This window comes from Labrus bergylta, chromosome 10 (assembly GCF_963930695.1).
Source record: "Labrus bergylta chromosome 10, fLabBer1.1, whole genome shotgun sequence".
Taxonomy (NCBI): Eukaryota; Metazoa; Chordata; class Actinopteri; order Labriformes; family Labridae; genus Labrus; species Labrus bergylta.
This window is the reverse complement of record NC_089204.1, coordinates 16,848,292-16,920,380: the sequence shown is the minus strand read 5'-3', so window position 1 is coordinate 16,920,380 and position 72,089 is coordinate 16,848,292. Positions and strand designations below refer to the sequence as shown.

At 39.6% G+C, this 72,089-nt stretch overlaps 4 protein-coding genes and 1 long non-coding RNA gene across 8 annotated transcripts in view; all 5 read right to left on the bottom strand.

The window, feature by feature from the left end:
* Positions 1-7,189, bottom strand: part of bcl2l11 (BCL2 like 11) — a 22,569-nt gene extending 15,380 nt beyond the window's left edge. The window contains exons 1-3 of the mRNA XM_020639051.3: positions 6,837-7,189; positions 4,334-4,746; positions 324-442 (exon numbers count right to left, since the gene is read on the bottom strand). Coding sequence (XP_020494707.1) covers positions 324-442; positions 4,334-4,746; positions 6,837-6,853 — 549 coding nt within the window. The 5' untranslated portion in view covers positions 6,854-7,189. The remainder of the gene's footprint in view (positions 1-323; positions 443-4,333; positions 4,747-6,836) is intronic.
* Positions 7,190-33,294: 26,105 nt separating this feature from the next.
* On the bottom strand, positions 33,295-41,709 carry LOC109987798 (monocarboxylate transporter 12-B-like). 3 transcript variants are annotated; one of them, XM_020639019.3, is made up of 9 exons: positions 41,495-41,709; positions 40,307-40,525; positions 38,756-38,859; positions 38,247-38,390; positions 36,985-37,080; positions 36,537-36,693; positions 35,459-35,974; positions 35,119-35,378; positions 33,295-34,245 (listed from the first exon to the last, which is right to left on the bottom strand). In XM_020639019.3, the coding sequence occupies exons 2-9, from the start codon at positions 40,438-40,440 to the stop codon at positions 34,100-34,102; spliced, it is 1,557 nt and encodes a 518-aa protein (XP_020494675.2). In that variant the 5' UTR covers positions 40,441-40,525; positions 41,495-41,709; the 3' UTR covers positions 33,295-34,099. The 3 variants fall into 3 exon arrangements, with proteins under 3 accessions (XP_020494675.2, XP_065815231.1, XP_065815232.1); XM_065959159.1 differs by lacking the exon at positions 41,495-41,709 and adding an exon at positions 41,045-41,261; XM_065959160.1 differs by lacking the exons at positions 40,307-40,525; positions 41,495-41,709 and adding an exon at positions 39,240-39,290.
* Positions 41,710-42,598: 889 nt separating this feature from the next.
* On the bottom strand, positions 42,599-68,365 carry pank1a (pantothenate kinase 1a). Of its 2 annotated transcripts, none has more exons than XM_020639073.3 (8): positions 67,490-68,365; positions 55,779-55,925; positions 55,290-55,495; positions 54,305-54,558; positions 52,099-52,275; positions 50,880-51,003; positions 47,683-47,808; positions 42,599-47,585 (listed from the first exon to the last, which is right to left on the bottom strand). In XM_020639073.3, exons 1-8 carry the CDS (start codon positions 67,776-67,778, stop codon positions 47,526-47,528), a joined length of 1,383 nt encoding a protein of 460 aa, XP_020494729.1. In that variant the 5' UTR covers positions 67,779-68,365; the 3' UTR covers positions 42,599-47,525. The 2 variants fall into 2 exon arrangements, with proteins under 2 accessions (XP_020494729.1, XP_020494730.1); XM_020639074.3 differs by lacking the exon at positions 67,490-68,365 and adding an exon at positions 66,664-66,916.
* On the bottom strand, positions 58,707-66,657 carry LOC136180323 (uncharacterized). The gene is made up of 2 exons (XR_010666991.1): positions 62,188-66,657; positions 58,707-61,517 (listed from the first exon to the last, which is right to left on the bottom strand). It is a non-coding gene; the product is annotated as an uncharacterized lncRNA (long non-coding RNA).
* Positions 68,366-69,971: 1,606 nt separating the features above from the next.
* The window catches only part of zgc:65997 (uncharacterized protein LOC794398 homolog), a 2,465-nt gene continuing 347 nt past the window's right edge, over positions 69,972-72,089 (bottom strand). Inside the window, exons 1-4 of the mRNA XM_020639064.3 lie at positions 72,066-72,089; positions 71,259-71,436; positions 70,992-71,086; positions 69,972-70,853 (exon numbers count right to left, since the gene is read on the bottom strand). The exon at positions 72,066-72,089 is cut by the window's right edge and continues 347 nt beyond it. Coding sequence (XP_020494720.2) covers positions 70,662-70,853; positions 70,992-71,086; positions 71,259-71,436; positions 72,066-72,089 — 489 coding nt within the window. The 3' untranslated portion in view covers positions 69,972-70,661. The remainder of the gene's footprint in view (positions 70,854-70,991; positions 71,087-71,258; positions 71,437-72,065) is intronic.

The window sequence follows — 72,089 nt, the reverse complement described above, 5'->3', positions numbered from 1 at the left end:
TTTGATTTCTGTGCTTCAGATGATTAAGGTTACTTGATAAAAAAATGACTAACTAATTGCAGCACACAAAGAAATCATTTAAACCTGCTGGATTGGAACATGAATCAATTAATGAGTGATTTAACGCAATCACAGAGTCAAATCTAGATGGCAACCAACTCTGGGATGGATGTGTGCCAGCTGACCACCCATGTGTTTTTGGTTTTTGTTTTTCACAACTGACGTCAGAGGTGGTGACCCTCTATTCGCAGATCAAACTCTGTCTCTCTCTGTCACACACACACACACACACACACACACTAGCAGTGTCTGTAATCACTGACCCATAGCAGTAGTCTATTATAGTCGTCGCCAATGCGTTGGAGATCTCGTCCAATAGCCTCCGCCTGCATGTCCCCTGCTGCAGTCCGTTGTCGCCGGCTAGTGAGGCTGGGAGAGTGCCCTGAAACAGAGATAAATCAAATATATTTGACTAGTTTAGTACAGTTTTGTAATGATTAAATGCTTGAAGCCCCTCTACTGAGACATGTGAAGAACAAAATGAAGTAGACCGGAGTCTGCAGCTTTATGTGTGAATGATTTTGTAGATGATTTGTAGCTATTTAAACAAGAGAAATCACAATCTATTGCCAAATAAGTTAACTCAATGTTGACTGAGCCTGTGGCCCGGAGCCCTCACAATTCAAACACCTAGCAGTGGATAAGTGATGTGTGATTTGTAGAATTTAAGAGTAAAGGGTAACTCAATGCATGCGTGTATTTTCGTGGTTATCTGTTGTATTTTCAATCTGAAATGTTGTATGACTATGAAAGGCTTTGACCCTTTCACCCATCTTCACTTATGACTCATGCATGTTATGAAACCCAGACATAATATTTCTCACATCCTCCAATATTCAAGCATTGACGCAAAGAGGCTGCTTTCCAGCCACGCCAAAAAAACAATTCACCCACAACATCCACAAGAGCTCATGGTTTGTATCTGAATGCTGGCCCAATGCTTACGTTCTGTGTAACACAACACGCCGACGATGTAATTCACCCTTCATGCCTCTTTGCTTTCAGTTGTTTTATAAGGACAAAATTAAAGGATGTATTAAACGATTACACAATTTGCTCATAGTGGGTTGATGATGCTGCAGGGCAAGCAATTAAAAGTTGACAAAATTAGAGTCATACCTTCAGTCATGTCTTGGATGACACGTAAACATAATCCAGATTACACAAACTGTCACATGAAGTATGTCTTGATTTCCCCTGAATAAGGAATGAATGACTCCTCCCTTAAACAGTCATTTATACCTTTGTAAACTATGAACAAAGATTTCTCTCTTTCATGTATTCCTGATATAAAGGCATCAATCACTGTCCACTGGAGTTGTGTTCAAATTAAACCTTTACAGATATATACAAGGCAAAGACAAAACTGCATCAAAGTCTGCAGTTCGTCTCTGGCTGCAACTGAAGCCACCTGACTGAAGGTGTGATCTTCCTGCTGCAGGAGTGTGTTTTGATAGTGAAGCTGTAATCACGCTGTCAGAGAGAGACAACAACAGGATGATAAACGGATTCCTGCTTAAGCTCCAGCACCTTATCTTGCTCCTTTACACACCATCATGCCAGGAGTCTCGATAACTCAGATGTTTCTTTTACACAGAGGACAATGTATGATGTTTTGTATGCCTGTGTGTGTGTGTGTGTGTGTGTGTGTGTGTGTGTGTGTGTGTGTGTGTGTGTGTGTGTATGTGTGTGTGTGTGTGTGTGCATGTGTGTTTATTTCTTATCTGTTCTTTCTGATGGATGTAGCGGACTGAAAGAGAGGCAAAGGATTTCTGTCTGCTTATTACAAAAGACCTGCAGGCCTATTTTGACTGCCACACACACACACACACACACACACACACACACACACACACACACACATCCACACAGACCCATTTTGATTGGCGTACTTAATGAATGTCAGACACACACACACACACACACACACACACACACACACACACACACACACACACACGCACACACACAAACACATACACTGATGTGTTTTGACTGGTGTCTTGTCTGTCTGGTTACAATGAGAAACAATAAAAGAGACACAAAGCAATCAGTGAAGCTAATCAAGGCTATTATAAAAAGCAGAGTCATACATAAAGAGGTTACAATACACTGAGGAAGTTTTGCTTTAGCCTCCATACATTACTTTTTTTTTTAACTACAAATACAACCATCCTCAAAGAGGAACCCTTTTTAGAATGCACTTAGATATAAAGGAGGCTAAAGCAAAGGTTGGATTAAAGGTTAAATTTCTACATTTCACACAATTCTAACGCGCAAAACGACATGTCTCTGCATTTGAAGCGGGAGAAAACAAGTTTCCTAAATCGTATCAGGATGAGAGAACTTGTCATTACAACTTTGATTTATTTATCATATACAGCAACAACACTATGAAGGGATTTACTTTGTAAGTTGTTTTTTTTTTTTGTGCCTCATGCCTCCGTTTTGTTTGTTACCAGACAACTTCAGCTGAAAGCATTCGGCAGCACCACTGCAGGCGGGAATAAATCAGGACAGGATTTATTTTTAGAGTAAAATATTGCTTTCATCTGAAAACAGTTCCTTATTTTTATCAGCTGTAGAAGAGTAGGTGCATTCATAAGTTTCAATAATAAAGTAGCAGCACAAAGCTTCTGCCCTTGTCATGATCATCTGCCTCTGAACATCTGTCGTATTCTGTTTTTATATAAACGGCAGAAATAAAGACAGGATCTGAGCTCAGAGAAGTGACCTGATATAAGCATTTACATTTTTGTTGCATTTAAAGTTGTATTGATTCAAACTAATCGGCTCAGCTTATTTTGTGATACTCTGTCTCTCTCTCTCTCTCTCACACACACAGACACACACACACACGCACACGCACACGCACACGCACACACACACACACACACACACACACACACACACACACACACACACACACACACACACACACACACCCTGGGGCGTGGTTGGTTTAATGAGAAATGAAGACCCTTCTTCCTTCCTGTAAATCTGACTCAGCAGGATTCCATTAAAACTGTGAATTCAAGGCTGCAAACCAACATCAGCAGCTCTTCCAAAGCCTCCCGAGACGCTTAATCAAACTCGTTAAAAAAAGATAGATAAGAAAGAAAGAAAGAAAAAATAAATGTTGCTGTCAAAACCCAATGCCAAACATGTTTTTGTCTGAGTCCATGGAATAAAACATCTTTGAAACAGACAATAATGACAGAGATTAAAATAATATTTGATCATTGACCTTGAAATAGGTTTAAGATTAAATGGTTTAATTTGTTTTATGTCAAGAAATGTGAGAGAATTAAGTCCACACTGTCCAGGTTTTGTGTATTCTTGAGAAAAATATGTATTTAAGTCATGGATTCCAATCAGATTAGCTTTGAGTGTGGTTTCAATCTTTCCTCTAGTATTTGTAGGGTTTTACACACTAAAAAGCAGCTGATATGACTCAGCTGGAAGATGACTTGTTGTATAATGGAGTTAAAATTGGTTTGACAGCTGTGTGGAGTCACGTTAGTGTGTTTTGATCTGCATGTAGCAGCCTGGATTTGTTAGATTTCCCTCTTTGTGCCAAAAGAGTGATGTTTGGTGGTTACAAAGTGGTGTAAAAGAAAAAAAAAGTTGTGAGTAAGATCTAGTGGGAGGGGGTGAACAAAAACATCCTGATATGTGTTTCTTCATCTTTTTATTATCACTGTTAACATTCAACACCACCTCCCGCCCAAACCTAATCTGTGATAAAAGAAGCTTCAGGGAGCTGTGCTGGGCTCCTATCAGGTTTCATATTTTGCTGAACACCCACACAGCAGCAACAGCAGCTACACTTCATTGTGAAACAGCCCGAGCAGCTTATTATAGGGCAGACTCAGATTGAGAACTTCCCACAGAACAAGTGCTGTATTTATATTGTATCAGGAAGTGCATTCATTTATTTTTCACCACTGTATCAGACACTTACTTTAAACACTTTTGGGATCACAGTTTACTACCTTCTTGTAGCCAAACTCTAACTGATTCTGCAGATAAAATTTTATGAGGGGGTTGTTTATTTCAGATTTTTGACTTATAACATTATTGTTTTAAGTATTGAGGAAATCAGTTTTGACTGACTGACATATTCAGTTGTTTTCTAACCAGTTTAGACACAGCTATTTGTGAGTCCCAATGTCAAAGGACTTTGAAATGACATTCCTGAACATATCCCCTTGCGCGTGGTTAGTTTGGGTGATTCACCGGTTAAGTATGCAAAGTGCCTGCATGTGCTCACCGTACTGCTGCTGCGTCCCCGGTCCTCCTCCGTGCGCCTCAGTCATGCGCTGCAGAGCGTGTTGCATCACCTGGCCACTGGGGCTGGGAGTCTGCGTGGCTTTGTCAGCCGTCAGCGGCCTCGGGGAGAGCGGAGAGCTCGGCAGCGAGTCTCCGTCGTAGGAGAAGTATCCACTCGAGGCGCGGCGAGGAAGGTGAAATATAGATCTCTTCTGGAACACGCCGAGGCTGTCCACAGGGGAGACTGGTTTGAATCTGCACCGGGACGGTGAGTCCGGCTCTCCTCCTCCCGTGGAATCGGTGCGGCCAAAGTTTCGCCCCCCGCTGTTGTCTGAACGGGAGGTTTGTGGTGGATCTCCTCTGGTCCCGTGTGATTCCGTTACTGTGGGCGAGCCATCCAACCGGTTCGGTGGTCTGTTGGATGAACAGAGCGGCACCGTCAGGGTGGGCTTTCATCCCTATCTCTCCCCAATACAGCCTACAGCCTCAAGTCTCTGCTGCGCGTGGAGCTGCAGCTGGATGTGCAGACGCGCAATGCACTGCCAGGACTCGTGCGTTCGAATTTTCCACGTAGATCCGCCCGGACCTCAGTGATCGAAGTCATTTTTTTTTAAACGCGGACGTGCAAACTGCAGTGCTGTTATCTTTTACAAATAGTTGGTAGTTTAATATAATATGGCAGCGAATTCCCTTTGAAGTCATGCAGTGTGTGCTGGGTCAGTTTTATGTGCAGTGAATATGTCGCTGTCCAAGTGGTAGTCCTGGTTTCCTGCCCAAACTGGCCCCGGTGCGTCTCCATTGTTTGTCAGAAGTTGCTGATTGCAGCAGATCTTTGTTTGACTTGTGGAGAGAAAATAATCACGCATGAAGGAAGCGGCTGGACTAACTTCAACTGCGTCACACAAAAACAGCCTCAAATAAATGCACAGAACGGACCACAGTCCGCCTGGATGTCTCGTTTTATTTTTTATTTTTTATTAAACCACTAAAGCAACATTTCAGTTATTGTGTTACGTGTATGCTCATGACTCTATAACGAACTAGTTTTCTCAAAGAAGCCTATTATGATCCTGATCAAACAGTAATTTAACTTAGACAGAGTTGCACTGACATGAACAACTGCATTCAACTTTGCACATCTTGGCGATTAAAACAAAAAATGGCAGACTAAACGTGACATTCTAAAAATGGACTTAACTATTTAACTGCAGCGCTTCCTGTTTGTCCAGACTAAACTACAGCTCCCCACGCGCACATATTCCCAGCTTCAATGACCTACTTCTGTGCCAAAATGGCCTCAAACATTACATTTGTCAGCGCGACGATCACATGCACTGCTATAAACACTTTTACGCACCTTTGATGTCAACAGTGCTTTTGCCTTTTTACGCACTGAGAAACAGCGCTATAAACCACACTTAAACTGGTGGTGACGTCTGTCCTTCACCCACATGAAAAAATGAACTTGTCTTTTTGGTTTTACTGCACATCCAAGCGCTGCGATGAGAGATGTAAAGCGTGCAGGCTGCATGTAGAGAGGAATGGCCACAAGACTTAGAGAAAAAAAAAAGGCGCAAGGGAGAGAGGAAAAACCACAACACCAGAATACTAAAGGAGCAATTGATAAGGTCTCACAGTGCTAAATCTTTAACTGTGTGTCTCTTGGAAAAGTCTTACTACTTCTTTTTTTTTTTTTTTTCAAACCTCGTGCGCCTCCCACCGGTCTGCGCGCAAACTTATTGAGGCATTCAGCGCTAACGTGAATCTTTACTTGTCCGGTAATTGACTATTATCACAAGTGTTAATCACAGAACAGTTAAACATGAACTGGCTTTAATGGTTCTTAAAACACTCACGTGGACTCATTGCCTGACGTGGTAAAGTAACAGGCGGCTGAACTCAGTGCCCTCGATCATAACAAAGCCCTCTCTAATCTGTCAACACAAATTAGCACACTCTTTAGACTGGAAACGAGAAATTCGCGTATATATATTCACATTATCTAAGACACATATACGGTTTTTCTGCATTAAACAGGTCTACACACTTTACACACACGCACTCCCAAGTAATGGGTTATTAAAAGGAACTTAAGCCAGCGCACTGCGTTGACAATCAGACCGGCACGTCAAAGGATCGCTGCAAAACGCACTGGCATATTCCAAAAGCCTTCTTCATATTATGCACGAAACAAACTGTTTCTGTAATACTGCAGCTTAAAACATATATGTACATTAAATAAAGAGCATCGAATGAAGTTCAATTTGTTTTTGTTTTTTTTGTCACTGTTAACGCATAATAAACATTCGTCACAAAGATTACGTCAACCTTTTTCGGCAAGAGCATAATATGTTAAAGTCATGTTGTTGTGGGTTTTTTTTGTATTTAGAAACTCTAAATGAGGTGTAAATACCGCTGACTGCGGCGTGACAACTGACATGCCGGTGGGCACGGAGGGAAAACTGCGTCTTTCTAAAGTCATAGTGTCAAAAAAAACAACTCACCTGGACGGACGGTGCATGTCAGTGGTGGGCCATCACCGACGCCTCAGAAAATAAAACGGTGACAAGTTGGTAATAAGAAATGTCTTGATTATAATACCGCAAGTCCAAAAATAGAATCCAAAGGTCCAAAGTGAGGAAAAAACACACACTTCAGGAAAAACAAAAGTTTCAAATAATGACAATGAAATAATTCCCAGAGTTTGCGCTGAAGTTTCCCCCGCTGAGTGGTTGAATAATCCGCCTCGTTCGAGTGGAAACGGCAGCAGATGAGGTAAACAAAGTCCAGCGAGAAACCCGCTTTTGTCTGCACTGTGAGGGTTTCCTTCCTCTCTCCGTCTGTCTCTCTCTTAGAATATACAATGTTCACTCTTTGACTCTGTGTGTGATACGAGTACCGCCCCTCCTCCTAAACGCGGTCCACCTCCTGTGTGGGTGGGGTTTCTGTCCTGGCTCTTTTCTCTTTCCTCTGTCTCCCCCTGCCTCTTACCAGCCATCACTAGCGTCAAGTGTCTGATGCCCAAAGAATAAAAGTCACAATAACAAAATCAAGGACAAAAATCTAAATGAATAATCAACAATAAAAAAGTTTTATACTCACTCACTCTGTCTCCCTCTGCCTCTTACCAGCCATTACAAGCATCAAGTGTCTGATGCCCTTAGAATAAACGTCAAAAAAGGACAAAAATCGAAATTATTTATCTGCAATAAAAATGTTTAATAATCACTTTGACTCCCACTGTGTCTTGTGTTGAATGGAGTTTTACTGTGAGTGTAATGAAGTAATGCTAAATCCTTATAAGCTGGATGCTGTAATGATCAGAGGTTTTTCTGATGTACCCTGAATGAAGGTGACTAACAGCTGTGACTTTTAGCATTATAATATCCTGCCCATTAAATGTGTATTAGGATTAATTCTGAATAATTAGAGAGTAACATATCACAGACAATTTATATTTCTTGTTTTGCTGATTTCTTGGTCATCACTGTATTTTGTCCACATGGGCTTATGTAGTCAATGTATCACTATTAGTTATGAATAATATTTAAAAGAAACATTCCAAGAATGAATTACAAATTGATTGGGAACACATTTTAATTTCTCGCAAGTTTTCCAAAGTTGCAGGAAGATGTGTTTGTGTTGGGGAAAAAATGGATAAATGCACCTAATTATGCACTAAAATTATACTTATGTATTTATTAACACCATAATATCTACTACATGTGATAATGTCTTCTTTTACTGTTTGAAACAGATCTGTGAGAATGTTGAGAACATGAAAAAAAACATTTAACCAACACTGACACGTCTCTTGACAATAAGATGTTGTAACTTGCTATATGAATGTTTTTTTTCTAGCTCCCAAAAGAAAGTACTGTTAATGAAACATTATTCTGTTCAAAGATGTCATCATCGTATTAAATCAAGTGTTGCATCTTGCCTGTAGCTCTGGCTCCTTGCTGCTGAGGCAGAAGTGGGTGTGCCTTTGATGGCTGGACACATGCACACACATACACACACACACACACACACACACACACACACACACACACACACACACACACACACACGCACACACGCACACACACACACACACACACGCACACATGGTGTAAAGTTTAACACAAAAGTGCAGACAAATCCATAATAGCAGACAAAAGGGTGCGACAATCAATACCATTTACATGTGCTCAATACTGATCAATTCCTCAGAGTGTGGGAAAATGTGTGTGGATGTAAGCATCTGGCTTGGTTCATCTTAAATTGTGTTTAAATCACAATTTTTGATTTTAACATCCTGTTTAGAGTGATGATGATGATGGTGGCAATAATGAAGACAATAATGAAGAAGATTTGAAAGGAATCACGCTGACCCAGTATTTCTAAGTGGTGCTTGTTAATAGTGTGGTTGCAATAACTAAGATAAAGTCTTATATGGCTACATAAGATGTCAATATAATACTTTATTCATTCTTATCTGCACAGAGCTCATTTTCTTCACAAAAACGCAAAGGAAACATTGAAACTTATGAGCTGGTAGCTGGTCACAATGTTTGTAGAGTAAACTAGAGAAGACATCTTATACAGTTACTAACTGAAGGTGAAAGTAAAATAACAAATGCCAATATTTATACTTGCTAAGTTTTGATTTCATTTTAAGTTCAGATATGCTTAACATTCCCTTGGTCCAAACTTAAATACTGTATCTCAGCTAACTAGCCTTCTTACTAAACTTGATGATTTACACAAATGGGGCCCATATAAGACAGCCCCAAGCCCCACCATACACAATGAGTTATTATAACTTTGGTGATTTCCTAATGTTAAAAAAAATAAACAAAATAATTTGGTTTATGACTAAATACATGCAAATGTACTAAACAGTCCGATCAGCCTCAAGATATCGAGAAACATGGATGTATTTCTGGCATGCAGAGCAACGTCAAAGCACTTTCTTGACCTGGTCAGTGTAAAATGTCCTACAAAGCCCAGTGAATGGCCTCTACTGGAGTGACGCCAGGTCAAAAAGCGACACCTGACACATTCCTCAGCGCATGGAAGTGCGTTCACTCACGTTGTCAACAAAGAAATTAAATACACATTTACGTTTAATGTCTTAAAACAAGTCCATTGGTAATAATAATCATGGTTGGTGCAAGATTGGCGATTCTGGAGTAAAATATGAGTGGTACATTCCCCTGGCACTTCCATGTGCTGTGGCATAACTTCGGCACGCTGCTGCTCCCGTGCCGCTTTTGAATCACGGCGCTACTGCTTTACTGGGGCAACGTGGACTCTCATAGCAAGCAACAGTGCTCACCAAGAGGGACATTGGAGCATGTACTGAGCTGCTGCCCAAAAGCACTCAAACAACTGAAGCTACAACCGGGTTCTGAAACCGGTTGCAGAAGCCATCAACAACAACAGCCAGAAAACACACGCAGTGCCACTAGAGCTACCTCTTCTGTAAAGGCAGGAGAGAAGCCTCGGGCAGGATAGAAGAACCATACAGGGATCTTTGCATCTGCTCGGGACAGGCAGCTTTCAGTGGCCCTTGGGAAACAATTGATATTCCTCCAACAAATCGTCATGGCTGTTCTGAAGCCGGACATCCTCGTTTTATTGCAGTACCAAGAACACTTTCATCATAGCAGACAGAGCCATAGAGGACTTCATAGAGTAGGCTCATGAAAGTAAGAGGACCAAGTACAAATCACTTGTCCCTGATAGTCGTACGCAGGGCTGGAAATATAAATGTCTGCCCATCGAGGTAGTTTGCTCAGGTTTCTTGGTCATGGTCCCGAGAGGAGGCCCCAAGCAGTAAACTGTGCTTAAGAGGTTTATCTGATTTGTGTGCAGACTGTTAAGTATGTACTATATGGATTTAAACACTGTTTTAAAGACAGTCTTAAAAATAGTGTCAGTGTGGTAGAATAAGAATACCATTTGGAAAAGCGTCTCTCTTTTTGTCCTGCTGGTCAGGCTACCACTCCGATTGTCTACCGCTTAACCAGAGTTGCCATGAGACGAGATAAGACGGAGAAGAGGTTTTCTGCATGGATGATTTGATTTTGCACTTCATAAAAGTGTTTCCTGAGCTCAGCTCGTCTAATTTGCTTTAATAGGAACGTTATTGGTGTCACCCAACACTGCTGTAACACAGAAACCTTACAGAGATTTATGGCATCATTCAGCAGCCCTTGGGGAACGTAAGGGTAATTACAGATTACTCAACACAGTTGATGCCATTACATGTACAAGAGCATAGATGGTTGTAAATTAGACTGCACTGTAGGGCAAACCATGATGAACAGACAAACTGTTGACTGTCATGATCGTTAAAGATATTCAGACAAGAGGTGATGAATACTTCCTGCTTTTTCAGTTAACAGAACATCCTTGTCAAGACACAAGATTGTTAAAAGCTACAAAAATAATAGTTTCTATTAATGTTGTTCAAAATCAAATTGAAGCTCATTTTAGTGATGTGGTTATGTAACGTATAGATGCAAATCTGCAAAGTCTGAGGAGAGGCTTCACAACAGAATATTGACTCAGCTGTGAAAGTCAACAAAGCGTTAAACATGGTTGAGTCAGGCTGTTGAACACAGAGGTAACTGAGTGACTGTGTGAAACAACTTGTTCTCAATGGTGGATTCATTCTACACATAATGAGATTTCAATGAGTTAATTTAAGTATTGTTTTTGCTCAAGAAAAAAAGTACTGTGAATGAATGTATTTGACTTATCAGCAGAAAGTGAAAGTTGAGCAAAATCCTGGCCTTAAGGATGATCAGTGACAAATGATAATAATAAAATTGAATTATGTATGGTTGGCTAAATAAATACACCATTTTCTCCAACGCTTTTCGCCCAATTCCTTCTGAAGCCGTATGGAATAAGTCGGACTGCAGGCATTGTAGACATTGTTTGCTGTATTGAGGCCATCATTATGGATTCTGAATGATTATGATGAATATTTTTCGATACATTTATTTTATAGAATGATTAATCACATAACAGCAAAAGTATTTGATTATTTGTGGCAGGCCAATTAAAAATGACTGGTCCAAACCCCAAAGGGAATTGGTAATTAGCAGAATGCGTATCTTTAATGAACAATATAATAATCATAAGTGTAACATTGACTCAAATCAATACCCTGAATCTGCGTGTTGGTGTGTGTGTGTGTGTGTGTGTGTGTGTGTGTGTGTGTGTGTGTGTGTGTGTGTGTGGTTTAACAGATATTGACTACTGGTCATTGAGTGCTATTGTAAGCCAATTGGTTCCCGTGCAGTAAACCAGTGACACCCTCCACCCTCCACCCACAAATAAGACAATAATGACCATCTGGACCAAAAGAGAGAAAGAGTGTGTGTGTGCCTCCATAATAATATTGACTGGTTGTAATGTGAGAGGTCAGGACACAATAGCACTGTGACTCTGAAGACCTAACACCACACTGGGAGAGGTCACAGCTATGTGTCACACTGAAACACAAACACACAGGCACACACACTTACTCCTGTATCACTTGTCCATCTTCATGTCAGTATGGCTCGGCTCACGCTGTAGCTGATTTAAGTCACTTTTTTTCTTCACATGTGACTCTAATTTATTTTTCATGCCATCTGGATCTCGAGCATGTACATTAGAGGCGACCAACCATTACTTGATTTTTCATGGTTTAATGGGAAGTGGGTGATTATGAACAAATACACAATTATTGGGTTTTTTGGGGTTTTTTTTACAGACTTTCATAAAGGCTGCAATTGATGGCTGTGACGACATCACATGCTAGCTTGAATGAAAAACCTCAGCCTGATAAGCAGACAAATCTGAACGTTCATGTTCTATTTTCTCTGGAAGATGCATCTTCCCATTTAGACAAATTTTGAGGCGACTTCAAGTCAGGCCAATCCCAACCATATCACCAATTTGGGATGGGATGATTACGAAGACTGTATGTCAAATTATGAATTGAATGAATAGTTTGTCAGAAATCTAAATGAACTAATCTCTACATTTGCCTGTCTGTCTTTTTCTTTGTGTCATTCTTTTGTTCTTATCACTCCAATAACCATCGACCTTTATCCTACAACCCATTCTGAAACTCTATCTGTGCATTTCTATTTGATAGTTTACTGTAAAACAGGGTATGATGTGCTGACCGAAAAACATTGTGGCATGTCTGTGTATGTGTGTGATTGGGTTTGTGTAGTCAGCTCCAGCGGTCTGGTAGTACAGTTGTTCTCACTTTGCTGTGACCAAACAGTAGTGACGGACACACTCCTAGGCACACAAACAATGACACACACAAACACACTATGGAATGCAGTGTACTTATTAAATACTCCACTTCTCTGTTGTCTTGTTTGGGGTGGAAGGTCATTCATCACATTGTTTTTCCTTCAGGCCCTGACACACTGAACAGACATTCAGGCACAGACATACCGAACATCCAGTAGAGTCACACCCTTGTGTGTAACGGCTCCAAACCTCTCCACAGATGTGGATGAAGTGTTGAGTCTTAAAAAGACGGACTGTTTTCCTGATCACTGGAAAGTTTGCTTACTTTGTCAGGGTTAGCCCCAGATGAATGCAATTTGCTATCCTTTTGCGTTAACATTTTAGTAAGCAACAGAGAGAAGAAAGAAAGGAGAAATTGCGCCGATTTAGTGAATATGTCTCAATGGCGTTAAACAGCATCACTGTAAGTGCCTGTGGCAATTAGCGCTGGTCTTTGTGGACAAGATAGTTGTTACAACGAGGGCTACTTGCAAAGGAAGGGGGGAATTTTGCAGCAACATTTTTTAAATATTTAATATTTCTTAATTCACATAGATGCTGTCTAGACTGTCTGCTTGGAAGTGCAGTTTGCATGCATTTCACCCGTTGCCAGGTGAGTGTGGATTTGTGGATTCCACGCTATCTTTTTCTCTCAATTGCACAGGTTTAGTGCCAGCAAAAGCAGCCCAATGCTTTAGTGGATCTGGCCCAAAGTCTTAACAGAAATAGCACCCAAAATCAATAATGATATAAGGTTTGAGTTGAAGTTACTCCTTCATCCATCTTTATAGAATATGCCCCTTCTAACTGCATGTTATAGTGTTCAGTCACAGTGCATAAGCAAGTCTTCAAACTGACAGTGTTGTGGGAGCTGTGTTTTGAGTAGAAAGTCGATTTGGTGACTGGAAAATACAAGTGTGTGGTTAGTGAGTTACTTGAATGGCTCAGTGTGAACAGAGGAAATGGAAAAATACACATGGTTTCACTAATAGATGGTCTCTAAAGTGTTTTTGTGTGAGAGAGTCTTAACTGCCACATGAGGTCAAGGCAGTGAGTGGAAAAACACATTGTGACGTGCACACAGCTTTGTGTCAAAATTATCTGACTCAATTGTAAAAATCTATCGGTCTACGTGTCTAAATAAATGTGTAAATTTCTCATTCTTGTTTGTTGCTAGCACTTTATTTTATTGGTCAAATTATTTTTTTATGCAACTGGTGCTTACACAACTTCAGATAGTTTGGATTAAGTTTGGGTTTTAAGGACTCCCAATGACCCTACTCCCTTACTTCACCCCTGTTAAACACTTATTCAAAGTAAACATGAAATAATATTTTATGTTATGCAAAATATAATAACAGAAACCGGATGTCTTGAAAGTGGTCTTTTCTCTGATTCTTAATACATTTCTATAAATACTTACAGAAACCAAGTGACTATTAGCTTTGTATTAATTCAAGCATTCCAGACAGCCATGACAGTAAGCCGCCATGCAGAGGCCTACGATCCTACAGCAGGCAGCTTAATGGAGCTAAATAAAGTTGCTCTATCTTTCATTTGTGCATTTACACCTGACATGTCAAAATGTCTTCCATGAACAACTTTTGTAGAAATAGAAAACAAATGATATCCATTTGAGTCACGCTCTTCAAGAAAGAAAACTGTTAAGACACTGAAGCTTACTTACAAAAGAAGGTTTGGGGGCAGTGATTGGTACATTGTAGTTACAAAGCCAATTAAGGACAGCTTTCCCCAACAAGCCTTCTTTAGAAATAGGCCAGTTGTTCAAAGGTCTACAAACAGAGAGATGTTTGTTTTTGTGCACACTTTCATGGAGGCCTTTAGATGACAATATACCATTTTCTCACTGGAAACATTAGATTCTACTTTTTGTATTAAAGCCGAAATGATAGTCTCAGTCTCAGTTTTACCTCTATTCTTTTCTCATGCACCACAAACCCCCACACAGGTAGATACTCATCATCAACTAACAGCAAGGCAAAATAAAACCCACTACAAAGTCAATTTAAAAGATGTGATATTTCAGAGGCAGGATGCAGATATTAAGAAGAAAGAAGCAGAGACATATACGTTTGCACTCGGTGTTTCCCCTGTAAGGGGTCTGGTGGGGTTTTAGTCTCACACAAACATATTCAACTAAAGAGTTTCTATATCAATACTCACTATTATCGTAAACAATATTTGTAACGTGATGAGCATGGGTGCGTGAAAGGTGGATTGTAGCTTTGTGGGTATTCATGTGGAATTATCTATGTAAATCATGTGAGGGCTTCATGTGAGACTGAAACAATTCAACAGCTGAGTTGTTTAGAAAGTAGTGAGTCAAATTTGTCTTTGTAGAATAAGGCATAAGGTAGCGATTGTCTTCTTTCTCTAACTCCCTCTTTAAGCTCTCCATGGTTCTTTTACAGGTGACTGAACGTTGCACAGATTGTTTTTTTATTAAAGAAAACTGAAACTGTTGTGTTGTATGTACATTCTGTGTACTGTGAGGCAGATGAGCAAGAAGGGACCAAGGTTTATCTGTGAAATTAAACTCAGGATGTTATCGGACATCCTAAATACAAAGTTGTGAATAGTATTTCAACTTTAGTGGAGGGAACTTAGATTAAACAGTACTTGTTTTTGATTGCTCTTCACATCTTGGTTTGTTAGACGGTGGTCTCTATTTTTCAGAAAGAAAAAGTGTGCATCAATCAAGTGTATGCCACGTACCTTCAAGTGCCAAATGTGTTTGCATGTGTGTGAAATTGGGTGTCTGGTGTGTGAAATTTCCATAGAGGAGGGTGGGCAGATTCAGAAGAGAATCTTCAGGTTTCCTTTATAAGCCTCAGAGACAGAAAGGGAGTGGAACACTGCTTTCACACACACACACAAACACACACAAACACACACATGCACACGCACACGCACACGCACACACACATACACACACGCACACACAAACCTATACACTTCTTCAAAACCAAACGTAGACACACACAACAAAAAACAGACCCCAAAGCAGCACACTCACAATCACATGCAGGGACATATGCATTTTGAATGTACATTGTGAAAGAGACACAACATAACACCCACACAAATACACACCTTTGTTAGCGAGTCGGGGTAGGCACTGCTCAACAGCCAAAGCAAACTGCTCCAGGGTAACTGCAGAGAAACACACAGGGGGCTAAATTAACAACAGGAACACCACAGGTCAAAGATCTGAACAGGCAACAACGTCAGACAGGATTCGCCCTGCATACCATGGAGTAGAAATGGAGGATGTGTGTGTTTTGAATGAGATTAACTTATTGCATGAATGAAAACCAAATCAAAACAAATGTTCTCATATGAATGACTATTTGATTGGTTTCCTGAAAAAGATTACACCTTCTTTGTTTTTTGTTTTGTTAAGGCAGTACGCAAACTCTTATCACAATGTTCCTCCAGTGATCCAATTAGAAAACATCCTATAATAAATACTTTAGAATACACTCTGACCAAGAAGGAACCCAAATGTTTTATGTCTCAAAAACAAGACAACACATATACACTGCTCTCCTGAGGAATTGGTAAACGCCTTTACATTTAGGGGAAAGCATTATGCAGTGTTCATGTTCAAAACATTTAAGTTAAGTTACACCACGGTGTGGAGTTTTTTTTTTTATGCAGTTCTGTGTATTTGTAATCGATTCTCTTGTGGTTAACATAAAACAGCAGGTGAGAAAAGGCAGAGGCCAGCAAGACACTGAAATCTGCCACAACAAAGCAGCACACCTTATACTTTTCTTTGTGTGATTCTTGTTTAACCTTGCTTGTTTTTCATCTGTGTTGTTTCTTCTACACGGTGAGGTTTTATTATTTAAACCAAACTCTTGTTTTATGCTGTGACTGTGTTTCCTGACTCTTTTGTCTTTGCTCATCTACAACAACTCTGTCTGTGTCTGTTTGTCAGTGTGTGTGTGTGTGGGAGGCTGGGGATAAAAGACTGGAAAGTATTGGTTTTAAAGGTGCGAAAAAAATGTTTGTGGTTTTTGTTTGACAAGCTTTAAAAGCGTGCAAGGGGGAAAAAAAGCATTGACAAATTACAGAAATATAACCCATGTGTAACGCTTATTCAGACACACCATTACATTTACACTTACTCACACAAACGCACAATTAACTGCTCAAGGAAAAGATAACATTAAAACACAGAACACTAGCTATATCGTTTTACCATCACAATGCAATGTGCGCATGGACAATAGTCTCATCACAAGGACTTGCTGCACTGCAGTCATCTTGTATAACTTCCTTTACACAAAATATTGCAGAAAGCAAAAAATGGGTTGTACTGTATGCAATGTCAGTTTTTCAAATATCATCCAGCCCTAATACGCACACACACACACGTATTTACACACCTTCACTATGTCCCCCTCTGCATACTGACACCCAGAGACATTCAAGTCTTTACAAACTGAGTAGTTTCCAAGACAAATACACAATCTGTTACATGTGTACATTTGTCAAAGCCCTAAAAATAATTCTGAGAACACTGTACTATTATGGCCGTCACATTTCAATTTTTACAGATTCATGCTGCATTAGCAGTTTATCAGACAGTCCTTTGTGAATATTTCAGAGGGCTGACTTCGCCAGAGATTGTGTGTGCATGTGTGTGTGTGTGTGTGTGTGTGTGTGTGTGTGTGTGTGTGTGTGTGTGTTTGTGTGTGGGCTCTTCAGCTTAGGATCATTAATGTGTACAAATACTACAGCCAGATCATCAAAGCCACATGTAGCACTGTACTGATACCAAGAAGAACACCTTCATGTCTATACTTAAGTTAGATAGTGTTCTGTTGTTAATATATCCTACCTGATAAATCAGGATACTGGTTGTGACACATACAGGTGATCTATGAGGTAATTGCACTTTTATAGATGATGGAATTTGAAAAACATGACAACATCTTGTCGAGAGTTAACCCAACTAGTAGCACCGTTTAAAGTAAAAAAAGCACAATACACCTGAAAAGTAGCAATGGCAGTCCTTCATGTTCCTCTTGCTCTGTGCAATTTTGACGAGAGGCATTCAGGAAATTGAGTCTAACAGCATATTGGTTTCAAAAGTGATCACATCAAAAACTGAGAGAAATACAGCACAGCAGGTAGGAATTCCAGAACACACACAACTATTCACAGCTGTCAGAGCTTCTGAATAGTACACTTTCCAATCAAAAAAAGATGAAGAAAAGAACTAAAGTTTAATCCGCCACACTTGCATGACAGACTTAGCCATTTATAGCCAGTTGTTATGTTAGTCACATTAGATATAAAGAAGGGAAAACCCTATTCTTGAGGGAGCTCTCGTAGAACCTGAGCAGCAACGAAGATCTGCTAGATAGCTACCCCTCTCCCATCTCATCCCCGGGCACGATACATTTGAATCAGAATAACAACAAATATGATATGAGGTTAAGAGGAGGGAGTTACGGTAATGTTGTTGTTGATATGTGTTGTGTTATTAGCACATCAGCAGTTAATTGGGGGTTTGATGTTAAGAGTTGGCCGATGCTTGAGACAATTCAAATTGAATTCAAATTCAAATTCAAATAACTTTATTTATCCGTTAGGAACTTCATTTGTGTGAAAGAGCATCAGTGCGCATACAACTAGACACAAAAACATCAACAGAAACACACACATACAAGTGGCTCTATTAAAAGCATGATAAATATGTCATATAGAATTGCTATAAGCGGTTAAAAGAGTGGTGTTAAAAAATAAATAAGAAATGGATCATTTGTTCATGAGCCTGGTGGATGTGGGAGCAAAGCTTGCCATGGCTCGATTAGTCCGGAAAGTGAGAGATGTGTATCTGTGGCCTGAGGGGGGAAGGTTGTAGAGATGGCAGAGTGAGTGTGTGCTGTCTGAGGCTATGTGTTGTCCTTTTACTTTTGTTTTCCTGTTGTAGATACTGATCAGTGGTTCCTGCTGCTGTCCGATTATTTTGCTGCTTGTTGTTATGATCCTGTTTAATGGGTTACGATGAATGTTTGACAGCGACCCAAACCAGGCTGTGATGTTGAAGGTTAAAACTGATTCTATAAAACATTTGTAAAATGCTGTTAGGACTGATTGGTGGACTTGAAATTTGTGTAGTTTTCTGAGGAAGAGAAGGCGCTGCTGGCACTTGGAGAAGATGGGTTTGCTGTTGGGTTGGAAGGTGAACTTGTGATCAATTATTGTCCAGAGGTATCTGTATGATTCTATATGGGCTGGTTGTTGACTGACAGAGTGGGGATGCTGTTAAGTTCTTTCCGGAAGTCAACAGCCAGTTCTTTAGTCTTTGAGGTGTTAAGGTCAAGACAGTTCAGCCTACACCATTCTGCAAAAGAATCTATCTCAGCCTGCAACTGTCCCTCTGACTCGGTGGAGTCCATAATAACGATGTCATCAGAGTATTTAATGTTATTCCTGGGCTGGTGCTCCTGCTATCATTTGTGTACAGCATGTAGAGAATAGGTGAGATTACAGAGCCCTGGGGGGCTCCTGTTGAGACTGTTTTAGATGAGCTGAGGTGACCGTTGATCTGGACCCTCTGGTTTCTATTTGTCAGAAATGAGAGGACCCAGAGGATCAGGTGTGGGTTGGTATCCAGCTTGAGCAGTTTACGACGCATCAGGTGGAGTTGCACAGTATTAAATGCACTTGAGAAGTCCACAAAGACTAGTCTAATACATGACTTGGACTTCTCAAGGTGTGCATAGGCTTCATGCAGCAGAGTTAGTACAGCATCGTCCACATCCCTGTGCTGTTTGTATGCAAACTGGAGAGGGTCAGGGGTCATACATATTGACCTCCTCCTGGAGTTGAGAAAGAACAAGCCTCTCAAAGCCTTTCATAACCAATGATGTTAATGCTACAGGTCGATAGTCGTTGTTACAGGTGGGATTGCTCTTTTTGGCTATGGGACAAACAATTGCTGATTTCCAGAGTGACAGGATTGAGTGTTCTTCAAGCGAGCGGTTGAAGAGACGGCAGAAAACACCAGCCAGCTGGCTGCAGCATGCCTTCAATAAACGGCCACAGATCCGATCAGGTCCTGGTGCTTTGTCTGTATTTGTTCTCTTCAGCATTTTTTCTACAGTGAGTTCACCTATTAGTTTCTCTCGCTCCCGTGTGTCGTCAGTCTGGTCAAATCTGCAGTAGAATTGGTTCAAACTCTCTTCCATATTGACACAGACTTCTGTCCCCCCCCATTATAGTTATTGCTTGGAGTGTTGGTAGTGTTGCCAGCCAGTGTTTTAACACCTTGCCAGGCATCCCTGGCTTTGCCTTCCTGGAAGAGCTTCTCAACTCTGTCCTTAGCAGCTTTCATTTGTTTATTCAACTTATTTTGTATGATTTTGGATTCAGTCCTATTTCCTGATTTGAATGCTATTTTCTTTTCATTCAGAGTGTTTTTCAGGGCTTTTGTGATCCATGGTTTGTTGTTAGAGAATACCTTTACAGTGCAAATGGGGACAATCATGTCCTCACAAAAAGTGATGTAGTGAGACACCACATCAGTTGCTTCCTCAAGGCTGCTCCCATTGGTCAACACCTCCCAGTCTGTGCAATCGAAGCATCCCTGTAGTGTCTCAACCACAGTCTCATCCCACTTTTTCACCACCTTCGTTGCAGTTTCATGCGGTATGCGGTATGCATGAGATGAACAACATTATGGTCTGCAGTACTAAGTGGTGGTTTGTTGTAGGCTTTATATGCGTTTTTTACATTACCATAGCAGAGGTCGATTGTTTTGTCGCCTCTGGTGGCGCAAGTAATGTACTGCTAATAGGTTGGAAGTGACTTGTCTAACCTGCAGCTGTTAAAATCCCCTAGGATGAGGACAGGGGAGTCTGGGGTAGCACTTTCAATATTGTGGACACATGAAGCTATGGTCTCTGACGCGCGTGTGACATTGCCAGAGGGAGGAATGTGAAACAAGCACGAGAGCCAGCTGACCAAACTCCCGGGGGAGGTACTTAGGTCTAAAAGATACCGCAAGCAGCTCTACGTCAGTTGTACAGCATGAGTGATTCACATTAGCAGATCTACTCCAATCCTTATTAAAGTACACACAGACCCCCGCTGTGCTTCTTCAGGCTACTCACAGTGTCCCGATCAAGTCTGAGCGGGGCTCCGAATCCGTCCAGTGAGAGCTCCGAGTCCGCTATCGTGTTGTCAAGCCAGGTTTCTGTGAAGCAGATCAGATTTGCTTCCTTGTATACCCCGCCTCTCTACCAGTGACAGCTGGGATCAGCTCAAGCACCCCGCGACCCCGAACGTGAAAAGCGGTAAAGATAATGGATGGATGTAAAAACTTGGTCAAAGTTCTTTTGAACTCAATATAATCATAGTTGTGGTTAAAGTGATTCATAAAAACAGCTGTTCTCTGTGAAAGTCGGCAGATTTCAATCTTTACAGAACTTAATATTGAACAACAACGACCTGAAGTAACCTTTCACTACCTTTCACAATCTTGAAACTAGTTCCAGGGACCATAAGTTCTGAACACTTGCGGTAGAAAACTCAACTATATGCAAGATGTGTCCACATTGTTCCTTCTCTTTGCCTGGAAATGTGATTCATGAGCCTCTGATGACTGCTTTCATTGAGATGCGCTGAGTTGACCTAATTACAACACTATATCGCCACATATGTTGTAAACCACCAAACAGGCCTGCAGAATCTCTCGCCTTTCTTCAATGCGCGAAGAATCAGATTTGTTCGCTTTTCGAGCGGTCACTTAATGCATTCTAGTTTCAGCTGATGACAAAGGTTGCATTCAAATGTCAAATGGAGCAGGGACGCCTCGTGACTAAATGTGTAGCCCTCTATGCGACAGATAAGGGCAGAGAGTTTTGTTTAGGATCAACTTAACAGGACTGCACTGCTCATGGTTTAAGCCACTATCTTTAGTCAAATCAAAATGATATTTTCTCAGTCTGAAAAGGATAAAGGGGCCAAATGAAACCAAACTAGTCTCTTTCTCCTCAGAGGCAGCGCTCAGCCATAAAAATTGACTGCTAAGATCAGCTTGTAGTCTGTTCTGCAATGCTGTGCTGATTCTCAACACTTCAGGTCTTTTTACAAACTGAAATATTGTTTAAACAGACATATAAATACTGAATATGTACACATGGGATACTCTTAATCTGACCTTGGGACAGTTTAACACTAAAGGGGATATAGTTTAACAATTAGGCAAACTTGAAAAAAGTGCATTTTGTAAGTGGAATTTTCATCCAGAAAATGTAATGTACAGTCAGTCTTTACACTTCAGAGGGAGAGCGGTGGATGTGAAATAAGTTTCAGGGCTCAGAAGCTTAATGAAGAACAGATGATGCGTACATCCTCTGTCTCGTGACAAACATTTATGAGGCTTTGAAGAGAAGACATGTAATGTATATATACAGTAAAGTACAACAATGCTCTGAACATAATATTTTAACTACTTCAGAAAATATGGCCTGTTGACTGATCTAAGCTATGTGTTAAAGACGATCAGCTGTGCATGAATGAAACTTTTTTGTTAGATATTGGGATGGATTAATGTTAATGTTACCAGATGTAGCTTCCTCCAGCTGTTCCTCAACTGTTTCAAAATATCTTCAGTGGACACTTTGACTCTTTTTGAATGCAGAACTGTTTCTACTGTTGATTGTAAAAAACAATTTAAAAAAAAGAATTAAATTTACTGCTTTTAAACAGCAGTCTATTTCACATGATAACAACAAAGTGTCATTTGTTGTTCCTTCGTTTGTATTGTGAGCCCTGTGTAAGAATGTTATGATTGTGTTTGAATATGTTGAGATAACAGAGTGTTTGACAAAGGCAAGATTAGACTAACATGAAGGAACACTGACATTTACAGTACCTGACTGTGTGTGGAAGTATCTAGTCTTTTTCATCTGAGCTTCCTCAGGAGTATCTTGTGTTTCGAGGGTGTTTTGTCTTCCCACAGTGAAGTGTCTATGAGTGATGTGGTAACACAAACACACACAGTGGCATGATGCACCTGGCTGCAGTATGACGAAAGTTTATCAGCTAGTGAATCTAGTGTAAACCATCATCACAGGTGTCTTGTGTTATTGTGTGTGCGCCTATATGCATGTGTGTAACACGTTTCCTGGCTGACACCAGCAGTGCTTTTCTTTAGTTCAACAGTGCCCCTGTCCAAAAGAGCAAAGCACTTTAACAGTAAATCAGCTCGTGCATATGCTAAGTGTTGAAGTAGCTTGTGGTAATTTTAGAAAAACACAGTAATCATATTAACTTTGAATGGAAGGAAGTATAAAATTGTTTGAATCTTCTTAGATTCTATGACTTTCTTCTTGACATACTGAAGGATAGCAGTGCTTTCCTCAGAGGGACTAAGGGCTAGGCTGGAATAAGCACATAAACATTAAAAAATAAATGTACCTACATAAGCATCAAGAATGGCAAATACAAAGGGCAAACTAAATCTGATTCTGCAAAATGTGAAGAGAAGTTATAACTTTTCCTAATTATACAAGAGATTAAATTAAACCGGAAAAAATAAATAGTTATTTAACTATAGCACTTTTGTAGAGTTAAAAAAAATGCTTACATTTTGTGGCCATGTCTAATGCTCAGCAATAGCATCCGTTTGACTTTGTCTCCCCCCTGTGGATAAGCAGCCCGTTACCGCAGAGTGAACATTGGATGTTAACAGTATGCTTGCTTACTATGCAGGCATAGATTTAAAAGACTGTATAATGTGTATGTCCTATGTGACAATAAAAATGCATTTGCTTTTATGAAAAGCTATGAGGAAAGAGGACAAAAAACAGAGGTAATGAGTGTCTGTCTTTGTGTCAACACAGAAGCAGTGGGGAAGTCCTTGTCTCTTCTGTGCACTCGGGGATGCCAACCTCAGGGGAAATCCCTCCTCCGCCTGCCACCCACGCAGCCGCCTACACAGTGGAAACTTCTGTCTGAATAAAAACAAATAAAAACACAAACAGGCAGGAAAAAAAAACGTGCTCCATCACAGAGGCTGCCTGCAGACTGCAGAGGCTTTCAGGTGAAGCTACAACGCACCTTCAGGCAGCCTTATTGATTGTTAAGAAGATAGAGAAAATGTTAGCATGTCACACTTTTTAAGACAAGTTTAACAAATTGTCCATTGCAGCATGTCATCCAATAAACAGCCGCAATGGCGCCAATAATGTTGTTGCATTAGATTTATGAAATTACAAGAAAACCAGTAGGAAAATGTTAAAACTTTCCTATTAATACAACAAGATTATATGCTACATACTTAATTATATTGACTGATGAACCATTGGCTTGCTTTTGTATGAATATACTATTTTTTATTTTCCTACTGATTTGATATTGATTAAAGTTAATGTAGACTAAAAAGTTAAAGAAAACTATATGAAGTACAAAACGTTGATAACAAACAGAAAGTACACAAATATTGGTGACCGCAGGTACAGGATTAAACCAAGACCAGTCACCAGCCAGGCATGTACATTGTGATAGGTATACAGACACATGTGCCACATATGAGTATGCAGAGAAAACATGCACCAGTGTTTGCAGCAGTGGAACATGTAGAGTTCCTCACGTGTGGGCAGAGGCAGCAAGAACGGGATGTTCTTTTTGGTGAAAACATGTCACACACACAAGCAGAGCAAACACAACACAATCTGATGTTCATAAACATTCTTCACAATGCACAGGCACATGGATGCATAAAAGTAAACAGGCAATACAACACAATGAGCTGACAGTTCTACGTGTGTGCATACACACGATAAAGAGGCACATTCACCGCAACACAAAAAAGAAAGCTGGTTAAGTGTTCATGGTCGTGTTTGGGTGTATGTAGTAGTAAGTTAGAGACAACTTGACTGCTTCACCTAACCAAATATGTTGTTGACTCGTATTGTAGTTCTGTACCTTGTATCTATTGTAGATGTAATTTAATAATCTTTTTTTTTAAATTATTTTTACCTTTTATTATTTTTTTAAACTATTGGTGAAACAAAATATATATTTTTTATGACTAAAGATGATAAAAACATGAATTAAGGCACAATTTAATTGCCAACAATGCAAAGCTCCAAACTTTTTTTTTTTTTAAATGGGAGGCTGATGTGATTCATCCTTCAAGCAGCTGCATCTTCAGGACTGCAAATACAAAGCGTTTAATGACCTGTGTAACGCTGCTGAAACAGGAGGTGTAGCTAGTTGGCAATAAGTCCCGGGATAGCTGGTTAGCATCAGTTAAACAGACGACAAAGTTGGGGATTTCCACACAGCACTTTTATTCTGTTTTACTAAACGGACCATACAAAGCCAGGTCAGCACGGCACTATATATCCTGATCACACATGACAGGTAAAAATAGGCTATTATCCTGCACCAACTCGTCACTAGAGTTTTTGGAGAGTCCTCTTGTGATCGACATACAAGATGACTGACATAGATAGACTTTCTCACCCACACACTTAAACAAAACAGAGACACCACCTTGTGGCGCTATTTGGTACTACTAATATATTCTGACTGTTACATATTCCCCCCTGGTGAAAAGAAGGCTGTCCCCAGCCGCACAGAGCCGAAGAAGCAACCAACCTGCAATTTTACATACTGCTACACATAGACTTAATGAAAAGTTAGCAGATACACTCAGGGAAAGAGATAATGTTCAGCATACTGATATACATATCAGCAAACAGAATATAAATTGAAAAACAAAACACACTATACAGTGTTACAGTAAAAGAATAGTGCAAAATCCCTATTTTCCTAGTTTTCCATTCTCTACACATGTTCCTCACAGAAACCCAAAGAACAATTCTGCCGGGAATAAAAGAATTAGAGTATTTCTCAATTAAAGCACATAAGAATCTCAACCTGTGGCAAAACCTGAACCACATAAGCAGGATAAACATCAGAAACAGTATAGTAAACGAAACACATTAACAGAGGAATGCAGATTTTGACTTTTAACACTTCTGCTTGCTGTTTTTTTTTTCACATAACATAACAAACCGACTGCCTACTTCAAGTCAAGTCTGTCAGTATGGTAAGAGTTTGTCCATCTGCTGCCTGACCAGCCAGATGTGATTCGTGGGCAGGGTCTTGGTCTGAAGTTGTATCGTCCAGTACAGTCAGGGTCAGGGTCAGACGCAACTACAGTGTCACGGTTCTCAGAGTCAGACACAGGGTCAGTGTCATCAGGCGTGTCATAGTACATGTCTGCAGCAGTGAGGTCAGCTTCAATGTCAGTCTGGGCGTGAGGCAAATCATTGTCCAAGGCCTCAGGGTCATGCTGCTCCTCAGTCACCGGAACATCGCACCTGTTGGAGGAAGAAGAGTCCCACGTGTGGAAAGGTTGCAAGTTCACTACATGAAAGACACCAGCATCAGTACCAGTGTCCAGGTTAGACAGTCTGTAGTTTACCTCACCCAGCTTCTGACTAACACGTAGTGGGCCTGTGAACAGGGGTGCAAGTTTAGCCGTAAAGTTAGACTGTGCGTCAGAACTGGGGTGGGATTTCACTCTAACAAGGTCACCCACAGCAAAGGTAGCCTGACGACGTCTCAAGTCATAGTAATGTTTTTGTCTGTTATGACTGTGGTCAAGAGCTGCTCTGGCATGGTCATGTGCTTCCTGGAGGGAGGCTCTGAGAGTCTCCGGGTAGAGGATGCTGGGCTCATCCACACCGTCACAGGATGGTTGTGTTATGAGGTCGAGTGGTGTGTCCAGCTCTCGACCATACAGCATCATTGAAGGGCTGAGTCCAGTGCTGTCGTGGGGGGCTGTACGGAGTGCAAAGCAGATCTGGGGAAGAAACTTGTCCCATGATGTGTGCTTGTCACCAACATAAGCTCGTATAGCAGTTTTTAGAGTTCGATTAACACGTTCCGTGGCATTCGTTTGAGGGTGGTACGCTGTGGTGAGCCTGTGCACAGTCCCAAGGGTTGAAACAACATGCTCAAACAACCTACTCACAAAAGGCGTACCTCTGTCAGAGATAAGGTAAGTCGGGGCACCATGCCTGGAAAACACCTCGCTGACAAACTTTGAGGCTGCTACTTGCGCTGTTGCTTCTCTGACTGCACACACCTCAATCCATTTGGAAAAATAGTCAACAAAGACTAGCAAGTAAGCATTTCCGGATGCAGTGCGTGGCAACGGTCCAACAAAATCAACTCCTGTGTACTCCCAGGGCTTCTGAGGCAAGATGGGAACCATGAGACCAGCCGGTTTTCTCTGACACGGCTTGGTGAGCTGACACACTGAACAGGAGGTGACATATCGCTTCACATCTGCAGCCATTTTTGGCCAGAAAAATCTGAAACGCAGCCTTGCAAGAGTCTTTGAAACACCAAGATGACCAGCAGTGGGGTGGTCGTGCTAATAATTGAGCAAGGTGCCACGGCTCGATGTGGGGGCATAGAGTTTCAGGTCCTTTAATGGATGCAAACCACATTTTGATTTTGGGTCTTTGTAGTACAGCAGGCCGTCATAAACGACATACTGATGAGGGCCACTTTCATCTGTGTCCACATGACCGTCTTTTTCAAGACCTTGGAGAAGTTGACCTGTTACTGGGTCATCCAGCTGTAGGTGCTTTACATGAGACGATCCGAAAGCAACAACACAGGTGGCAGGTTGCGAAGATCCAGACTGCCAATGACAGCGTAGTCTGGTAGGATATCTGTGGGGGCATTGTCGGAATGGGGTAAGGGGTTGCGAGACAATGCATCTGGCACATTGTTATGTGTACCAGGCTTGTGCACAATAGTGAAGTCAAAATCTTGAAGTCTTAAGGACCACCATGCAAGGCAGCCAGAGGGGTTAGGCCGGGACATTAACCACCGGAGGCTGCTGTGGTCTGTGAAGATAGTCACGTGGAGGCCCTCCACATAAGGCCTGAAATGTTCAAGAGCCCAAATCACAGCTAAACACTCTTTCTCTGGTGTAGAGTAGGGCTTTTCAGCTTTGTGCAGGGAGCGACTTGCATAAGCCACAACAACCTCACGACCTTCCTCGTCTTTCTGCATCAGGGCTGCACCCAGGCCAAGGTCGCAAGCATCAGCATGAATGAAAAATGGACAAGTGAAATCAGGAAACCGTAAGACAGGTGCTGATGTAACAGATTTTTTCAGAATGTCCATGGATTCCTGACATTTATCATTCCATTGAAAAGTTGTGTCCTTCCTTGTGAGCGCATGAAGAGGCTCAGCATGGTGTGCATAATCCTGAACAAAACGACGATAGTATCCCGTCAGTCCGAGGAATTGTCTGACTTGTTTCACAGTGGATGGATTCTCAAAGTCCATTACTGCTTTGATTTTTTCCATATCGGGTTTTATGCCTGAGGGCGTGATGCGGTAGCCTAGGAAGGTCAGCTCACTCAGACAGAACTGACATTTCTTTAGTTTCAGAGACAGACCAGCGGCTTTGAGTCTTTTGAGCACTTCCTCGAGATCAGTCAGGTGCTCTTCGAAAGTGGGAGAAGCAATAACAATATCATCGAGATACACTGCACATGTCTTGTAGATGAGACCAGCAAGTACACTGTTCATTAGTCTTTGAAATGTGGCTGGTGCGTTGCAGAGACCAGAGGGGAGGACACAAAACTGAAAAAGGCCACAGTGTAATATGAAGGCTGTTTTTGATCTGGATTCCTCTGCAACTGCCACCTGCCAATATCCACGAGCCAAATCCAGTGTTGTGATGAACTGCCCTCTTGCCAGAAAATCAAGCAACTCGTCAATACGAGGCAGGGGGTAAGAGTCTTTTTGTGTGACCTGGTTCAAACCTCTATAGTCCACACAGAATCTTGGGTCCCTGTCAGGTCTGTTAACGATCACAACTGGGGCAGCCCAGGGGCTGGTAGACTGCTCAATGATTCCGTCTTTCAACATCTGCTCTACCTGTTCTTCTATAAGTCTTTTCTTCGCAGGAGAGCTGCGGTAGGGAGGGAGATTTATTGGCTTTTCCTGACCTGTATCAATTGTGTGTTCCGTCAGGGAAGTGTGTCCAAGATTACCATCAAACATGTCACCAAACTGGGTAAGAAGACTGAACATGGCCTCTTTCTGTTGTCCCTCGAGGTTCGCCTCATCTATTTTTGTCACCAGTGAAGATTGTAGGGTGTCCAAGGTCATAATAGTGTCTTTTTCAATCAGTGGTTCAACTGTATAGTCCACAACCTCATCAACAGGACAAGGAATTTCATCCATAAATACAGTTCTGGAGGGGATGTGGATGGTAATCGAGGCTCTGATCATAAAATCCATTCCTAGAATGAAAGGAGTTGACAGGTTATGGATTATGGCAAAACGCTGGTAGAAGCGCTTGTTCATGAAGCCGATGGATAGCCAAGTGACACCATCAGGGGTGCAGGGAGCGTTGTCTGCAAGGCTTACAGGTGGACCCACCCACTGGCGTGTTTTGGTTGGATAGGCATTATACACTCTGACGAAGTCTGCTCGTACAGCTGAAAGGGTAGCTCCTGTGTCCAAGGTGGCCTCCACAGACACAGAATTAAAGTTTATTTTTGTCCTCAGCGGTGTGTTCCAGGGAGCCTGAGAATCAGAGTCCTCGACATGGCCTAGAACATGTTTCTCTTGTGGGGGTGTGGTCAGTGGTTGAGGCTCAATTAGCGTCTAGAGGGAGGATTGCCTCGTTGAAATGTCCTCCCTCCCCTGAAGTTTCCCGGCTGTCTGGTCGGCAGTAGGGAGTCTGCTGACGTGCCTCCTGAATTAGGTCTTCGCTCACCTCTGTCTGGGGTCAGATTTATTAGGGGGGTGGGCTTGGGACTGACCTGAGATCTAGTGGGGGGTGCTGGCATATGTGATTCAGCGTTGCAGCTCGGGCAAGTACGAGACGTAAACCCAGGCCGAGAGCATTTGAAGCAGTAGGGCTCATTGGTCTGGTTTCTCCTGAACTGGGTAGGAGGCTGGTTGCCTCTCGGTCCAAGGACTGCATGCACCTCATGAGCTCGGAGCAACAAGTCCATTACTGAAAAGACAGGCATGCCATACAGTGCTACTCTATATTTTTCGAGAGAATGTTTGCATACCAGTTCAATCTGTTCTTGTTCAGGGGGTGGGCTCTTCAATTTGTTAAACTCACTCAACATATGAGCCACAAATATCGGAAGGGGCTCATCAAGTGCTTGAACACGGTCAAGAATGCCTCTCAGGACACGTTCCTGGTTGTCAGATGGCAGAAAAACAGTTCTGAAGAGCTGGCAGAATTGAGACCATGTGACGACGTATGAACTGAGTGCCTTGAACCATTTGCTGGGCTCTCTAGCAAGGAAATGTGGCAGTTCGTTTAATATTTGTACATCAGTCAGGTTCAATGAAGATCTGTAAGTGTTGACTTGATGTAACCAGTCTTCAGGGTGCACTTTATTATCACCAGCAAACACAGGGGGCTCTAGCTTAGCATGATACAATGCAGCAGCAATCATCCTGGATGTGTTGCTGAGTTCGAGTGAATGTGTCGGAAGGGAAAAGTCTGAATGACCTGCTTGAGCTCCAGAATAGGGTTTTGAATCCAGGAGTGTTGGCTCTGGGATGGTAACAGCAAAAAAAAATTATAGCGATGAAAAGTCGTTTTACTGTAAAGCTCAATATTCACTGGTGAAAATAAAGTAAGATTACTGTCCTACTCAGCGAGAATAATGTTAGCTATAACATGTAGATGTACAAAAAAACATGAATTTTCAGTTATCCAGTCAGAGTCCTCTACTTACTCAGTCCAGTAAATTCGGTCAATTCACTTAAGAGTGAAAAAGGTCCATAATCAGAGGCATAATGAAGCTTGGAGGCATCCAATCCCACTTATGGACAAGTTATGAATGGCCTTTTAATGCTGCTTGAACATGGACTTTGTCAAGCAGACTTGTAAAATCCTTCGATGCTTTTATGATGAAGCAAAAACATATATCCGAAGCCGTAGAAACGTGGCATGCTTCAACAATCCAAACGTGCACGGTCATGGTTAGCATAGCTCCAGGAGAAGTTAGCTTGAAACATAGCACGGTACACGTCCGGGAAAAACAGTCAAAAATCCACTCACACCGACTTTCAAGGTGAAAAATATAGAATGATGTCCGGTCCGGTCTGTACTTTTGGTAAAGGTGTTGAGTTGAGATCCAGAGAACGATGTTTGGGCGCCACTTGTAACGCTGCTGGTACAGGAGGTGTAGCTAGTTGGCAATAAGTCCCGGGATAGCTGGTTAGCATCAGTTAAACAGACGACAAAGTTGGGGATTTCCACACGGCACTTTTATTCTGTTTTACTAAACGGACCATACAAAGCCAGGTCAGCACGGCACTATATATCCTGATCACACATGACAGGTAAAAATAGGCTATTATCCTGCACCAACTCGTCACTAGAGTTTTTGGAGAGTCCTCTCGTGATCGACATACAAGATGACTGACATAGATAGACTTTCTCACCCACACACTTAAACAAAACAGAGACACCACTTTGTGGCGCTATTTGGTACTACTAATATATTCTGACTGTTACACCTGTAACCCAGAGAAGGGGGTTTGGAGGTTGTTGTCACTGTATGTATAAGCAGCTGTGAGTTTTATCAACTTTTAAAGTATGCGGAGTAAAGGTACAATGTAGCTAGCATGAAACAAAAATATTCACAAGTTTCGCGTGTACAAAACTCAATTAACTGTCTGCACTTATTTCTAACGAACAGTGAGGTGATTCTTTAAGAACTATTCGACTACGTCTCACTTGCTGAGGGTGTTTTGTGTATTAAAACATGCTAGTGGGGTTACAGTACTTGTAGAGCATGGGTATGGTTGCAGTTTGTGTTTGTGTTGGGCTAGCATGTTTTGGGTATATGGGGCCCTGTCTAGGTAGTCGAGGTGGGCAGCCATCTTGTTTCCGCATTTGAAAGTGACGCACATTAAAGTGAAATAGCCTTTATTAAAAAAAAAAATTGGAGAATAAATGACAAGGTTTTTAAACTTACATCTGAACCATATAGACATCATTGGTTAATATCCGTTGCAATAAACCACTGGTATCTCTGTGATATCTGTTTATGCTAATACAAGGACATTTTGCCAGTTTGTCTTCGGCGGATGTAGGCTACGTCAAACTTTTGTAGCAAACTATCCTTGGCGCCATCTGATAAAGATGTAACGGAAAGTCAAACTTTACTTTTTTAACTTGTTCGCCATCAGCAAGAAACAACTTCATGAGAGTTTTTGAAATCTGACAGATGTAATGTGCCGTCTTGCTGTGTCGATAAATAATTGCCATAGACCAAGGGAAATGGTTACATTTAAATGCACAGACCGGATAAACATTAGCTGCAATGAATCGAGCAGAATCAAGGTGTATCCTTTCAAAATAAAATCATAAGCCTTGATATTTACTATTTGGGTAATGTAGCCTACACACAAAAAAGTCGACCTAATCCTTTGTATTATTGAATATTTTGACTGGTCCTAGAGTAGGCCTGTGAAATTTCTAACGTTTGAATACAACTGAATAATACTGAAATTAGTTTGAAAACTATTGATTAACCAGCCTATATTGTTTACATGGTCATTTTTTAGGGTTTTTTATGCAATTAAACAACCCCAAATGTTAAACTTATTCCTGAGACAAAGGAAATAGGCAACTAAACTCCAAACAAATTGCCTTATTTTTAACATGATAGAAATGAAACACCTATAGGCCTATTATTTAATTCCTAAATGTTTCAAAAAAAGCCAATCCATAATTAAACATGTCAAATTTATTTTTGTTTTTATATAGGCCTGTGTGAAAGTTTCCAAAACAAGTTAAGTTGCACAAGATGTGTTCTTTTAAGTGTAGAGGTGTCTGTGTGTATACATTTGTTATATTTTCTGTTGTTAATTTAAAGTAGTGATTTCAGTCGGGACTTTAACTCTAGATCAAAAATGTATTCTATTAATCCACGCGTTTGTTTTGATTTGGAGGCGGACGTGATGTGACGATTTACGTTTAATTTCGCACAGCATTGTGGGTGGTAAATACAATTCATTTCCTGAAAGCACGCATCCGATCCATACTACATGAAATCCGGAAGTTAGTATCCATACTGAAATGTTCAGTATACTGAGGTGGACCCAAAAAATGCATACTGAATAACCACAAAAGTTCAGTATACTGAAACTCCCTACTGAAAAGTACGTACTGCCAACTGAACTGTGACAATTCGGAAAGGGCTATAGGCTGCCATTTCTCACACAAGCAGCCATCTTCACTCTACCAATATTAAAGAAAGCTTTAGCCCATGCCCTCAACTCAAATGTCTACTGACACCAAGCATCTGCCCTCTCAGACAGTAAAAAACATCAGCTTTCACCAGTACCTGCTAATTGTGTAGCTTGACAGCTGTAGACCTCAGCACCACCTCCAATGTCCACCAATCTGCAATCCCACAGCTCCACCAGCATCTACCTCCACCTTTACAAATATTTAATAAATATAAAAAATTACAAATAACTAAAACAGCTTTCATGTGATGTTGTTAAGGTCATCATTTCTGGCAACAGTTACGAAAACACAGGTAACTATTACCAGCAATCAAAATACAATCCAATAGAAGCTCTTACAATAAGTGAGTCTGCAGTGTGATTTTATGGATTCTTTTTAGTTTTTGGTCAACATTGGAATTTTATGACATTTTATAGTCTTTTTAATGGAAGGGGAATATACATCTCAATGCATATAAAACCTATGCTGTCAAAAAAAATGCATTAACTCAAGAGTTCATTTCTGACAATTAAGGGTCAAATGCTGTTAGTTGATATTTTGGACTTTCTGTAATTAGTGATATTTCAAAATAGAGGTAAAATGACAAATAACAAGATCACTTGATTGAAGTCCAACACATTTGTGGGATTTTGTTTGTTCTTATTCAGTTTGGAAAAATAAAGTTATATTTAAAGTTACACATCACAATTTTGATAAAAATAAAGTAATAAAACTAGAATATATTTTGAATCACTTATCAGCATGTCAATATCAATATTTGTAAAATCACTGAACTCTTTGGATTTTACTGAAACACAAATGGCAACCAGCTCACACTTTTTGGTTTTAGTGTTTTAGTTTTACAAATAAATCCTCTACAAATAAGTAACATGGAACAAAATAACAAGTCATTATAACACAAACTCTCAGTCATACCTTTTTGTCTTTAAAAACAGGCACTGATTCGGATAGCTTTGGGTTCTCTGAAACTTTCGGAGCCTTGGGGTTTTTTGTGTTAACACAACAGCGACACATGTGACTTTAAAAATAACCCCTTTCCTTCATCATTTGCAAACCGTCATAGTAGTTAAGTAGTGGTGATGCACATGTTGCAAGTGGGGCAAAATCTTTTCTTCACACGATGCTGTGCTGAGCAGAAGCAGCAGGGGGTCAAAGTTGTGAAGCTGAGTTAGCTTTGTTCCTCTGACAGCGTTTGACCAACATGGCAGCTGCTAAGAGCACGGCGCTGAACATGAAGGAAGTCCCGCTGATGAAGAAGGTGGCTGCATAGTTTCCTGTCTTGTCTACAAACCAACCTGGAGACAGAAGTCAGGAAAGATGTGTTAGCATCGATGAAAATTAACTGTCTTTAAAATCTCTGTAAAATGGACTTGAAAATCTTCAAATTATGATAGTTAAGAAGTTAAGAAACTTAGGGTTGAAACCATTCCTAGAACAGTTGGGGGATGTTTTGATTGACATCTGTTTGGTTTTGTTTACAACAATGTGGCAGCATGGGACATTTAATGTTAAGAAGCGCTTAACAGAATGTTTGTGTCATCTGACTCAGAGTTATAGGGGGAAACAGGAGCACTGACATCTGGAAAGATTACATACAACTGAATTTAAAACTAAATAATAACTCTATTGCATTAGCAAGTTTTAAATTAAACTCCTCCTCCCATTGGTCCTTTGCCCAAGAAGGACTCTAACATTGAGCGTTGACTTTTGTAACAATAAGCCAGTGTTACCACGCCCAATCAATGTCCATTACAATGAACATTTACAGAAACATAATATTGTGATTTTGGTATTTTACAATGCCTACTGTTAAGTACATACACTATACATTATTTAGTGTTTATGTTCACATCCCTGCTACATTAAAACGTTGAAAGGTAATTGTGGATTTGTCTTTCCATTGCCTTTAAGGGGGGCTTTCACAATTTTCCATCCTTGTGTTACTCAATTAAATAACTTTACACACACAGTTTTGTAATGGGGGACATTATGAGTTGTAAAGCTTAGAGCTTAATGCAGATTGATAAAAAATCTGCAGATGTTATTCCCTGTAAAAGGTTAGTGTAATAATCGCCTTGGACCTTCTGATTTATTTCATTGATGAAAAAAAAATCACATAAAACAGATTGTGATTCAGTCATCACCTTTTGAAATAAATTTGCACTTACCTCCTAATGGTGGGCTGACCAGGTAAGGGGCAGCATGCAGGAAGTAGACCACACCAAGAGCGCAGGTCATGTAAGTGGGACCCACGACATCAGAGGTCACCACTGGGATAAGTGCTACATACGCCCCGTCAAAGTACCCGTATATCATGGAAAACGTGACCAGGAGGGAGAAGGAGTTGAGGAGAGGGAGGCACATACAGCAGAGGCCCTCCATGGCAATTGCCACCATGTAGGTCAGCATGCGATAGCTCCTCAGAAACCTAGAGGGAGGGTAATCTGTCAGAATTGAGCTTGATTCAAATGCTGACACAAAAAAGTAAACCTTTCCAATCCCTCTTACTTTCTGTCTGTGATCCAGCCAAAGGTGATGTTACCCACAATGCCACTGACTCCAAATATGGACATGAGGAAGGCGGCCTCCTGATAACCCACCCCCACACTGAGGGCATAAGGGACCAGGTAAACCACTGGAGTGCTGCAACCATAAGCCAGAAACAGAAGGGACACAGACAGAAACAGGAAGTCCGGTAACAGAAGAAATCCAAACTCCTCGGGTAGAAATCGACGACTGAAGGATGTTTTTGTGTCCAGTAAAGCCTCGGTAGAAGGGCTATCAGCGTCATCCAACTTATGGGGATCCAATTGTTTGGCTTCTGTTAGTCCTGAATCTTCTTTCTTTACAATGTTTGCCTTTTTCAAGGTTATACATTTAAAGTCCTCAATGATGTTACAATTTGATAGTTTGGGATTTGAGGGTCCGATCTCTCCCAGCAATGTCTCTTGTTTTGAGTTTTTAGAATCCAGCCTTGCTGTTATACAGTCTTTCTCCAGGTTTGCCATATTTTTTTCCAATATCCTTTAGATGGAAGAAAAAATAATTTCAAAAAAGAGTGATAGGTATCAAGAAACAGGCTATGGTACATTACTTCAAAGATTGATATGTTAAATCAGTTTCTAGTGGAAGTTACATGTCAGTTGATTAACCATGGAGCTAGTGACAGAACACAGTTTGCTTAGCTAAACATAAAGCTAAAAGCAGAGGGATAAAGATTACCTGTCTAGTTTTGCCAAATCTAGTATTTAGTGCACAGGTATGAACATCAGTATCAATCTTCTTAGGAAGATCAACAGGCATGTATCCAAAAATGTCATTAGGAAACAAGTCCCTCAACAGATAATCAAATAAAAATATATTTGACAACGAATGCAAAATTTCCTGTTATTCTAAGAATGTGCTGCCTCACTGTTCATTTAATTAAAAACATTAGCTATGTTAGAACCTTGTATGGGCACAAACAAGAAGTCTCAACTAAATAATTATGAATCAACTTTCCTTTAAGTTCTCGTATAAACATAAAGAAGCATCGCCATGAGAGACTCCAAAAATGAAACATCTCAGTAGTACAGTTCGGGCTTACCTTTCACCTCCTTTTGATCCAAGTGGCCTCATGAGGGCGCCACAGACACACAGATTGGAAACAAACCCTCCCAGCACAAGCAGAGCTCCTCTCCAGGAGTAACGCTCAATAAGCAGCTGGACTGCAGGAGCCAAGATGAAGGTCCCAATGCCATTACCTGAGGATGAGGTGAAACTGGATTTGATGGGATGGAATGAGGCGAGGAGAGTGAAAAAGAGGTACAGGTAGAGGAACTTCAAGACAGACAGGGGGAAATGCACAAAGGAAGTAAGATAAGATAAGATAAGATAAGATAAGATAAGATAAGATGAGATAAGATAAGATAAGATAATCCTTTATTTATCCCACAACGGGGAAATTTACAGTGAAAGAGTAGAAGAGAGAAGATGTTTACGTAGTGTTTGAATGACAAGTAAACAACTAAAAACAAGAGTAAGGATGTCTCTACCGGAAAGGGCGATTCCATAGGCCAGAGCTTTCCTATCACTGAAGTACCTTCCAACCATTGCTACAGATGGTGTGTAGCTGAGAGCAAAGCCAATACCTGTAAAAGACAGATGAAGTGGTTTTGAGTCCAGCAAAACCTGCCAGATGATGCAAAGTCCCCTGATACACCCCGCAATAAATGCCTTATACTAAATGATATATGAGGTTATACATTCTTGTTATTGAAGACTTTTGATTTTGTCATTGTTAAAAATATAAAGAGGACAGAGGATGATGTCAGTGGTGACAATTAACAAACTAGAAATTAATGGAAAAAAAGTTTGACTTCAAAAATGTTGAAGATTTTTATCAAATAATGACTTCACATTTCTCGAAAATTTTCATGAAAAAATTTGGAAATCAAAAATTAAGAAGATTTTAATTAAAAAATGTTAACTTCAAACATGTCGAAAATTTTCATGAAAAAATGTTGACTTCAAAAATGTTTAAAATTTCCTGGAAAAAATTGACTGCGAATTTCTCCAAAATTGTAAAGTAATTAAAATGATTTCATTGCTGATGTGGGGGAAACATGAGGAAGATGAGGATGAAGACGAGGACTTTCTGGAAAGGGCTGCCTTAGTATTATAAGTTAGCAATATCAACTTACTAACCTGCATGATAAGCTCTGGGGATCGGGCTCACCTTTGCTACTGTCTGCTGCTAACTAGCAAGAGCGGTGTAATAATGTATCCGCAGTAATGTTAAAGGAATGTGACTCACCATTGATCAAAGCTGAAGAGTTTTGTAAATCCACAGATGTTTTTGTGGTGTCTATGATTTGGATTTTCATTGTTTGTGGTTGTTAGAGTGTCCTGTGTGTATGCATGCGAGTCATTCCTTCTTAATCTACAGAGTTCATTGTTCATTTAATACACCCCTATTATCATATGCTGTGGTTTTATCACCAGTGAAAATTAGAGCTTCAAATGCCCAACTTCAGTGTAAACTGTCGTAAGACAAAATCCCAAGCCAGTTCAAACAAAGAAGATGTAATGGTGAATATTTTGAGACAGAAACTCCAGGTTTTCAATCAAATCAATCAAACTTTATTTATATAGCACCTTTCAGACGAATTAAATTGCAGTTCAAAGTGCTTTACGAGAGTGCAGAAAAGTTATTGAGGAAAAAGTAGTTTATAAAATCATTGCTAAAAAAAGGTTTTGAGATGCTTACATTAACAGGCAACAGTAAGTTTACTCTGGTGGTGAGGTGTCTGTGTACCTGTGAGGATGCCCATGGAGATGTATAGATGTTCCAGAGAGGAGGCGACGGAGCTGAGGACCAGACCAGCAGAGGACAACAGACCTCCCAGGGTCACTGTAGCTCTGCAGGAGAGACGGTGACCAAGGAAACTACCCAAAGGAGCTGAAGACACAAGTTGTGTGCATTAGTCATTGAGCACTGATTGAGGGTGGAATGTCAGCCCATATATTCTCTTACAGGGTTTGACATGTGTGTGATATAAAACCTTGACGCTTAAAGACAGGATTTTGTTTTCTTAAGGGCAGGATACTGCATTTTATATAAACTGATCTCCATTTGTCACAAAACACTTTCTACAGTTACTAGTTGTATAATCCTGTATCTGGTCTATTTTATAATACTTCAGTCTGCATCTATGTATTTCTAGATTAACATAAAAGAACAAAAAAGTATATACATTACACTTTTCTTCCTTAAATATGGTACGTGCAGCATGATTCGCTTTCAGATGAAACAGATAATCTCACCACAAAGCATGGTGGTTGAGTCGACCAGACTGTAGATCCATGCGGTTGTTGAGTAATCTTTCTCAAAGTGCAGCTGGAACTCCACAAAGAACATGGAAACACACCTGGAGATGGAGGAGGCCGGATTATATGAATGTTTCCAGTGACAGTTAACACAATTTCTCATAATATCATTTGACAAATGTCTCTAGCTCACCGATGAAGCACTTAAGTTATACTTAAACTCTTATAATTAAACGTTAAGATTTGATGTAAATATGTTGTTTGTTTGGAGTTTCCATCTTGGGAAAGGGATTCCGCCTGACACATTGGGTATATTTTGTGTTAGCGTTAAGCACTTCCTCAAGAGAAGATCAAAACAGCTTTGAACGAGGTCATAAACTGGTCACGTGCTTTGTGAGTCTGTCACGTTTTTGTTTACAGTACTCTAAAACAGTATTCCATTTAAAGAGTTAGTTCAAGGGTATAAAGGTTGAGAACAGACCTTTAAGAATAGGTTGGAATGGATGACTCTCTCCTTTCAAAGCAGTCAATATAAACGGTATGTTTCACTGCTGGGTGTCTTTTTCATTATATAATCTAAGTCACCCAGTTTATGGCTGTCATTCATATTCACCAATCAAACAGTGCTGTCCTCCATGACCTTTATTTTTATGACTTCTATAATCTATTGTGTAACCAAAGAAAAGTTACTCCCATGTGTCATGGCATCCCACCAGAGCAGATCAGATATCGATCAGAAAAACTATCATTCAAAGTAGAGATGTTCTGATGCCAAATGTTATTTTTTATTACAAATGTAATAAAGAGAAGCCCTTCCCGTTTATAGTCAGTATATAACATGATTCAGTATATAAAGCTATAAAATAATACAGCTCGGTTTAATCCTGTTTTATTCTACTTATTTGTGTGCTTCAAGGTTCAAATGGTCAAAAGGCAATGGCAGAAGTCAAATGCAAAACAACAGCGTACAGTTGCGTCAAATTTTCACAAAGTTGGAAAATCTCAGCAGGAAGTGAGAGTCCTACTGGATAGAAAGTGTCAATGCTGAATTTAATAGTTTCAACATGATGCCTGAATGTCACAAAATTCTGCAAGTCGAAAAAAGTTACAAAAGCACTCACAGGGAAAGTCATGCAATCAGGAACAAAACAAAAACCAGGCAAAAAATAAATATGTACAGTATTTGGATGTTTATTTTCCAACTAAAAGTAATCTCCTTGTCCAGTATTGTTCCAGGTGTGAGTGTTATGTGTTCAATGTTCTCCAAGTGTTCCTTTTATAAGAGCTCAGATCTTTTACAAGCAGTAAAATATCTTCTAGAGCCTTTAAATCCAAGATATTTTACTAATGAATAAAAGCTCCACCATCTATGTTAAAACTTCAGTGAGGTTTTCTTTTTTGTGTTGATATCCTGTCAGACCTGAGGCTTCATCTTATTGAAGTTATCCCAGTATGGGAGGGTTTTATGCTGCTGGTGACATTACTAACAAGTCACAAAATGTCTGGATAGTCGGACAATTTCACAGATAAACACTTGTGTAAATTTACCTGGTCACTGCCCGGATGCAGATTGTGGCAAGAAAACATCCAGCAACAATCATCCAACCCCAGCCTCCTTCAGGAGGGGTCGCCACCTCTGACACCCTTCTGCCTCCCTCCAGCTTCTCCCTGCTGACTGTCATCGCTCCAGCCAATCACGCCGCAGGTGATCATCAGCAGCTGGAAGTCCCAAATCCACTCCTTAGTTTTTCATTGACTGAGATTGTTCTGTCACAAGTTTAAAACAGATACAAATTAAATGGGCAGAACATTAAACAATGAGTGTCATTGTCATATATAGAGATAAAGCTCCTCTTCTGTCCTTCATCAAATGTATTTTTCACTGTAGAAGATAAGGTGTTTCATGAGCATTTTTCAAGTTGAAATACACATTTCACAAGTTTCAACAAATTAATGCAAGCTAACAAACATGAGTGTAAATTAAAAAAAACATCGGTGCTGTTATATAAGTGGAAATATTATAACCAGACGACAGTATCTTAGAGCTTATTACGTGTAAAACTGTTTACACAGACTGCTGCTATAATAGTGCTAGTATAGTTTAATACAATATTAATAGTATTATTTCTATAATAGACAATTAAATATGTTGATGTAGATGACAGTGCCAGATTACCTTAACAAGAAAGGACACTTTTAAAGAACAAATATGAAAAACGGCTGGGCTAAATGAATGACTCTAATCAGATTTAACTGAGACAAGTTAAGTAAGCAGTGTGGACTTACTTTCTGTAGATCTTGCTTGTTGGTATTTGATTATCATACTGGAGGCTAAGCACTCTTGATATCTCTAATGTATGTAAAACGCCTGCAGTTTGTGTTTCCATTTGAAAAGAACAGACGTTCATCACAAGCTGGGCTGGGATGCCAAAGTGGCATCTCAGCCACTTTGGTCTAAGACTTGAGGTCTTAGCCCTAAAGATATACAATCAGGAATCTGAAAAAAAAAACAGTGTACTGCTATGTGTGTATGTGTGTGCAATGTGTGTTGATAAGAGCCTTCTTGGCGTGGCAGAGAACCTCAGTGACATGAAAGAAAACTTTTCTCTTAAACAATAAAAAAAAAACACACTGACTTATCTGTGCCTTACAGTTACTCACATGCTTCTCTCATGCTTCAGGTAAAACGTAATAAACACATAATGTGAAGTGAAAGTGAAGAGTGAGTTTACTTACATCCAGTCTCTCAGAGCTCCTCCATGAAATCGCTCAGCTCTGCTCGGGTAGAAGAACAGGAGATACAATGAACATAACAATGAAGAAAGAGAGTCCTCCTGCTGTGTGTCCTGTAGACACCATGTAGGTGCTACTGCAACTACGCAAACTCAAGAGGCCAGAAGTCAGAGGGAGGAAGGTACTGTATGTCCCCAAATACTCTCTCAAACAGTACCAACGTGTCTCTCTCTAGCCCTTTGAAAGTGTTTCTTTTTTTATTATTGCTACATTACATAACTATTGTGCGTTTATAGGCTATAGTCTGGTGCAATAATTAGTCTATCGCTTTTCAAACAATTGCTAAAGATATTTTATATTTATATTTACTCATATTCTGGCCTACGCCTTTAACATAAAAGTCTTGGTTCTTTCTGTGGGATTTCTTAACTGTATATTCTTTATTGAAGATTACAGTAGCCTATTACTTAATACACTTATGGTATTTCCAAGTTTCTCTGATGATTATATAATTATAAGGCTAAAGATTCTTCACCTCTACATCTTGTACTTTTCATTAACTTCAAGTCAGTAGTTGAAATGTGTTCAAAGCAAATTATTGTCCCTCTATCATATAAAAGTTAATTCAAACACGTTTGACTGCTACTGACCTTTGATTGATCTAATTTAATTTAAGCTTCTGATAACAGGATCATTTATAATTAGTTAGCTAAGAAAGAGTAGCCAGCGACCCACTTTTTAAAAATTCCTTCAAATATTTATACTTTTAGTACTAAATGAGTACTATTAATTAACATACGCAACACATTTATTATAACAATGTGTTGTCTTAATGTATTTCATGAATAAGTTTGAAAAGATTCCCTCTTACACAATTTCATTAATTACCTCTCCGGCAGTAATAAGACACCTACAGGGGTAAGTGTACTTTCAACACTGTAAGTGCATCTTGCTTACGGTTAACTTTCTGTTTCATATTTTAATCATGGACTGTAAAATTTAATTTGATGCAAGGCTTTCACATTATTTTCATTAGTAAGATGATTTGCTACATCCCCACCCATGTAAATAGAAGTAGGCCACACATATACACACACACACATCCCAAACACATCCAGTTTTAGTTTAATTCCTTTTAGAAAAAAAAAAAAAATCACTTCAGTACATACAGATTGCACAAGGCAGGGAGACAGTATTTCTTAGTCATTTTTTCTTTGTAACCCTTCTGTTTTCAAACCGGATTTAAAAGCAGCAGCAGAGCTGACACCAACAACCTGCACTGGGCTTCCCAAACCTATCACATCTGGATCCGGATCACAGAGAAGCTGATGTGAGCAACCGGCACTAAACTTGTGTAGACAGAAACCGACACCTGGACTGTGGCCACTGAGACCATTACCACAATAACACTTTAAAGTTAAAACAGGAGGTCGAATTCAATCTCACCAAATTTCCCCATTAGTTCTTATCACCATGCAGAGTAAGTATGACATATTTAGCACGATTATTTCTTAATCAAAGATAAAGGGACCTGAATGGATTTAAGAAAATGATACTGAAGCGATAATAAATGTAAAACTACTGATTAGTGGATTTACCACATGTAGGCTTACAATAATGCAAGACAGTTATTCAAAGAAGAAACATTTATCAAGTCTTTTTGAGGAAAATCCCATCCACCATTTACAACAACCAGGTTAAACAAAACTCCTATAAGTATTAGCAAACACTATCTATTAGAGCTCTGATAAAGAAGTCGTTGATGTCATAAAGCTGCAGAGGAAAGTGGTTTGTCTAGATCCGTCTTTTGCCTGCATTTGAATTGAAGTGCCGAGCCGTGTTTGGGAAACCTGGCTCTGAACAGTTGAAACAACTTCATCAACAGACAGATTGCTGGTGTAGAATATATCATAATAATATTTACAAAATCTCTGTACAATCAAATACACAAGGAGGAAAAGGTCTGCCCTGCCATTTAAGCAGTCCAGAAGACAGTTTAATGGCTGGATGTGTTTCACACAATAGGATGGTTGACCACACCGAGAACCTCGGAGGAAATCCTGAAAACCATTTGACAAGCACAACGTCAAGAGGTCTCGTGACTGGTATTCAACATTTTATAATTGTCACAGAGCTTCAGTGTATTTCTTATCAACCAGGATTCATCCGACAGTAATCACAGTTTGGATGACTTTAAAGCGACTGTATGTTGAATGACGCGACACTGCAGTGCCTCAGTATATACATAGTGTGACTGAAAAACACACTTTATACGCTCATTTTGGTGCATAAGTTTGCCTTAAACATCCTGTTGTGATCATCCACCTTAAACAAGAGTTAACAAATAAATCAGCAGGACAAACGTTGGGAGGAGAAACTCTCTCCATCAAGATTCAAACAGGATTCCTTGGAGGGTAAAACTTTCAGAGTTGCATATTCTTTTCAAAACACTGACAAACTAGTTACACTCTGGGAGCTGTAGAGAAGAGGTGAGTTTGTTGAAAAGGGACAGAGATCCATGGGTGAGTTACTGCATAGCCTGGTGGTTAAAGTTCATTGTGGATGGCAGAACATTTGCCATAAGGTTTCATGCTTTTAGCCAAAGCGCCAGTCTTAAACAGAGAAACAGGTACCAATGATGAAAGGGGAAGGAATCCAAAACTCCAAATCCGTCAGTTAAATTACCAAATTCTTACTTCATACTGAGTTTGGGCTGTAGTCAAGGATGTGTAAAAACCCCATTTTTAGAAAGACAAACCATAATAAAAATGTCAACGACACTGAAAGATGAGATACTGCTTTTGAATGATGGGTGCAGTCATGAGTGCAGTCAAACACTGAAGCTGCAACACTAACATTTAAACCTTTTCAAGTCAGTTAACTCCAGTTCTGAACAGATTTACATTATTTAAATATTAAAATTAGGGTGATAACTTGCAGATCTATTGCCACAAGAGACATACAGATTCACTAAAAAAAAAGACCTCATCATCACTTTTCAGAGACAGATGTCTTCACACCTTTGTTTACAATAGTTAAAAAGTTCTAGCGCTGTCAGTTGGACTGGACATCATGATAAACAGCTGTACAATATTCAAACTGGCTTCCATGAAAAAAATACTCCGACTATGTGGGTGTTAACTTGTTTTCGGGGATAGCGTTGTCAGGTGGTAAAAAGGTCAAACTTGCAGTGAGACTCTGGTCCCCGACCTCAACTGCTGCAAATTGTCTTCAGCCTGACAAGAGCACGAAAGCAAGGATTCACATTTCTGAAAACAATCACACTGGTTCTTTTGTGCCAACCGAACACAAATCAAAACATGAAAATAAATTCAGTACAATATTTTCAAAACCACAGGATGAACTCATTTGACATGCTTTCTACTGGCCAACAAATGAGGATAAAAACAATTAAAAGGACATAGTGTTTTATCAAACTGTTCCCACCCCCACACAAAAAAAGAAATGGTAAAAAAAAAATTCTAATTCTCTGTATTTCCCAAAATAAGTATTTTAAAAAAAGAAAAACACCTAAAGCAAGAGTGAAACAAAGATGTATCTGCTAGCATGACTTTTCAAAAACATTGAGGTGAAGTTGAGCAGGTGAACAATGAATCCATACAGGAGACTGAAGGGCACTAACACGATGTAAACAGGCAAACACACAGTGAAGGCAACTTATGGGCTTGTGACCGAGTGGCATCTGAAGGCTGGAGGCCACTCATCATCCAAACATGAGTTGGAACAAGGCAAATTAAAAAAAGAAAAAAAGCACTCGGAAAGAACAGTGTGAAGAGTCACGACTAAAAACAAGCTGTATTGAACACATCCATCATCGATGTCATCAACTAGATGTTTAACTCTTCACACTGGCCAAAGTGTCTGCATTCTAATAGAACTGTGTACTAAAATGAAGATTGGATTATTATCTAACCCTATGACTCATTAACTTTTAGTTTGTAATTTGCTAATTTAATTACATCAAATGGTGCAAAACTTTTATGTAAAATGTTAGTAAAATGTAAGTCACTGTGGATAAATACATCTAAAACGTTTTAAGAACGACATGGCCATAAATCCAACTGTCCTTTCTATCTTTTTAACAATAAACTAATGAAAAGAACTGCAGATCAGCAAACATGTTAATTGTCAGGGTAAACATGAAGTCCAAGGGTTCACTAGATGGTGAAGAGGAGATTTTGTCCCAAAGAAGTTGAAAGGACTTGCATTATATTCAACTATCTGATTAGCATTTTACCCTTGTTATTGTACTATGGGTCCCGTAAAGATCAGGCTCAGAAGCCACAAATCTAACCAATATTAAGTATGGGTAGAGGTGATTTTGGAGGTACTTTTTAAAAAGGAAGTAGTCTCGAGTGAAAAGACCGCATGATGGAAGTGAAAAAGACAAAATGTGACTCAAAAAAGGGGAAGAGCACAGTTTCTCTGCAGGAGAGTAAAGGCATGTAGACAGTGGCGCAGAGGAAAGCAATTGAGACACCTCATTGTCCCAGCTTCATAGTTCAGCTGCTTGACATTAAATGGAGGTGAAAGGCTCTAAAGGTCCAGGATGTTATATAATGCAGAGGATGTGACTATATGATGAGGGTGTGATTTAGAGATCAGATTGTGTTAAAAATAATCTGAATGATTCTGCTAAACAATAATTCTGTTGACTGCCTGCTTATATATTTGTCATCCAGACCTGAGCCTCCTAGTTCACTACAGCAGGTTGTTGTCAGTCTCTGCTCTGTGCTTCAGAGTGACATCACATTTAATCAGAGATCATCAGAGGGTACGTTGCTCCCTCAGGTACACAGGCTGATAACGACACAGAAGAGTTATTACAATCTTAAATGAACCATCTTGGTCCCTATTGCCCCCCCCCCCCCCCCAAAAGGTGTTACCATGTTCTACATTTGCATCTACCCGCCTGTGCTGAACCTTTGTAATGCTATGAGTCATATGGTCTTAACATGAATGAAATCACACTGCATCATCCAAACAAGGCAGCAGGGTGGAAATGGAGCTAGAGGGTGAGGAAAGAAGGCCTCTGACCTGCTGAAGTGTAATTCACACTGATAAGACAGGGAAGGGGGAGACTCCAGCTCCCGGACCAGACTGTACTGAAGTGTGGTGATGCCCGTCAACAGAAATAGACAATGCAGACAAAGCTTTCTGTTGGAAGACTTGGTCCCTTAATCTTAAACTAAACTCAGCAGGTCAGCTTGGTATGTATATATGTTGTTAATGTTGTTTTCATGTTGGCAAACGGAGGAGACACAAACAAAAAGCAAAAAGGCCAATGTGCAGCTGAGCAACTAAAGAGTCAAAAAAAAAAAAGAGAAAGTTTTCTGCCTACTGTCTGATCTGAAGGAGGCGGAATTTGTACGAACCACGACAGGATTTGGCTTCAGTGCACTCTGTAAAACTGCAGCGTGGTGGCCTACTTTTTGTGCAACAAAATGCCTTCCAAACATATAAACCTTTTCGTTTTACTGTTTTTCAGCTGCAGCTTGATGCTGGGTGACCACTATGTGGTAAAAAAGACAAATTCTTCTCTGTGCAGACATCCTGTCCTAATATTGTTGCACAAATAGTCACCAAGGCATCCCAGCCTCCATAATGCTACAGTAGCTTTTCACACAAAGTAACAAAACAAAACAAAACAAAACAAAAAAACCCACTAAAACCCTCTGTACCTCCTGACCCCCGGCCCGGTTACAGGAAACAACAGAGGTAATTACAGGAAACCATAAATTAAAGATTAAAATATTAAACCTCTATAATAGGGGGGACTCTGGGAAATTTAGGAAATTTAGGAGATGAGTGTTAAGAGGTTATTAACTATTTACAAGAGTTAAATTATTAAATGGCTTTTCTCAGTTTCTGTGTTCATCTCTTAGTGTTCCTTTAGTGGCCCTGTTTGAACGGGACCACTCAGCAGCGTCGAAAGTTGATGACATCACAGCGTACAGGGGTTGAATGACATCGTCTTTGTTAAGAGTTGATGATGTCATGACATGCCATGACTTCATGGATCCTCAGAGGTCTTGAGCAGCTCCATCAGCGCCCCAACAGCTCCAAAATACCCCTGGTGAAAACACACACACACACCGAACAGTCAAGGTTTGACCGAAGGTCCACAGCTGGGTTTAGGTTAAACATGTTGTAGTTTTTGTCTTGCTCACCTCGTGTTCCAGGAAGAGGGCCCTCAGTTGTCCTTTAGACCAGAAGTCCATGGCATAGGCTAGCAGCTTTGTGGACACCGTGTTGATACGAAGGAAGTTCCCCACAAACACCACACGCTCGATTTTCTAAAAATGGTGAGAGATCCAGGGAAAATGTCAGACAAAAGACGGCATCTCACGTGGATAACATGTAACAACAAATCTAAAAAGTAAAACACTTTGGAGGGAATTTGGGGAAAAAACGATGAAAAAATGATCATAAGAAAAAAGGAAGGTAAAACAAAAATGTTAAAAGTGGCTTCAAACAGTTTATCATCACATGGTATCACATTATGTCTATGATACAAACATTGTAAATGCCTACTCATGACTCTTTAAAATAGATGTTTCATCTGCGCTTCAGCACATCAACACCTCATCCACACCACATGATGGTGCTGCAGAGCTGACAGACTGGTTACCTGTAAGTTTTCTACTCATGTTGTAAACCAAGCTGTGTTTACTGCACAGACACTATATTCTCTAAGCACCTTCTATCACTACATTTCTGGCATACTGATAATGGTATTTGTAATGCTAACTTTATTTAAAAGCTTTTTTTATTACTGCTTTGTTGATGTTGCTGTTATTGTCTTATGGAGAACTATGAGAAACTTGTGCTACAGATCTTTATTTTATGTAATAACTTCATCACTGGTCCTTAACTCACGAGAGGAAACCTGAGAAGCCAAACAAATTAGTAACCGATTGTTGACTAGCTGTGTTAGCTAACTCAAAAATGAAAAAGGGTCAAAATGACAATAAAGGCTGTTTTAAAATATTGGGTTTTATGGCAAAATATAATTTGCTCATTGATATTGTAATGGCTGACACCATTCAATTAAACAAGTGTCAACCTTAAGCAGGTGTGTGGGAAAGGGAATTTATCAAAAGGAGGGAGGCAGTGACGGGTGGAGCTGTACCGTTTGCAAATTAAATCATTGACTCCACCCCAGTTTGGTATTCAAGAAAGAAAAGGATCAGGTTGAAAGGGTTTTTGTCATCTGTTTGACAATGAAGTATTTAATGTCATCTCACTTAGGAAACAGGAAGCTGATATGTTGTGGAAACTATTGTCAAGACGTAGTTCTCTGGTGTGAAGATGATTGTAAGAAGTCGACGTTATCTTCATGTTGTAAACTGCATTATGCAATTTGATAACTCTATGTGAACTTATAACAAGGTGAGTGTGTGTTTAGTTGTTTTCATGTGTGTGTGTGTGTGTGTGTGTGTGTGTGTGTGTGTGTGTGTGTGTGTGTGTTATGGCTTGGCTTGGCTAGACAAGTACAGTGATGTTCTTATATAATGAGCAAATACACGACTTATCTATATGCAATCAGCAGGTCATTAACCCTGCAGGATAGAGGTTCGCTTCTTATCTCAGAGGAAAACTGCTCTGAGATAAGAAGCGGACTGCTCTTGTAAACCAAATGCACTTTTATTTTAAAGGTCAAAGTATATTTTGGCTTTTCCATAGAGGAGGTACTCAGTGCTGCTTGGTCAAAAAGACTTACAGGTATTGGTTTCTGCCTCATTAATCCACTAAACCGTTCTTACATTAACATCGAAGATAAAAGACGAAATAGGGCAGATTGATTTATTCTTCTTATGTATTATCACCAGCTGCCAACACTTCTTTCAGCGGATGCTTGTGTTTGCTGCAGCTCTGTGTGCAGTGATAGCCCTGTACAATGCTGCTTGATCGCCATGCCACAAGGCAACACTGTAAAGAAGCTCAGAGCACACAGAAACACTCAAATACCTCAGACGATCCCTCGTTCCGCAGGAGGAAAAACGTACCAATCCCAAATCCAGCTTTAGCAGTTAATCCATTTTTGTTCCTTGAAAATGATTTACTCCTTGATTTCAGTCCATAAACCACAACAACAAACTATGTTTGGTTGTTTGTGTTATGTTTGTAATACATCCAAAAATGTCACTGTGGGGCCAATAAGCAGATACAAACCCCAAACTGCAACAAAGCACAGTATTTTATGAGCCATCAATAAAGTCCAATTTTAAATATCCCTCAGCTGTGAGCTGGGAGGGCATTAGGGGCATTGTGGTGTGTTGCCATAACAGTGAATTCAACAACATTTATATTTTAAAAAGTTTCAATATCCTTTTAACAGAATACATGTCCTACTGTTATGTCTAAGATTATCTACTGAACATAAAAACAGACTAGATATAAAGCACAAAGAAATTCCAGGCAGGCATTTCTAGTTTTAGACGCAGCTGTGTTTAAAAGATGGACTTCTTTAAGGCTCAGTGGCTACCTTAGCTTTAGTAAAGTCATATTCTTAATGAAAGTATCATTTGTTATGTTGAGTAGCGCAGCCAAGGTACGCCTGTGATTGGTCGTAGTTTCACAGATAGGGTTGAAGGACTTTTGCCTGTTAGTCCATTTACATTTGCTCTGTGGCTTAAATGCCTGAAATGTACATATCATTCAAGTTTTCTTCCGGGGTATGCCGTGCCATGCACATTGGACAAATACTAAACTTCCAAACTGGGGCGCCGATGGCCGAGTGCTTAGGGCATGTACCCTATGTGTAGAAGCCATAGTCCTTGCAGCGGATGGCCCGGGTTTCAAATCCGACCTGTGGCTCCTTTCCCGCATGTCGCACCCCACTCTCTCTGTCCCTGATTTACGACTCTATCCACTGTCCTATCACTACAATAAAAGGCAAAAAAAGCCACAAAATAAATTTAAAAAAATAAAAATAAAACGTGCACTATGTTTTATTAAAAGATTAATGCTTGACATTGTTTGAAGTTTTATGTGTCCTACAAAAAGTTTTTTAGACCTTTTTTTTTTAATCTTTTGTCAAAGGCCGCTTGGAGGGAAAATGATGTTTGGCTGCCTGTATATCTTTGGCTCCACTACTGGGAGATGTACCTGGAAGTCTGTAAGCAAGGCTTAGCTAAAGGGCTGTACACAGGTCCTAATCCATCCCATAGTCATTGCGGTATTTTAACACTAAAAAGCATTTGTGACTAAGGTTACTGGTGAAAGTAGCAATTATCACTCATGTAGTGGTATAAAATCACTCATTCCTGTTGTTAGTATTATGTTTGAAGATGACCGACCAGGATCCTGCATGTTTGAGTGTGTGTGTGTGTGTGTGTGTGTGTGCGCCTGTGTGTTTATATACCTCATTGACCGCACACATCCTTGCTATGGATCCTATGTTATTAGTGATGGTGACCAGTGTGGCTCTGGCCAGGTCTTCTTTACTGATGCTGTCTCGCTTCTCTTTGCTCATCATGTGACCAAAACTGGAAAAAAAATACAAGATTTTAATAAAATCATCTTCTATAAATGCTCCTGTTAACTAAATAGAAAGACACACTTTCATCCTTGGTACTATTTAAGTTCATTGACCTTTTTATCAAATCACAGGGAGATGATAAGGGCAAGCAGCACCTCTGATAATGTCACAATAACCTTCAGAACAACAGTAAACAAGAACTGTTTGTTAATCAGTGTATGCGTATGCCTGTTTTGTTTCAACAAATGTTAAAATGGAACATCAGTAAAAAAAATACTCAATAAAATCCCTTTTCCTTATGGTACAACCTTTGCACACAGAGCTGCAGGTTCAGAGGGTACACTGTAACCAAGATTAGTCAGTGAAGGTCCGAGTATGTTGGTGATTGTGTGTGTGTGTACTTTATGCTTAATACTACCAGTCAGCTACTGTGTCATAACAGTGTTAGCTGGTGTGTGTCTGAGTTTCTACTGTGTTTGTGAATGTGCAACCTTCAGGTAAATAAAGGATTTAACAGCTCTCTACATCCACGAGTTTCCTGGTTAAATATAGGTTAAATAAAAATAAAAAACCCTTTCAAGTCATTTCAGAATCATTCATTACATGTGATTCATTGCACAATTCAAACAGGACCAAGAAATTATTTTAATTATGCATCAAATACTGTACAGGTTTTTTTTTTCTTTAAATACTGTGCCCTGTTGGTCCACCTAAAGAGGAGGGACTTATGCTCTTCACTGCCTGCCTTGCAGTTATTATGCTTTGATTATTGTCGCTGCCACAGCAAAAAAAGTTAGATTGTTGTGCGGACAAAATTTGTCTTACTTCATCAATGTTCATGGGTATTGTATTTATAAAAAATAAATGTTCAACACAGTTGATATTAGAAAGAAACTGGACAAAGACAAACATTTAACCAGTTTGTCTTCATGTCTTTTTTTTTTTAGAAATTTATTTGTATTATTCCACACTGACAGAGGTCATTATACATCATCACATTCAATAGGCGGAGGAGTTGCTCAGTATAATTAACATTGTCATCAACGGCTCTGTAAGCTGTGGCATCATTTTGGTCAATTGACTATTCCCTCTTCATGCTTACCTTGATGCAACGGCGGAGCCCTGCAGGCCAAAGCGCTCGTAGTCCCCTCCGTAGATATCTTTCACCAGTTTGTCCACGTTGGTAGAGTCGCCTTTGCTGGCCATTTCCAACGCCTCCTCAAACGTCTCGCAGCCTGTCAGCAGACAGCAAAGGCCCAGGAATGTGCCACCTCCCAGACTGAAAGACAGAGAGAGTGTGAGCAGAAAAATAACAGACAGGAAGGACAGTAAGAGATAATGATGAGACTGAAGACACAAGTGAATAGGTGTGAAGAGTTCAAATAAAACAATAGACAATATGTTTTCATATGCCTCCATCTAAGAGTTAAGAATTGTGTTTGGGCCTCTAGGAAGTATTAATTTCTCTGAGATGAGTTTGATTTAAAGAACACATGGATATGAGACAGCTGTTTTGAAACACTACTAATATTTCATATTCAATATAATTAAGGAAAAAAATGGGGCCAATTGATTAATTTTCCTGATAAATGGATCAATATCAGCTGTCACTTCTTTTAACAGATGTCTGTGTGCAGTGATTACACTGCTGCTTGATCAGCATGCCACAAGGCCACACTGTAAATAAAGGCATTTAAAGATTAAAAACCCATACATACCAGAACACACACACGCACACACACACACTCAGATCAACTTAACACCTGACACAACAAGCCTCCAGGTATGGCCCCACACCCACAGGTTTGGTGAACTCTGACTGAAATGTGAACCTTCCACCTGCAAGTGTACATGCATGCACGCACACACACAACGTGCGTAATTAAATGCGCGACTTTAGTTGTGAGAGGGGAGAGAGAGGAGGTGTTGTTTCATTATAAGAACAGAATGTTAATGTAAAAAAACAAGTCAGGTTGGATACTTCTTCTTGATAACTATACAATCATAATCGAGGAATGACATTGCATAACTCTGGCAACAAAGGTTCAAAAGGTGCAGCTATAAAAAGTGTTCAGGTGCCTTCATCTTTTGCAAAAGATAAGATAAGATAATCCTTTATTTATCCTACAACGGGGAAATTTACATTGTTACAGCAGCAAAGAGCAAAGATTGCAAACAAAAAGTGAACACAGTACAATTTAAATAAAAAATAAGACTGTACAAAAAAATAGATAGATACTAAAAAACTGATTTAAAAAAATAAAAAATAGATCAGCTGAGCTGCAGTTTTGACAAAAAAATTGATTGGGGGTAGATGGGGAACAAATGAGTTTGGTCTATTGTTTTTTTATTTGATCTTTGAACACTCTTCATCCAAACATTATGCAAACAAAAATAGTCGTATTTAATGTAACGCTTCTTCCCTTCCTGTTCACTGAATGCTTTTTCCAAACAATAGAAATCAGTCACATTTTGATCTTTGAGTTGATCTTTACTGTTCCACACGTAATGAGCCATTCAAATGGATCAGCACTGATGGGCATTTCATCACTTGCTTTGCTCGTGCAGATCGAATGCATGATTAAAGATGGTAAAAAATCTTACAGGTGCGGTCTAACTAGATTAAGCTTCGCTTGTCATCCGGCCTTATGCAAGAGTCACACATAGCTGTATTCGTCTTGACACAAACAAGTGTGTATCAAATGTTAAGACGATCCAGACCTGTCTCAAAAGTTATTTAAAAAATAGTTTACCTTTTCCACAGAGGGAAAACCCATCTTCCTCGACATTAAAAATCACAATTTCTTACTGAAGTTGAAATATGCCTCCAAGGTTAATACTAAACAATATCCTGTTATATTCTGTCTGAGCAGAACATTGTGTCTTAACAACAATCAAGCAGATTTTGGTTGTTATATATTTTTGACATATTAAAACAATATTGCTCTCTCTGCTGCCTCTTGGTCTTTCTGCAGGTATCTGTCCACTATCATCCTCTTTTGCACTTACAGTAAAAAGAGGATGTAATGTTCTCTTATTTCTTTGTGAGGGTCTTTTACTAGCTATGGACAGTTTAAGCATGACGTCAAACCATTCCCTCCTTCTCCCACAGATCAGCTCTGCTCTAATGAGTCATTGTTGACTGCTGTTCTTTTTAATAGATTTGGGACCTCATTACAAACAATGGTAGGCTTAACTTTTTTTCTACAGTTTCCTTGAGCAGAACTTGGACTTTCTGCAGTGTAAAAGCCTGTTTTAATTCAATCTGACATTGAACTTTTTAGTACTAAGATGTCCTTCCTCCTCACCTGGTCCCAGTCACACGTTTGTAATTGTTCTCTGAGTACACGGCCAGTATGGAGACCCCAGAGCCGATGTTGACCAGCAGCATGGGGAAGGGGTTGTCCAGGGTGCAGGGCTTCTTCACACAGCTCTGGGTGTCTGATGGGTTCTGGAAGTAGTAGCACTCTTGGTGTCCATTGAAGCTCACCCGGTCGACAAACAGCAGGCCGCGGATCAGGCAGTCCAGCTCGTCAAGCTTCAGCAGCTCCAGGTCGGCCATCTGCAGCACAAATGGAGGTTAAAATACAGAGAGGGCTCTATTTCAACTGCTGAACACTAATAGGGGATTTTAAAAGTTCAAAGATGATTGAAAGTAAAAAAGTATCCCATTCCTCTGAAGCATTGATTGGTCTGTGTTATAAAGCCCTTAAAGACTCATGTGTGGACAAGCTATAGATGCTGTGTGCACGTACTGCAGTGCTCAGAGAGAGCTCATTGATCACAATGTACTGCAGAGAGGGTCAATGAACTCGGGTAAGCTGGCACTGGGGCAAACAGATAGGTTCATTTGAGAAAACGTCAATTTCTGCTAAATTGAAATCCTGTTTGTTAATGACATTCATCACTTAGTTTCCTGCCATCTAATCATTGGCACCAGCAGGTAAGGGTGGCCAGAATTTTCTTTTGAGCACCAAACATTTCTTTTGCTGCATTCTGGTTCATCTTGACGCACCAATTTGTGCCTTTTCTGCACTACTTCATGAAGACCTTGTCTTGTGTCTGCTCTTTGTATTCTTTCAGTGTTCACCTGGCACAGTTTTACACAATGAAAAACACATTCATTAGAATACTCTTAGAAACACAAGGACTTTAAGAGGTCTTGTGTTTCTGCCTTACAGGAATCCTATAGCTGTAGCTCTATACAAGTATTAAGTCTATAAACATATCTTGGAGGTGTCCCCAAATATAATCTATTTGTCGCCTCTATGTGAATATGGTGAAGGCATTTACCGTTCTGAAGTCGTTCTCAAATTTGTATGCGCCACCTCCAGTGGCACAGAGAGTTGTGTGAAGGCTGGAGAAGTTCTTGTCGCGACCCATCTGGATAAAACGAGGCATGGCCTGAGTCGGGAAGCGGATGAAGTGTAGGTTTCCCGTCCTGCCGCACATGGTCAGGTTCCTCAGCTCCAGGTGGACATCACGGACTCCTGTTTTGCCTGAGTGAGGGAGAATTCAGGAAATTAAAAACGCTCAACCTATAATTTAAGTTTAAGTTCCTTTGAGTACTAAATTACTTTTATTTATTCTATTTGTGGTGCTGCTGTTCAGCTCCGAGACTTTAGAGGTAAGGGTTTCAACAATGAAGATCAGTAAAAAATATATATATCTAAAAACACCTCATCAGTCTGATGTAGTGCATACAGAGACTGTCTGGTATCCTACTGTAAAGTACTCTTACCACATGTACTTGTTCTTGTGTGTTTGTGAGCATGGACATACCATAGGCCACGTTTGAGGTGAGGTAGCGGCGGATGGACTTGAGGTTTTCCACTTCTTCCTGCTCTTCCTCTGCTGTTATATCAACTGGCTCAAAGTACACCAACTTCACTAACGTGCCACCGATGTCCATACCAAACCAGGGGAAAGCTGTGGGAGAGGAGGAGATAAATAAGTTTTACTTCTTTACTTAAAAATACAGGAAGACATCAAATACATCAGAACAACATCAATGAGGATTTGACTGATAACAAACACAAAAAAAAGTGGGCGACAGGGCAGCAGAAATTGACAGACAAAAGTCAAATACTGTGACCGGCAGCAAAAGATTTCCCGACTGCACTTTGATACATAACTGTGTTTTAATGTAGCTGCAAACTAAAAATGGTGTAAAGTTGAAATACAGTATGTCTAATTTAGTTAATAAGGATGAAAATGTATCAAACAATCTCTTAAATGAAACACAGCATACTTCTTGACTTAAGCAGTAATGTGCACCGCAAACTGGACTAGACAGTAGTTTAAGTTCAAATGAAAACGATCAACAGTAATAATTATCAAATGCATTGTTTTCTGTCTTTGTCTGTGATCACTGATCAAATGTAACAAAATATTAGAGTCCATTGTTTTCTCAAAAGACTGGGATCAATTTGGGCATTTACTAGAAAACAATCATCTCTGCAGAATATAATTCACACTGTTTGATCTGCAGCACCTGGATGATATAAACATTCAACCTTTTGTTAATAGATGTTCAGTCGGCCTGTGTTATTTAGGCATTTGCTGTATGACAGTGGAATAAGATGCACAGATAACTTTCTGCACAGAGGAATGGAGAGAGGGAATAATTAGTTGTGTAGAACATTAGGTTCTGCACCTAAAAAAAAAAAAAAAACCTTCCAGCGCAACCGGCAAGAAGAAAAAAAAAAAACAGCTCAAAAAGAACCAGAGTTGCCATGGAAACAGACCCCCCCCACACCATCATATCTGTCTCTTACGAACTCCTCAGCCTCCTATTTTCTCTTCCTCTTCATGTTTCCTCTCCATCTCTCTGCATCAGACACATTCTTGTACACACCGTCCATCTTTATCTCTCCTTCACCCTTCATCTCTACCGCTCTGTCTACACCAACCACATCACCCTCTGCCTTTCACATATAATTTCACATTTCTTGATCCCTCAGTTCTTATTTTCCTCTCTCATTCTCTCACAGCCTTTTGCCATCTTGTGTTTGCATTTTGTCTCATCATCAGTTCAATTCAATTCAAGAAAGATTGACTTGCTCGGGTGGAAGGGAGCAGATACTGCAAGATAGTTTTAATGCAGTGAAACAGTTTTTCATCTTAGCCATTTTGGTGTCATAATTAATTCAATCATTTTGATGATCAAGACAAATACAGTAATTCTACAATCACGTTTACCTTGAAATTGTATTAAAATGTTTAAACACATTTTCAAAAATGATATAAACCATTTCACTACACTAAATCCAACTTTGTCAGTATTTTCTAAACATTCAATGAATACACATTCACTCTATTGGCAACAGAATATTTCTATACTGAGGAGAAATTACGTGTTGCCATTTTTAGTAGCCACCTACATTGACCAACTTCTCTTTGCATTGGCAGTTCACCAAATACCAATGACCAGGTTTAGCACTAAAATAAGTGGAGCGCACACTGTTTTCAAACATTTGCTTTACAGTGAGTCATGTTGTGACAATGAGTTTAATGAGGTTCCAATTACAAGAGCTTATTAGTATTATTTTAGTCTTAATCAAGTATTCAGGTTTTAAGTTTGCTGCTGGAGAAGAAGGGCAGTAGATCTATATTTTAGAACCATTTGAACACTGCAGCTGCCTCAGACGGAACATTTTTACTTAAACATATGATGTTGTGTTGCTGTGGAAAGCAGTGGTGTTTAATAAAGAATGTGTTATGAGATATTACAAATATTATGAGCCAATCTGTTGAGAAACAACTGGGGAAAGAAAGCAACGGGGACAAATCTATAGTTCTGTCTTAACAATTACGGTAGGTGTCTTTATTCCATCAGTGGACTATGTTTCTTTTTGATCTGATATATTTATGATAGATTGTAAGAAAATAGAGGAGAAGAAGCATGAAATTTGAAAAGGTTGTAGGTAACTGTATTCATACCTTGTCTTATCTGCCCATTTATCCAAACTAAAACATGTTAGATTTACTTAAAAGAAAACCAGAAAATCATCAAAGAAAGGGCATTCTGCTACCGAATGCTGCTCTACCTGAGATGATGCGCATCCTTCTGAGATCACTTGATACTTTTTTTTTTCTTCCTCAAGTGTTAAACATTCCTTAAACCTGGACTTTGAGATTCTCTAGCATACCAGAGCTGTCTGTGTGTGAAACCTATGCTGGTGCTCTCTGTGCCATCAGAACAGACATGGCATTAAGATCAGGAGATGGGACAGTTTCACAACAGACTGTTGAGGGAACAAAGTGACTGTCTGGCTTATTGAGGTCAAGTCTTTGTTCAGATGAGTGCAACCAAATATGACTTTTAGCTTTCAGGTCATGGGTGAACAACATGTGAACATGTATGAAAAGCTGTTTTAGCTCCACGTGGTTTAAGTAATAGAAGCCTGTGTAAACTTATCTAAATGGAGTATTGTCGCTTTAAGCATGAACAGTTATTACAAACGACATTGGTAGTGTTTAGTGTATTTGGAGGAAGTTCCAACCTGGGAGAACTTGACCTAATTTGAATATTTTGGTGTTTATTTTGACTCGACTGTGTATGATATCATACTCTTTTAAAAAAAAAAATTGAGCTTTGAATACACGAAAGTATCGAGTTTATAAAACTAACACTAGTCCAACTACTGCAACAACATGGAGCTAAGGTCCTTTTTTACGTGAGAAAACACAAGCGGTGAAAAATGTGAATATTTTCCATGAATATTTTATTTATCAATTAGTCGTTCAGTCCATCAAATGGCAGAAAATAGAGAAACATGATGATCAGGGTTTAACAAAGACCAATTATATAAACCTGGTGTCATGTGTATAAACAACCAAAACACATTCACTTGACTGTCCTTGTACAGTATAACCAGAACAGAACCATGTACATGTAAGAACTCATTTGAGTTAAAACTGTGACATAGTCAGCAGTGTGTGGTGTTGTTTTAGTGTAGTCTTCACTCCTCGTTGTTAAACATCTAGCACTAAGCAAGTGAAGCCAACTGTATGAAAGCTGGCCTCACGTGCTTCTCCTGTTTCCTGCTGGTGTTACAACAATTACAGTTTATTCTTTGGAGTGTTGTGACTTTGAAGAGGAGTCACCTATCACCTCCTTTAATGTTTTGGTGACTTTTTGTTACCTTGCCCTTTTACCTACTGACCGCCTCCAATCACCTGAACATGAGCTGAGAAACCGATTTCCATGATAACAGGTCCAATGAACTGAATTGGTTTTGTTGCTAACATAGCTTTGGAAGTATATTGACAACAACTTTTACCTGATGTGTGTCTCGCTAAGAAGGGTTTTAACCAGATGAGACCACAAAGTTTTCTACTTGTAACAACTATACAGTTATATTTTTAAATGTGTATTACCATGTGTGTACATAACACAACACAAAACAATTCAATATTAAAAGGTCAGCTAATAATCCCCTAGCCAAAACAAGTAAAGATTTCACACAGGCTTCACAGCTCAGGCTGAACAGGAACAGTGTGGAAACAGAAATATGATCTCCTTCTCTTATTTAATCACAGGTGTTGCTGGGAGCAAAAGCATCAGTGACAGAGGTCTGTCAAGGTACGTCATGATGTGCCTCGAGTGACAATCACATTTTCCTTTACAGCCTCAGCCAAAAACACCCACACATCCAACCCATGACATGATCATAATAATAAATCCAATTCTCATATACAGACATCACATTACTACAAATCATGGCTTGTTTTCAAGATATAGCCTGATATTAAACCTTTTTTCCCATGTGTGTGTGTGTCAAGATAATGCATTGCACTTTCCTTTCCTAAAATAACACATCCTATTGTCATAGCTGAAATTCATAAAATTGTACATTTGCCAAACTGCTCCATTGAATTCAAAGGAAAAAATGTATTCAGTCTACCTGTTCAACTACCAATAGACCACATTCCTGCAGCGGCTATGTTGCCATGACGTCACGCTCCGGGTTGGAAACTCACAGGCTGTTATAGTGTCTGTTCATTCTTGGTTTAAGTCATGTAATTGTCACTAATTTGATCAACTGACAATGGACAGTGAAATCGGGAGAAACATCAGTAGCCCTCCAATAGCCCACTAGCAACCATCAGAACACAGCTAACATTAGCATTCAGCTACTTCCAAGTTAACATCTATTATGGAGAATCAGCCAATCAGAAATGAAAGGCATGAATCTAGATATTAATGCTCATCTTGAACACATTTATATAAGCCTGAGGACAAACTAACTGGATATATTTCAAGCTTACACAATGTAGTTCTTCCTAATACTTGCACAAGCAATTGATTATTTTGATATCGGACTACTTTAGGAGGACTAACAGTGTTATGGGTTATTTTGAGTTCACGTTCGCACATAAAAATAAATCATTTACAGCACTGTATGGACATCAATTCACCATCACAAAAAAAAAGTGAAAATCGAAAACTAATTCAGATCTAGTTTTCTCACCTGTGTCCCATAAAATCTAGGGTTTCTATTTTTAAAAAAAAGGGACACACACACTGCGTCCAGCCAAAGGCCAATGTGACAAGGAGCAGGGTCGAGGGGGTTATTTGTAACCATGTAGGTGAAAGGTTTCTGTCAGAACAAACCTCTAACACACACTCCCTACATGTATGTGTGTGAATGGTTTGACTTGAATTAAAAAGAAAAATGTCGGGGGGCTCATAAATATATTATTCTCTACCATTACATGCTAACTGTTCAAATGTCCAACACTATCTCAGGGATTGTTGACAGAAAATGTTTCAATTAAATGTCCTACTGCTTAACCTTAACTCTCAGGTTTCACAGTGAACATGTGTGTGTGTGTGTGTGTGTGTTTCTATCACAGGGACAACTGCACAAGAACTACACATGCCCAGCACACTTCCATGGTAAGACAAGACAAACTCTGCAGCCATCTAGAAACTGTGTGTTCAAAGTATCAAATAATATTGCTCATTCATTATAGGAAGTCATGTACTCTTATATTTGTATCACTCATTCAGTGTTTTCGCTTCTGAGCATTTCTCAAACATTACTGATCATTATGACGACAAATAAATTTAACAGAATTGTGGCTCACTTTACCTCGACTGCTAGATCTTCAATGACTTCAGTTTTAAATGCTGCTTTCTAGATCTGCTAAGGTTTGCTAAGTTATCCCTTAGTCAATTGACAAAAGATGAACCAGCAACTATATCTACGAATCAGATCTTTAGACATAGATAGATATAGAAAAACACATTTACTGCGTTGATTCCGTGTATGCAGTTATCAAACTTTTGTGGAAAAGAAGATAGATAATGAAGATTTTTTTTTACAAGTTAAACAAAAGCCTTTATTGGACAGAATAACAACAGTGACCTGAAACACTAAACTTTACTAAGAAATTAACAATTAAAAAATTACAAACTATATAAAAATAACTATTCAACTTAAATCAAAAGTATCAAATGCTGCCTTCCTTCATGAAGTAGTCCTACACTTTGCTTCTTTCACCCTCAGCCATCTGAAAAAAAAAAAAACACCAAGAAAAACCAGAAAGTGTGACTTAATAACAAGTATTGTGATTCAATACTATCGAGTCTTCAATTTTCTATTCCTTTTAAAGCAAAAATTCAGTAGAATCACTTGTCAGTCGGTCTTTGATTTTTGTATCATCTTTTTTTTTAACATTCAAAATTTTCAGCTGCAACATCTGTTCAAATGTACTTTCTCTATGATCATCAGCTGACAAGCCTCAGTTTTCCTTTGTAATATGGGCAACAAGTCTAGTATATCATTGGTTGCCTAGAGCAGCGACATCAGCACCTTGTTGAACAGCACAAGCTGCAGCCCAGCTGTTCAGTGTTCATGGATTTTTTAGATAGGATTGAAAATACTGTGACCGGCAGCACAAGATTTTGAAATGTATATTTCCTCTAAACGACGCATCTTTCAATCCCCTGACAATCGGAGTAAAACTGAGATATGCCCCTACGCTAACCTTTGAAACAACTACGTTACTGACCAATGATGACAGCCTACAGCTGGCTAATTATTAGCCCACTAAATTTTACAAATGGCTGTTATAAAAGCATGAGCGACACATGGGCACGGTTATACAAGAGTATACAGAGTATTTGTGTATTCACATAATTAACCAGGAATGAGTTTTACAAACTAGTTTTACAACTTACCAACTTGACTCCGCACATCCGCTGCTCAGCTGTGATCTGTCCTGTAGTGATTGGAACGGCCCTCATTTCCCATCATACTTTGCTGGACTTCATATTTGTTAATTTTGCTGCTATTGATGTTCCAGAATGCAATAAATGAGTTCACAATGTTAGACAGTTACTGTCACTGAGAAGAAAAGAGACCAGATTAAGCTGCTTCCATGAAATGTCGTACCTCCCCGAGCTCTCATTATAGTCTAAAGGGTGTTTTCATGACGAACAGTTTTCCAAGAACAGAACTTGGAGAGTGTTTCCCTTCCAACTCTGGGATTAGAGAATTAAATACATTTTCTTTACAAAAATGAAGATGATGATGATTTTTTTTTTTTTCATGTCGGTAGTCCAGAAAACCAGAAATATAGTTTGGAGAGAACCCCCACACCCAGTTTTGATTAGAACAACTTTCCTTTACCGTGTAAATGAACATGTTAGCTTTTAAGTTGTATTGAATTCAATTTTGAACATTTTTTTTTAAGAATACAGGCTTAAATGTCGGAATTCTCTCGTCTTCCATGAAACAATTATTTAAAAAAAATAGTTTTCTTTCCCAAGATCTTTTTTTTAATGGGGACCCATTCATCACCTGAAACCCACTCAAATCACCACCCATGGGTTCCAGGTACTCACAACACTGAAAGCCTTTTAACATCACTGCAAAACTTTGAAATGTTTCAATTAATGTAAACAGATTTTTTTGTAATTACAAATATTGCAACAACTCTTAATAACCTTCTAACACAGCAGCAATCTTATTGCTGTTAAAAACATAATCATACCTCCTACATTGGTACTGCAGCTTGGACTACTAGTATGCTTAACACTACTAAAAAATAAAAGCTGAATGAATGTCAGGCTAAGAATCTACACAGCAGATTACTGAGGTTTTTATACCTGGTTAAATAAACATTTTGTCTGCAATCTTTAATGCTTGGTCAAGTAAAATGACATCACTCACTTTATTTAGTTTCACATAGAAAGAATTGCTCTGCTTGTTTCCGGGTGTGCCACAGATTGAACAATTCCCCTCCTCTTGTTTTACATGATCTTTGAAACACACACAAATACACGCCCCTCTACCCAAAACCCTAAACCCTGACTGAAACTAGGGAACAGGCCCTGTTCATGATTTTCTGCAACAGACAAACCTTGAACATTGACCTGACCCATGGCAGGACTTATGACCAAGTTGTATCTTTAAATGAAAGTTATTATTTTACTTCATTAACAGACACAAAAGCAGCTGTACCTGCTGACTGAAACCAGCTGGAAAATTAGTGAACCAGAGGCTACAATTTAAGGTTCTTCTCTTCAAGTTAGAAGTCTGGATACAAAAGAAAATCAAGGATTCAACTTCAACAGTTATTAACAATAGCTTAAGAGGATGATAAACTATATTCTTTAACTTAATCACCAAAACCACCTTCAAAACTTGTACCACCTCAAAATTTCTCAATGCAAACATTCCAAGAAATGTTTATTTATGATTCCCTACGTCGTAGGACCTTGTTATCTATAACAAAATGTGAATTGCGGTCAAAACACAGTAATAGATTATTGCTCAAGTCACAATTTCTCAAAAGCATGGACCAAACATCTGCACAGAAAATTCCTGAAACCCTTAGTCCTAAACGATTATTTGTCTAATGAAATGCATGAGAACAGTTGATGCTGCCGCTAATATCGCTTGTAAAACGGGGGCCAATACCTTATACTGATTATAATGGAGCCTACTGATAATACAGACTTTTCTGTTTTTATTCTAAGGCGACCCTAACACAGCAGATGTGACAGTGCTGCATTTAAAGCATTGCCCCAACAAACACGGGGAAAAGAAAGAGTTTCCTCCCCTGTTTAACTTGCTTGATACAACAGTGTCGGGTTGAGATGCCATGCTAAACTTGATTCTACCCACCACACCCAGAAGACTAAAAACAGTCAGTGCATGCAATATTGCCTACAAACCAGTTTTGGTTGAGCCACGGGTTTGAAGTACGACACAACAGAAAGCCAAGTTATCCTGCTGTGAGTTAAGCATCAAATAAACAAGAACACTTTCACAACAACTGCCGTGTTCATTTCACTATCTGAGATATAAAACCAAATGTTTCAAATATAAATTAGGGTTATGTGTAGACTTTCCTGTCATAGCTCCTCCTACTTCCATAGGTTTTAATCTGTTCTGTCAAATAGCATAGATCCCTAAATGACAACAAAAAATGTGAGTTTTAAATGTTATGATTTCTAAATGAAAGGACAGCACAAAGTACTTAATGTCAGGTAACTGTTACACATCTTAAAGAAAGCAGGTGACAAAATCTCATGATTCTGCTTTTAAAAGGTTAACTTGATAATTAACATCAGCTCCTACACATGGGATGCAAATAAAGAATTCTGACCAACGGTCTCCAATGAGTGATGGAGCATGGGAATTAGCCTGTTGGTTAAAAATAAAAGGTGGTAGACAATCAATGAAATTTCATGCCAATTTACTTCTGGTGTAAACAAAGGGTACCACATGCAGTCCAACCCAAAGTCCACGTGAAACCATGGGAAGAATAAAAAAAAAAAAAATCAGGGGACAAAAGTGAAAAATCACATCCCCGAGGGAAATACATTCCAGGATCATCCCATGTTGGGAAAGGCTTAGGGTGTTATCTGGGTTCATCAGGACGGCTGGCCTCCATCCAAGGATAACTCAGTCATAAAGAGGGGAGCTCTGACCGGACATTTCAAAGTTTACTGACGAGATGTCCCTTTAATTACGTAATCTGGGACAGCGCTGGTGTAGTCCTTTATCATAGTCAGGCTAGAATGCATCACAGTAAAGAATCATTGAAGCTGATTGTTCATGGTAACATCACACTTCTCCAGTAATATGACCATCCATAATTACTACACTTTAGGCCAAAGTATGCTAAGAGTTATCAAATTTTGTGAACAGACAGTTTCTCTCAGGATCGCTCTCTCTTTTTTTTTTACTTTTAACAAAGCTTTTAATTTCAGTGCAACTCTATCTCTATTATCTCTATCACAGACACTGGGTGCAGAGTGCATGCTGTATAGCAACTGTTGTGTCTTGAAACTGTCAGCATGTCATCACTGCTTAAAGAAGGTCTTGTACATTTAGCATGTGATGATTCAGTTGTATCCAAGTATTGTATTGTGTTTTTAAGTACAAACCAGCTCATCTTTTATTTTCCGGTTAAAGTAGAGTGTCAGTTCACTTTTTATTTCAGATTTTAATGTTCAGTTACTCTCAAAATACTTATTTTCAAGCATTCCATAAAAAACCCTTTTAACAAAAGTCAAGTGAACATTTATGAAAGAATAACTGCAGGCAAAAGCTTTGCTTAAAGGGTCTTACAGGTAAAACCAGTTGGACCCAGAATGTTGGATATCACATACAAACACTTTTGTGAGGACATCATAGAGTATTTAGCCTTAAGCAGAGACTCCTTAAAATACTATGTTGACAGACGCCTGTAGTTACGTAAGAAGTGAGTGACTACCCCAGGAAGATGTAAAGTGGTTCTTTAACAACACTATCACAAATATAATGTTTCTATATAATTAATGAGGCATTCAAACAGATACCTTTCTCACTGTGTCAAATGATTTCCTAGAGTTCACTGTGGGGGAGCTAGGTGAAACTCTACACATATTTTATTTTAACTTGAGAATGATTAACTAAAATATCTCAATAAGAATTATGTAATTACAGGACCAGGTCGCAATCGCAGGTCAATAAAAAGATCATATTTAACTTCAAGCAACAGCAGCCCTCCATGTTATTAATGCCTATACTAGACTATACAGGCTTTTCAGGACTAATACAATTTCCTTGAGAGGAGAAACAAGAAATATATCCCAAGTTAACCTCACCCTCATTCCTGTGTCTGTTTCTCCCTCACATAATCATTAGTAGACACTGAAGAGTGCTGACTGGATGACTAAGCAACAACGACCCTACTATTTCAGCTGGTCGCTCTGCAAACACTTCTATGAATAAAAACAAGTGTTACCATGATAGTGACAGTCACAACAGAACTAAATAGCCTTGCTAAAGAGATTTGAGGAAATTGTTCTGAAATTCACCACCATGGACGCCAGGCAGCTGCCTGCAAAAAACTTGACATAAGCCTCAGTAAACAGCAAAAAAAGTAACATCTGTTATGATCATGTATTTTAGTATAAATACTTTTAGTATAAAACTGTCTCATTATGTACTGTGACTGCAACATTTGCACCATAGCATAATGTCACTGTCACATTAGTAGTGTAGCATAATGGGATTGTGGAGAAAAAAAATTAAATTGTTTGTTATCATGGCTAATTGTCAAGTTTTAAAAATCTGTATCTGGTTGAACAATGTTCCAATTTAAGTTTTAATACCTAGGCTTTCTCAACTCAATGAGACACAAAGCAAATCACACTTACCAGGTTTCTTCTCACTTATAAGCCTCATAGTAAAGCAGAATATCAGCTCACTGGTGCATACAAAAAGAAGCACAAATATTTAAAACTATTTGAAACAAGCCTTTGGAGAAGAAAAAAAAAAGCTCAGAATGCCTCTCAGTCTTGGAGATACTCGGTGACTTCACACAGTGAGAAAGAAAACTATACTTATCTACATCCTGCGTTTAAAAAAAAATGCACTGTTTTCCTCGGGTGATCTTTACTCACATCTTCTGAAAATGCTGGGTAAATAACGGGGCGGGGTCCCAGCATATTCAACCCTGCCTGTCGAAGGGAAAGGGCCTAGACTAATTGGCTGAGACAAGCCAAGCCCACTTATCAGGAGCTTTTTCACCACCGGGAACCGACCAATCAGAGGCCACCAAATGCAACCTGAGGGCTGGTGAACACAAGACGGGTCTCCCTGACAACGGCAGACTTGGAAATTCGACAGATCTGCCTGCAGGAGTCACAAACCACCTCACCTGATCAAAACACTAGAAGGGTGACGATTGTGATCTAAAAACACAAATTAGCAACGCATAATAATAATAATAATAATAATAATAATAACATAAAGGCAGTGGGAGGAGGAGGACACATGATGGCTTGTTGCTGTCATTGCGACACAGGAGGGTTGTGCAAACCCCAGCTGACCTGTTGTGACAGTGAAGGGTTGCATTCATATGATTTTCTTATCACACAAACACAGCTCCCTCCTCCACCATAAAAAAAAAAATAAAAAATCACATATTGACCATGTGCACACTTTGCGATAGGGTTTTATAATAAGCTTGTTGACACTTACGTGGTCTGTGCCGTCTGACCGACTCCGTCCTCCGCCGTAGCCTGCACCTCTTCGCCGGGGAGCCGTGGCACTCCGCATCGTCCCCGCGGTGCAGCAGATGCATGTTCTCAAAGGGTCCGCTGTTCGCTCCGGTGCTCGAACCTAACGCATTATTACTACTGCTGCTGCAACAACTACCATTAGTGGCTACCGCGACGTGTCCGTGAAAACCCCGCTGGCTTTGCCCGTTGTTAACATGGAAAGGTCCCGTCGCTCCTTTCTTGTCCATCATCGACTTGGCTTTATCCATGACAGAAGCTAGCCTAGCTTAGCCTTAGCATCTGCAGCACCGACTTTGCCCTGCTTGAGCTTAGCTTAGCTTGTGTTAGCACCGCTGCTTTTTCAAATCGAGGGATTGCCACCCGACTTCACGTTAGAGCTAATTATTTTTTTCCTTATTTTACGTGTCTAACGCCAAAATGTCAAGTTAAAAAGCTTTGACGTTTGATGGAAATCAAAACAAAAATGCAAATGTTGAGTGGTCGCTAAAATACAGTGTTTCCTTTGAGGTCACTCGCGGTCATTTCCCCCCAACATTGAGACTGGAGCAGGCTCAGCGGCAGCCGGTGTCTATATGTGTTGGTTGACGGCTACGTCACAGCAGCTCCTCCAGTCGAGGCCCGAACCCGTTCACCTCCTCCGACCGGTTTTTTTTTTTTATCTTTCTGCGGTAAAATAACTCTGTAATGTCAGAGCACATGCAAAAAAAATAAATAATAATGAATCGGTATGTGCCGCACGCAGCTTAACAATGAAACTCGGTTGCTGCCTGGAGGTGTATTAAACAATAAAAAAAAAGACACACCCGCCCGCACACATTGCCAGACCGTGCAGCTGTGCATTGCTTTATGTATAAAACTCGCTGTTCACCGACATCCTCGTCATTCCCCGCAGTCGTCTCTCTGCGTGAAAGCTACCAGTCACTGTCGGTGAATAAAATGCACCGTAGTAACCCTGCAGCTGCATGTGAAACAACCAATCATAGAAGGGTTTCTTTCAGGAACGAAAAGCCTTTTGCTGTCATGCAGAGCTTGTTAAAATCATGTTTGATTTTCAATGCAGAGTGAACAGTCTCCATTAGAATTAGATGATGAAGGAAATTGAACGAATGCAATAAGATAGAACAATTATGGTCTGTTTTTATTTGCATGTAGTCGCGCTTAGCTTCGAACCACTTTAAAGGGCCTTGTGATTAACATTTCAAGAGATACCTGATATCAAATAAAGCATTAGATAAAAGGATACAAAGGTCAAACAACAATGTCAGATAGATGAAGGAAAACGAACACGTGAGCCAGTGAGAACACGATTTTTTTTTGTTGTCTTCTTTAGTAGTTCATGTCTGTTTTCAATTAAAATCCTTATGCATCAAACGTTACAGATGATAAGCCATTATGTTTTTTAAATGTTTTTTTCTGCAGTTAATCTTCCCACAAAATGGATCACAATGCAGTGCTATTGAAACACTCTTGTAAATGTGCCGACTACATCGAAATTACGCGAGAATATGATTCTAACAGCCAAAGCAACAACTGATCAAGTGATGTAATACCTTGTGAAAATGTTAAAGGGTACCATTTAGAGAAAAATTACAATCACTGATTTTAGATTGTTTTTTATCCTATCACTATTACCACCCTATTAGCCACCACAAAATTCTCAAATATACAAATATCAACATTTACATTATTCCAAAGAAATACTGCCATCTACTGGTCACTAAATGTAATAATCTGTGTCGTTAAAGGAGCTTTATCTGTCATTGAAAGAAATGTCACGATTTTTTTCGAACAGTTCAAAAGATGAGCTGGCTTTTTCACAAACTCTGAAACACTCAATTGTTATTATTAGTCATGGCTTTACGACAAAGTTGTAACAACAGTCTAATAAATTAACTTGGTAACCCAGACTTGGAAAGAATCAGGTCAACGTTTAAAAAAGTGTAAAAATCCCCTAACAGGATTGAGTTCAGTCAATCAGGCCAATTAAAAGCAGCCCTCTGTGCTCAAAGCATTCTCTCGTTTTCTGTAAACAACACCTGCTCACTTTGCCCCTGAAACCACCTCTGTACAACAACAAGAAAAATGTCAACGATCCACAAATTAGCCTTAATTTGTACCTTTTGAATACAGTTTTGAAGCCCTTGAAGCCTGAAATGTGTTCCCCCCCTTTGAGAAAAAGTGTTGAAATCCAATTGGGTAACATAGAAGACCCACTGAGACTGATCAGTCATGTTGGCCAAAACACTTCCAGCTAAATTTAGTCTCCAGGTGCTGCTCTATATACAGTATGTATTCCTTTTTTTTTGTCTTCAGCAATGTTTTAATGAAACAATCTTCAAGAAAACAAAATTATGGTTTAAGCTGTTACTCATGACTTCTCTTACCAAATGTCACAGCAAAAAAAAAACATTTTATTCCATATTTAAGTAACAACACAGCAAGACATTTCTGAAATTTATTAAGGCATCTCATTCACATTAAAATAAATTAAGGTCTATTTTTAAATACGCATTTATTAGCTATCTTATCAAAAATTAGATGAGAAGACCAGTTACACTCTCATGTTTGCTTGACACAAAGCTAAAGCTATACGATGACGGTCAGCTTAGCATAGCATTAAGACTGGATACTACAAGTCAAAGTTAATCCAAAGTGTGAGAAAAGTCAGGACTGGACCTGTTTAAGAAATATGCTGACCTCCACTCTTTAAACCAAATTTTCAAGACACAGTTGAGGTAGAAGTCACTAACTATAAGCCTGTTCAGAAGATCAACTAGCAGATAAACCCCTTTTAAAACTACAGTCAAGAATGTAATTGTGAGTGTTTGTTATTAATGGTCAACCAAAAATGTGTCTATGATGTGCTACACTTGGTCATTAGCATAACAATGTATCCTAAGGCAACATGTGGTCTTTATGTGATGGCTTTATCATTATAAATATCAGAGGTTATTTTAGCACTCTGTGAGGTAGTTGAAGAAGTCTCTCTCTGTCTTTGACTCCCCTAGTCTCAATTGAGGACACTTTTCAAATTTAAGTCCAGCCTAATGCACAGTGTAAAAGGTGCTGTGAGATTAAGCATCAGAACACAGTCAAGTTGATTCATCTCACTCGTTCTCCATTTAATGATTCTACCAAGGAAGTTCAGAGCCATCCCAGTTGTATGCCTTGCCAGACTTTTCAATATTTAGTGTGTCTATGATGCTCATCAGACATTTCACAGATTTTTCAGTACTGAAAAGCTTGTCTTCGGGTACGTTTCTGTGATAGGGGCGGGAGAGATCTGTGTTCACTGTTCCTGGATGTAAAGACACGCATACCACCTGGGAAAAAAAAATCAGGAAACAAGGAAGAAGAAAAAAATAGGTTACTGATCATCTCCACTACTGTGTTTCCACTACTTGTTAATGATACTTCCAGAGATAAACAAAAAAAAAAGATAGAAGAATGATAAAATGTACCTTTGGTCGACTGCGGCCCAGCTCTATAGACAGATTCCTGGTAGCCATGTTGAGAGCTGCTTTAGACATTCTGTAGCTGTACCAGCCACCAAGACCTGAGGAGATAGGAAACATTAATGTGCACACATTACCACAGATGTTAAAATGAGGGTACTTATTCTGTATTTAAGGGTTCAAATTGACGCTTTTCATTCATCCATTTCCCCTGGTTTCTACACTATAGGATATCTAAAAATGGTTCCCCCCCCAATAACTGCAACACATTACCATTGTCCCCAATCGATCCGACTTTGGCTGTGATGTTAACGATGATGCCACTGTGCTGCTTAGCTTTTTCTGCAGGCTGCTGTCCGAAACCACCTCCACCCTTCTGGAGTAGGGGGGCAAAATACTTGGCCATGACCAATGGACCCACTGTGTTAGTCGTCAAGGTAGAGATGATGCCCTGATAGGGAAAAGAGGTCAGTCATCAAAGATCAACTTCAATTCATCAAATTAAATCAATTTAGGCGCATAGAGAGAATTTAGATGAGAGGAATGAAGGAATTGATGGGTGTGGTAAGTAACCAAATTATTCTTTCCATGACGCCATGACATATGAAGAAATAAATCCGATATTTAACAATTCAGCATTAATTGTTTATGTTCTGTTGTCCTCTGCGGCGTAGGACTGACAAATTAAAGAAGGCAAACCCAATTTTTTGAATGAATGTGATCGCATATAATGCATTGTCTGCTACCTTTAAGGTAGCCTACTTGTCACAACAGGTCTGTGCATTTTCCGATGGGTAATCATTTAATATGAACTGCCAGAATTGTGTTGCAGGTTTTGCAGGGTAATTCCCCTGACATTGACCTGATGGCCTACAGGTATGTCAGTCGAAGGAGCCATTTCGTAATCACGGTTGTCGGTCTTCAGATGTTAGTTTCAGCAGACTAACGCGACAATACATACATACTATATTAAGGATGCTTTTAAGCAAATCTAGCATCACCAGACATGAGAATATCTTACTTAATCCTTTCAGGATGACAAAGGTGCTCAAATTGACCTTTTATAAAGCATTAGGCTACCTTAGCAGAAACATCTCTGAGGCT

Excerpts from the sequence above, each read along its gene's own strand:
- LOC109987798 (XM_020639019.3), bottom strand. The coding sequence starts at position 40,440 with ATGACAGTCAGCAGGGAGAAGCTGGAGGGAGGCAGAAGGGTGTCAGAG. Across the intron at positions 38,391-38,755 it reads CTCAACCACCATGCTTTGTG|CTCCTTTGGGTAGTTTCCTT; the intron begins GTGAGATTATCT and ends TTGTGTCTTCAG. Across the intron at positions 36,694-36,984 it reads CTATGGAATCGCCCTTTCCG|GTAATGGCATTGGGACCTTC; the intron begins GTAGAGACATCC and ends CCTCATCCTCAG.
- pank1a (XM_020639073.3), bottom strand. The coding sequence starts at position 67,778 with ATGGATAAAGCCAAGTCGATGATGGACAAGAAAGGAGCGACGGGACCT. Across the intron at positions 54,559-55,289 it reads TTGAGAACGACTTCAGAACG|ATGGCCGACCTGGAGCTGCT; the intron begins GTAAATGCCTTC and ends TTTGTGCTGCAG. Across the intron at positions 47,586-47,682 it reads CCCTCTTCCTGGAACACGAG|GGGTATTTTGGAGCTGTTGG; the intron begins GTGAGCAAGACA and ends TGTTTTCACCAG.